At 46.3% G+C, this 67414-nt stretch overlaps 1 protein-coding gene across 3 annotated transcripts; it reads left to right on the top strand.

The window, feature by feature from the left end:
- The first annotated feature begins 37255 nt into the window (after positions 1-37255).
- Positions 37256-66460, top strand: ST6GALNAC6 (ST6 N-acetylgalactosaminide alpha-2,6-sialyltransferase 6). Of its 3 annotated transcripts, none has more exons than XM_063936648.1 (6): positions 37256-37391; positions 47584-47652; positions 48004-48180; positions 55615-56024; positions 57660-57767; positions 59380-66460. In XM_063936648.1, exons 2-6 carry the CDS (start codon positions 47638-47640, stop codon positions 59585-59587), a joined length of 918 nt encoding a protein of 305 aa, XP_063792718.1. In that variant the 5' UTR covers positions 37256-37391; positions 47584-47637; the 3' UTR covers positions 59588-66460. The 3 variants fall into 3 exon arrangements, with proteins under 3 accessions (XP_063792718.1, XP_063792719.1, XP_063792720.1); XM_063936649.1 differs by lacking the exon at positions 37256-37391 and adding an exon at positions 37402-37756; XM_063936650.1 differs by lacking the exon at positions 37256-37391 and adding an exon at positions 47026-47132.
- Positions 66461-67414: the final 954 nt, after the last annotated feature.

The raw sequence follows: 67414 nt of genomic DNA, 5'->3' as shown, positions 1-67414 counted from the left end.
TGGCAGAAGCTGGTTTGTACTTTATCTGTCCCCCTATATAACTGCCAATTAAAACAGGTTATTCATACCAATATCAGTGTTATATTCATTATGCTCTTGACCACTCCATTTAGGCCCAGCTAGAGCTCACTCCAAAGGAGTATAAGGGAGTATTAATTAGTATTACAGGAGATTTGTGCAAGCTGCGGTTCACCAGCCAGTATGGAACTGCAAGTCCCAGCGTGGCCTGTCAGCTTTATGCTTTGCCATCATCTCAGCCCATCAGAAGAAATGATTAAACTTTCTCAGCAAGCTGCTTACATATAATGTACATATAATGTAAGCAGCTGTGCTCTTGTGGCTGCTTTTGAAAAGTTTATTGGAAGTTAAGGTGAATTACTAACATATTGAGTTACTGTACAGCCCATGTAAACGATAATGATTTTTACATGTCACAAAATAGTCCTGTCATCACATGAATGCAAAAGTGCCATGGATCTCCTCCTAGGAGATATGGGACAGATGTACTTAGCCGTGGAGAGAAATAAACTACCAACCAATCAGCTTCTACCCGTCATTTTTCAAACACAGCCTGTAGCATGGCAGTTAGGTGCTGATTGGCTGGTACTTTGGGGTCTATTCATAAAGCAGTGAAAAGAGTGGAGAAGTGAGCCAGTGGAGAAGTTGCCCATGGCAACCAGTCAGTGTTGAGGTAATATTTATAAAGTGCATGTTATAACATGATACGTTGCTGCTGATTGGTTGCCATGGGCAACTTCTCCACTGGCTTACTTCTCCACACTTTTCACTGCTTTATGAATAGACCACTATATCTACACTTTATCAATCTCCAAGGCTTAGTACATCTGCCCCTTAATACCTTTTTTACTGTGGCTGGGGTAATTATTCCTTATAATAGGCACATTTCATTTCAAGCACTGAATTGATGACATCAGAACTTGAGCAACGGTTATACATATTTACAGGAGTTTAGACATACGGCCTAATTTGGACATAGGCGCAGCTAAAAAAACATCAAGCATCTGCTGTGACTCAGAATAAGGTCCTATCGCTCCTTTCCTTTCATATAAGTGATATACAACTCAAATAATGCTGATTGATGACATCAGAACTTGAGCGACGGTTATACATATTTACAGGAGTTTAGACATAGGGCCTAATTCAGACCTGATCGCAGCAGCAAATTTATTACCTAATGGGCAAAACCATGGGGGTCATTCCAAGTTGTTCGCTGCATAGCGGTCAGTGGAAAAAAAACGGTTAATCTGCGCGTGCGTATGCTCCACACGGGTACAAAGTCCATTGTGGTTTTGCACTGGTTCTAGCGACGATTCCAAACGCACAGCCGGCCGCAAAGAGTTTGACAGAAAGTGGGCGTTTCTGGGTGTCAACTGACCATTTTCAGGGAGTGCTTAGAAAAACGTAGGCGTGGCAGAAAAAATGCAGGCGTGGCTGGGCGTTCGCTGGGTGGGTGTGTGATGTCAAAAGCCATCCCTCCGTCGGTAGAATCAACGCACATGAAGAGTAACTACAGGGCTACTCTTGTTTTGCACAAAACCATTTTGTAGGCTCTCTGCTGCACAGGCGTTCACACTTCTGCAAAGCGAAAATACACTCCCCAGTGGGCGGCGACAATGCGTTTGCACGGCTGCTAAAAACTGCTAGCGAACGATCAACTCGGAATGACCCCCCATGTGCAGTGCCGGGGGAGCAGATATAACATGTGCAGAGAAAGTTAGATTTGGGTGGGTTATATTGTTTCTGTGCAGGGTAAATACTGTCTGCTTTATTTTTACACTGCAGTTTAGATTTCAGTTTGAACACACCCCACCCAAATCTAACTCTCTCTGTACATTACATCTGCCCCACCTGCAGTGCACATGGTTTTGCCCAACTGCTAACAAAGTTGCTGCTGCAATCAGGTCTGAATTAGACCCGATGTCTAAACTCCTGCAAATATGTATAACCGTTGCTCAAGTGTCATCAATCAGCATTACTTGAGTTGTATATCACTTATATGAAAGGAAAGGAGCGATAGGGCCTTATTCTGAGTCACAGCAGATGGTTGATGTTTTTCAGCTGCACATACTGTATGTCCAAGTCTCTAAAAAGTCGCACAGAGTCGCACAGCGTACCACAGTATGTTCGCACCATGGTGCAGTTGCGATTGCAATACACGTTGTCAGAAGTGTATTCAAAATGTATTGGACTTTCTCAGGCAGTGACTGGGAGGTGGGTATTCAGGCACATAAAGACATACTGTGTTATGGGTGTGTTTTGGAGAGTCACGGGCGTGTGACATAGCTGCTTAATCGCTTACTCTGACGCAGATTCTGCACCTAGCATTGGGTAGGTGCAGGTTTCGATGGTGCATCCGATTGTAACGTCTAAAGAGGCAGACAGTAGGTATACCTGCCCTTGCACACGCAGACGTACACTTATATCCTGGGGGAAGGGCTGATTCTAGCATTAGGATAAAGTTGCAGCAAAAGACGCCAAAGAGTTCGCTGCGGCATGTGACCGAATCAGCCCTGTAATGGGCTCTTCCTCTCTGCGCAATACCTTCTATATTATAGGCCATTAGTAGAAAATGCCACGTTTGCATGGAAAGCGCACAAAGATTAATGCATTTCTAAAAAGCAATTGCTTTGTTGTAGTGGATATAAATCATGCAGCAGGATATTGCTCAGACCTTTATATATTTCCAACCAATTTACTGAGAAACCAGATTTGCAACAAGCAGTATCAGCAGACAGGTTACTGTCAACGGGTGACCCACTTTCAGCTAACTTTAATTTTATTGGCTTGTGCAATCGCTCCGGAACTATTTCTAGAATACATGGTTTTATCTTTGTGGTTTCCGTCTGTGCTTTTCAGCCTTGTCTTTCTTATTTTAGCTGCCAAGAGCTAAGTGCTCTTTCTGCATTGGCTTCCATAGTTCCCACAGCTACAAAAATAGAGCATGATTATATAAATACAAGGTTAAAAGCAGAGACGTAACCCAGAAAGCTAAAAGCAATATATTTAATAATAGTTTCAGGACCGTGCACACATACACACGGTTATCAGCCATTTTACTTGTATTTAAATGTATGGCATATTTAAAAAATTTTTTTGTTACAGCTCCTCCCAGGGGCATAGAACGCAATTGCTGGGCCCCATGGCAAAGATTGAAGGGGTGGGGGCCTCTAGCGGATAGTCTGGCAGCACCAGACCCCATAAGCAGCGTACTCCCTGTATCTGATATAGGGCAGATGTATTAAACTGGAGAAGGGATAAAGCAGTGATGAGCGCAAGGTGATAACGCACCAGCCAATTATTACAGATTTGAAAAATGAAAGTTAAGATCTGATTGGCTGGTGCGTTATCACCTTGCACTTATCACTGCTTTATCACTTCCTTATGCCTTCTCCAGGCTTAATACATCTGTCCCATAGTTCTGTCCCTGGTCCCTCTTAGAAGGAAGTATTATATTTTAATCTATTTATTGTTTATGTTTGTGTGCTTCTAAATGAATGATTGCAGTTTTAATACTATTACTGTGCCTATATTAGCGTTTAATGTGCCTTTTTTACCTGTGGATAATGCTAAGAACAATATTGTGTGGTCACTTTAATTTTGCAATAAAATGACTGGATGTTTTATTAGCTGAGTGATATTTTGTGGGTAAACTTGGTTCTACAAATACCAAAGCATTAGGTTTTATGGCTTCGGTGGTCTGAGGCCCCCATGTTTGTTTGTGGCGGATTGAAGGTCTGGTCTTTTTTCTGAATTGCAGGAACGTTGGCGGGCTATTTTCAATTGGTGGGAAACATAGAAACATTGAATTTGACGGCAGATAAGTACCACTTAGCCCATCTAGTCTGCCCCTTTTTTTATCCTTTAGCCAGTCTCAACCCTTTTTGAACCTTAATTCTTTGTACTTCAAACTTCAGTTCCATGCACGAACATTGTCTACAATGCTATATATAAATAGATGGCTACGTAGAGTTTTTAATGTGTGTGTAGTAAAACATATGACCATAAGTTATTCCAAGCACTCCAATTATCCGCATTTTTGCATTTATTCAAACCCATAAGGAGGAAGAACAGCACCACCTAGAGGTCAGGTTATAAAGCTATTTGGGCTGATTTACATCACTGCAGTTAGGTGACAAATTTGCCCTAACCCTCAGCAGCCAGGCACTTGCTTTTACCCTATAGTAAAAATATACAGCCAAAAGGTTATAGGAAGTTGGCACTACCCAATATATATATATATATATATATATATATATATAATTTTTTTTTTTTTTTTGCCCAAAACAGTCCCTTAATAAATAGTAGAACCTGTAATCCAGCTCCTCCGTCCCAACTCAAACCAAGGATCAACGCCAGAGAGATGATTATGTTGTAATATCACAATGGAGTGATAGATGTTAGGAGAAAACATAGAAAGCCACAATAGATCAAATGCAGGAAGGTTTTGGATAGATGCAATTACACCTGTGCTGAAGACATAAGATATCAGGCACTTTAGCAGTCCCCTTACCTCTTAAGGTTACTTGTCCCCTCTTCTGGAAGTAAGATAGAGTTGTGCAGAATCAGGGCACTTCAGCAGTCCCGTTACCTCATTGGGAAATTTATTAAACCTAACAAGGGCAAGTGGAGATCTTGCCTACAGCATAGTGTTACCCAACTGCGCACTGCCTAGTGATCTAGTTACAAGCGGGAAAAGTGAACACTGATCATTTCAAATCACGATAAAATCCATATATTGACACCGTCAGTAATTGTCTCTCTCAGTCTCTTTCAGTCTTCTCCTGATAAAGTCCTCTTTAGAGTCCGATGTCCCTCAAATGACAGAAAATGGAACAACAGTATCGTGTGATATGTTTCTACTTGTTTTGCTTCAATGTGTTCTTTAGAAGGTGTGAAGTTAGTTTGTACCATACTCACTCTTAACGTGTGACTCTCCTCATATAAAGGTATCTTTATAGCAGAGATCTTCCTACCCGGGTCATAAGTAGTCCCTCATGTTACATATCCCTCATGCGGGATCCGGATTGAAAGTAACTAGGTCGACAGGGTGTCTAGGTCGACAGGGTCTTTAGGTCGACATGTTCTAGGTCAAAAGGTCGACATGAGTTGTCCACAATTTTTTCTTTTTTTGAACCTTTTCATACTTAACGATCCACGTGGACTACGATTGGAACGGGAAGCGGTAGCAGAGCGAAGGCACCATGCCCGAAGCATGGCGAGCGAAGCGAGCCATGCGAGGGGACGCGGTGCACTAATTGGGGTTCCCGGTCACTCTACGAAGAAAACGACACCAAAATAACATTAAAAACTCATGTCGACCTTTTGACCTGTCGACCTAGAACATGTCGACCTAAAGACCCTGTCAACCTAGACACCCTGTCGACCTAGTTACTGTCGACCAATAGTGGTCGACCTAGACATTGTCGACCTAGTTACTGTCGACTTTCAATACCACACACCCCTCATGCATAGAGGAGAAACCAGAAATCAAAAACCACCAATGAAGACGGGGAATATGGAAGGGTTTCCAGTGAGCTTTCTGCTCAGACTCTGGACTGTAACTTATAATTATTAATGGGAGTCTCTCTCCCTTCCCAAATCTAATGGGGCAAGGAGTAAAGGCTTCAAGAAAAATGGCTGCTGAGACTATTACCTCTAGTTAATTTGCACTGTGGTACACCCATTTTGTGGGGGCTGTAATTTATCGTTTGCTTGTCTGTTAGATGCTCCCAGCTCACTATATATGACTTTACATCAGATATCTTGTAACTAAAGTGGGTGCTCCATACTGTAGTAATAACCTGTACACTTAATACCTGATCTGGCCTCTAGATAGCAGTTGGGTCTATTTCATAAGCTGCTGTAAACGTTATTCCCTATCTGGCATTGGGGGTAATTCCAAGTTGATCGCAGCAGGAAATATTTTAGCAGTTGGGCAAAACCATGTGCACTGCAGGTGTGGCAGATATAACATTTGCAGAGAGAGTTAGATTTGGGTGGGTTATATTGTTTCTGTGCAGGGTAAATACTGGCTGCTTTATTTTTACACTGCAATTTAGATTGCATATTGAACTCACCACACCCAAATCTATCTCTCTCTGCACATGTTATATCTGCCTCAAAGAATGAACCAAACCTGGCGCTGTGATTTACACAAATGTTTTGAAGCTGCTCTCTATAGGGCTATTGGTATATATGCCCCAAATATAAAGCACAAATAGCGGAGGAATCCATACGGAGGAACTCACACCAGCCTGATCGGTGTAAACCGACACCACCTGAGAAGGGAAAACTACCACCAGCTTGAATTCACGGACTCCGGATAAGGCTAAAGGTACAAGATATTACCATCAAAAGCCGGGAGGACGAACTGTCTGCTGCCGTGGATAGATGAGAAATTTAAGTCCCACAGCTAACAGGTGATCGGTGAGTCAATCAGCCGGGAGCACTATCACACGCACGGTGATTGCTTCGGAGACATTTTTGCATGACAAAACATTCATTCTATATATTTAGTACAGGCTACGGATAACTGGCTCAAACATCTGTGAAAGTATATTGGCTTAACGAGCATATTCATCTAAGAGCAAATAATTACCAGTGAAAGCAATTGCCACTAATCATTATAGCTCATTTGAATGTTGTTTCATTGTTTCATAAACATACCCAGGAATATCTTCAGCATTCCTTCACAATTTTGATACGTGGACTGTTACATTGTAGCAAGATTTCAAAAAGCAACTGAATACAGGTTTCAATTCTCTGGAGAGACTTTGCTTAAAATATGTGACTAGTATTACATCCATGGTTAAAATTAATACATATACAATCTGTGAGAAAAATTGTGAAGCATTCACTGATTACTATATAAATAGCTGTATTTTTAGGATTCATGCAAATTGTTCTTTTTTAAGAAAGGGAATTGTCCTGTCTTAGAATTATTATTATTTTTTATGTGGTGAGAGTGTTTCTGCCGGCCGGCAATAAGTCGAAATGTTTTAAACATTGCTAGAGAAATAATAAATTTTTCTTATAACTTTTTTTCATTTAATATAAATAAAATATCCACATCAAATGTGAACTAGCGCTCTCTTGATTTTCTTTTTTGTTAGTTATATCTGCCTCCCCTGCAGTGCACATGGTTTTGCCCAACTGCTAAAAAATTTCCTGCTGCGATCAACTTGGAATTACCCCCATTGTAAGGTTCTAGAACATGGACAGTACAGTAGCCGCTTGTAACTATGGCCCAATCCCGGCTTGGTTCCCATAGCCCATACCCTGGTGAGTGTATCCCAGAGTTCGGACTGGTTCCTTGCCCCTGCAGTGCCCTCAGGAAGTCTTGAATGCTCACAAACCCCTTGCAGTCTCCTCAGAGTTATTGTGTTTGTCCACAAAATTTTTTTTTTTTTGTTGTAGACCTGAAAATGTTATGCAGAATAAAAATTCTTTTTACAGTGAAAAAAAAAAAAAAAAAAGAAACTGAAGGTAAGGTAGCTCAAGTGTTCCCACTACCTCACATTCGCAAGCCTTATCCCCTAAGGAGGGTTATAACTCGTAACTCAGGGCCGGTGCTAGGGTGTTCGGCGCCCCCATGCAAACTATAAATTTGTGCCCTCCCATACTTTACAATAGTAGCACAATCTTATTCACATAACACTGTAGCACAATCTTATTGTTAGGCGCCGGGGTCCGCTCGGCCGTGCGGCCCGGCGCCTAGCAACCAGGGACGCCGTGCGCGTCCAGCCGCCGGCTCCCTGGCAACGCTAAGACGCCGGGCGCACGGAGCCGCTCTGACCTTAGCAACGGGGACGCCACGTTCAGCCGCGTTCCCCGTTGCTGGGTCTATTCTCATTACCCTGATTATGTGCTGGCCGTGCAGCATGCAAGCTGCACGGCATTTCTAATTGATTGTCCTGTCTGGATCCTGATTGGAGGGTGCCTGAATAAAGGCACCCTCAGGACTTCTTACAGACGCCGGTGATAGCTTCCTGTTTGCCTGTGTCTGCTGCAGAGAGTTCCCAGTCCCGGTCTTTTCGGTTGTTCCTGTCCTCAGAGATCCTGTACTCGGAAGTTACCATCTGTTCCTGGAGTCTGACCGAGCACCTTTAACATCTGGTGGTGTTCGTGAGTCGCGGCGCAGCCGTGTGTTGCGGCTTGTCCGCTTCTGTTTATTATTTTGTTTAATTGTGTTCTGGAGCTTTGCGGAGGATTCCGCTTCCACAGATCCACTCTGGTGTCCGGCGGTGCCGGATAGGAGTGTCGGATCAGTGGATCCTTGGTTGTCCTTTTTCCTGGCGGCTAGTCCGCACATACCTTTTGATTTAGTTAGTTAGCTTGTAACCCCTGGCCTGGTTGCTTAGTCAGAGGGCCCCTTGTTATCACCCTGTCTCGGACTTCCCCTTGTCTCCCATTAAGACCTGCGGGGGCATCGGGGTTGGGCAGACATAATCCGCCCTTCGAACGCGGCTGCCATGGGCTCAAGCAACCATAGTCTCGCAGGGGATTTCTGATAACACGGGCGAGACAACGGAGTTAGGGCGCCAGGGGTTACTAGGCTATCCAGCTCCCACAACCAGCTTATTTTCCTGTACTCAGATCCCTGCCATAAGATCTCCTCCGGTCTGGAGTACAGGAATCATAACATTATCACCGGCCTACAAAAGAAAAGATTTAACTTACAGTAAATTTTTTCACTTTTTAGTTGGGAGATTTTTGTCGGCCTTATGAATCCCACCGGTGTTGGGCCAAACCCTGGCCAGCTTCTTGTTAGTCAGATTCAGGAACTTACTCAGATGGTTCAGGATCTGTCCCTCCGGGTGAGGTCACAGGAAGATCTGTTACGGACTTCCCCGAGGGTCATCCCTGAACCAAAAATGCATCTGCCTGACCGTTTTTCTGGGGATAGAAAACAGTTTTTTAATTTTAAAGAATCTTGCAAACTGTATTTTCGTTTAAGACCAGTTACCTCAGGTACAGAGGCTCAGCGGGTTGGGATTATTATTTCTCTACTTCAGTGGGATCCTCAGACCTGGGCTTTTGGTTTAAAGACAGACGATCCGGCCTTATCGTCTGTAGACGCCTTTTTAAAATCTTTAGGGCTATTGTATGACGACCCTGATAGAGAGGCGTCCGCAGAAAGTCAGTTGCGTGCTCTTAGACAGGGTAGGAATCCCGCAGAGAATTATTGTACGGAGTTTCGCCGTTGGTCGAACGACTGTGGCTGGAATGACCCAGCCCTGCGCAGTCAGTTTCGCCTCGGCTTATCGGAATCTATAAAAGACAGTCTCCTCCAGTATCCCGCTCCTGAGACCCTCGATAACCTCATGGAGCTATCTATTAAAATAGATCGTCGGCTCAGAGAGCGGAGGGCTGAAAAAGGGGCATCTGTCGGGTCCTCTCCCTGGGTTCCTTCCATTCCTGTAGACATAGAGGAGCCTATGCAGATTGGTCTCTCCAAATTGTCTCCGGAAGAAAGAACCAGGAGGCAAAATTATGGTCTGTGTTTATACTGCGGAGGTAAGGGACATTTTGCCCGTAGTTGTCCAAACAAGTTGGGAAACTTCCTGACCAAGTGAATTGTGAGGGGGTTCACTTTGGTCTGCAGCTCATCTCCTCAAATAATTCACTGTTGGTTCCTGCTAAAGTTTCCTATGGCAGCCTCTGTTCCTCGGTCTCTGCTTTTGTGGACAGTGGAGCTGCAGGAAACTTTATGGATTTAACATGGGCCAAGGCCTTAGGTATTCCTCAGCTAACCTTAGGTAGGTGTATCACCATGCATGGTTTAGATGGGAGTCCTTTATCCAATGGGGTTATTTCTCTATGTACACCTCCTGTTTTGCTCTCTGTGGGAGCTCTGCATTCTGAAAAAATTGAGTTTTTCCTTACCCATTGTCCAGCAGTTCCTGTGGTTCTGGGTCATCCTTGGCTGGCCTTTCATAATCCCGTCATTGATTGGCAGTCTGGGGAGATCCTACAATGGGGTACCATCTGTGATAAAGAATGTATTACGCTTCCTATCCGAGTAGCTGCCGCCAGTTCCGCACATATTCCTGGGGAATACCAGGATTTTGTTGATGTGTTTTCCAAGGGCAATGCGGATATTTTGCCTCCCCATAGGCCTTATGATTGTGCCATTGAGTTAATTCCTGGTGCCACGTTGCCTAAAGGAAGGTTATATGCATTGTCTGGTCCTGAAACTGTGGCCATGAATGAGTATGTGAAAGAAAGCCTTGGGAAAGGGTTTATCAGGCCATCTAAATCCCCTTTAAGTGCAGGTTTCTTCTTCGTAGAGAAGAAGGATGGTTCACTCAGACCCTGCATTGACTTTAGAGCTTTGAATAAAATCTCAGTAAAGAATACTTACCCTCTGCCGCTGATCTCTGTCCTCTTTGATCAGCTACGTTCGGCTGTTATTTTTTCTAAGATTGATCTTAGAGGAGCATATAACCTCATCAGAATCAGGTCAGGGGATGAGTGGAAAACGGCATTTAGTACTCAGTCGGGCCACTATGAGTATCTGGTCATGCCACTCGGCCTATCTAACGCTCCGGCAGTTTTCCAGGATCTCATTAATGATGTGCTCCGTGAGTTTCTGGGAAGATTCGTCGTGGTCTATTTAGACGATATTTTGATATATTCTGACTCCGTGGAACAACATGTTACCCAGGTGCGTCAGGTGCTAAAGAGATTACGTGAAAATCACTTATATGCCAAGCTGGAGAAGTGTGAATTTCATGTCACGGAAGTATCCTTTTTAGGGTACATTATTTCCCCTCGGGGATTCCGAATGGAACCAAAAAAGCTCCAAGCCATCCTTAGTTGGGCGCAACCCACCAATTTAAAAGCAATTCAGCGCTTTTTAGGGTTTGCAAACTACTATAGAAGATTTATTCACTCTTTCTCTGACCTAGTTGCTCCCATTGTGGCACTTACTAAGAAGGGAGCAGATCCTACCAATTGGTCATGTAAAGCGGAGTTATCTTTTCAGGCCTTAAAACAAGCCTTTGTCTCAGCCCCTGTCCTTAGACATCCCAACCCAGAATTACCTTTCATTATTGAGGTGGATGCCTCGGAGGTTGGAGTAGGGGCTATCCTTTCTCAGAAGGATCCAGATTCCCTTGAGTTACATCCTTGTGCCTTTATGTCCAGGAAATTCTCATCTGCAGAATCCAACTACGATGTTGGTAACCGGGAATTGCTGGCTATTAAATGGGCTTTCGAGGAGTGGAGACATTGGCTTGAAGGAGCTACCCACACCATTTCAGTTTTGACTGATCACAAAAATCTTCAATACATTGAATCGGCTAAACGACTGAATGCCCGACAGGCTCGTTGGGCTTTATTTTTTACTCGTTTCAAATTCATTATCACCTTCAGACCAGGTTCCAAGAATACCAAGGCAGATGCCCTGTCACGCAGTTTCCTTCCGGTTCAAGACAACAGTCCTGTTACTCCCATACTTCCGCCTTCAGTCATTCAGGCAGGTCTCACACAGGATGTATTTTCCCAATTAAAGCTGCTTCAACATCAAGCTCCGGGAAATACTCCTGCTAGTCGTCTTTTTGTTCCTGAGTTTTTGAGAGCAACTGTTTTGGCGGAATTTCATGATAGCAAAGTTGCAGGGCATCCGGGAATCGCTAAGACTTTGGAATTAGTATCCCGCTCAGTATGGTGGCCTGGTCTTTCCAAAGACATTAAAGAGTTTGTTTTTTCGTGTCAGGTCTGTGCACAGCATAAAGTTCCCCGTTCTTTGCCTATTGGTCAACTTATGCCCTTGAAAGTTCCTCTTAGGCCATGGTCGCATATCTCCATGGATTTTGTGGTGGATCTCCCTCTGTCAGCCGGATGCCGAGTCATATGGGTGGTAGTGGACCGTTTTAGCAAGATGGCCCATTTTATTGCTCTTCCCCGATTGCCATCTGCCCAGGGATTGGCAGTCTTGTTCCTCCGTCATGTTTTCAGACTCCATGGGTTACCCACTGATATTGTTTCTGACAGGGGTCCACAATTCATTGCGCAATTTTGGAAGTCTTTTTGTGCTTCATTAAAGATGAAATTATCATTAACCTCCGGCTATCATCCACAATCCAATGGACAGACTGAGCGAGTTAACCAATCTCTAAAACAATATTTGCGTTTGTACTCGGCCAAACTCCAAAATGACTGGTCTGAGTTTCTTCCATTGGCGGAGTTTGCTTATAATAATGCCTGTCATTCCTCCACCAATGTGTCTCCATTTTTTGCAGTTTTTGGTTTCCACCCCAGAGCTAATTCATTTTTTCAACATTCCTCTGTCTCCTCTCTGGCCCTGACCTCTCATCTTAAACTTATTTGGAAATAAGTGCACCTGGCTCTCAGAAAAGCAGCTTTCCGGGAAAAAAAATTTTCTGACAGGCTCCGGCGGCCGTGCACTTTTAAAGTAGGAGACAGGGTGTGGTTGTCGACTCGCAACATCAAACTTCGACAAACCTCAGCCAGATTGGGTCCTAGATATATTGGACCATTTCTCATTATCAAAAAAGTCAATCCAGTTGCTTTCCGGTTACGTTTACCAAAAACTTTACGGATCGGAAATACCTTCCATTGCTCATTGCTTAAACCATATGTTTCGTCCAGCAGATTTCCTCGTAAAAAATCTCAGGGGAGATCACCAGTTAATGTACAGGGTCAGCAAGAGTTCTTGGTTGAGAAGGTTCTCGATTCCAAGTTGTCCCGGGGTCGGCTTTATTTTTTGGTGCATTGGAGAGGTTATGGGCCAGAGGAAAGGTCGTGGGTCCTGGATGAAGACCTTCATGCCCCAAAGCTCAAAAGGGCATTTTTTCGTGAATTTCCTCGGAAACCTGGCATTAGGGGTTCCTTGACCCCTCCTCAAGGGGGGGGTACTGTTAGGCGCCGGGGTCCGCTCGGCCGTGCGGCCCGGCGCCTAGCAACCAGGGACGCCGTGCGCGTCCAGCCGCCGGCTCCCTGGCAACGCTAAGACGCCGGGCGCACGGAGCCGCTCTGACCTTAGCAACGGGGACGCCACGTTCAGCCGCGTTCCCCGTTGCTGGGTCTATTCTCATTACCCTGATTATGTGCTGGCCGTGCAGCATGCAAGCTGCACGGCATTTCTAATTGATTGTCCTGTCTGGATCCTGATTGGAGGGTGCCTGAATAAAGGCACCCTCAGGACTTCTTACAGACGCCGGTGATAGCTTCCTGTTTGCCTGTGTCTGCTGCAGAGAGTTCCCAGTCCCGGTCTTTTCGGTTGTTCCTGTCCTCAGAGATCCTGTACTCGGAAGTTACCATCTGTTCCTGGAGTATGACCGAGCACCTTTAACATCTGGTGGTGTTCGTGAGTCGCGGCGCAGCCGTGTGTTGCGGCTTGTCCGCTTCTGTTTATTATTTTGTTTAATTGTGTTCTGGAGCTTTGCGGAGGATTCCGCTTCCACAGATCCACTCTGGTGTCCGGCGGTGCCGGATAGGAGTGTCGGATCAGTGGATCCTTGGTTGTCCTTTTTCCTGGCGGCTAGTCCGCACATACCTTTTGATTTAGTTAGTTAGCTTGTAACCCCTGGCCTGGTTGCTTAGTCAGAGGGCCCCTTGTTATCACCCTGTCTCGGACTTCCCCTTGTCTCCCATTAAGACCTGCGGGGGCATCGGGGTTGGGCAGACATAATCCGCCCTTCGAACGCGGCTGCCATGGGCTCAAGCAACCATAGTCTCGCAGGGGATTTCTGATAACACGGGCGAGACAACGGAGTTAGGGCGCCAGGGGTTACTAGGCTATCCAGCTCCCACAACCAGCTTATTTTCCTGTACTCAGATCCCTGCCATAAGATCTCCTCCGGTCTGGAGTACAGGAATCATAACACTTATTCACATAACACTGCATGTAGAAGTGCTTCTTATACACAAAATCCCCCCTGTAGTAATGCCACTTACACAAAATCCCCTCTGTAGTAGTGCCGCTTACACAAAATCCCCCCTATAGTAGTGCCGCTTACACAAAATCCCCCCTGTAGTAGTGCCGCTTACACAAAATCCCCCCTGTAGTAGTGCCGCTTGCACAAAATCCCCCCCTGTAGTAGTGTCGCTTACTTTACACAAAATCCCCCCTGTAGTAGTGCTGCTTACACAAAATCCCCCCTGTAGTAGTGCTGCTTACACAAAATCCTCCCCATAGTAGTGCCGCTTAGACAAAATCCCCCCTGTAGTAGTGCTGCTTACACAAAATCCCCCCTGTAGTAGTGCCGCTTACACAAAATCCCCCCTGTAGTAGTGCCGCTTACACAAAATCCCCCCTGTAGTAGTGTCGCTTACTTTACACAAAATCCCCCCTGTAGTAGTGCTGCTTACACAAAATCCTCCCCGTAGTAGTGCCGCTCAGACAAAATTCTGCCTGTGGTAGTGCTGCTTACACACATTTTGCCCACCCAGTCACACAGAGATACACACACACACACACACACACACACACACACACACACACACACACACATTCACACACATAGATACACACACACACACAGATACTCACAAACACACACATAGATACACATACACACACAAACACACACACAAACACACATACACTATCTCAAGCTCACTCACTCTTTACATCTTCTTACCAAAAGGAAGTCTGGCTGTTGCTGTCCATCCTCCTGTTCCTCCTCATGATCATCCTGGTTCCGTGTAGCTGTGCCCCTCTCTTCCATGTAGCCACGCCCCCTTTTGGGTCTTCCTTCCTGGCCTGCACAGTGCACGCTATGGCTCTGCGCAGTCACACTGTCAGGGAGGGGGAGAAGAAGCTGAAAGCTGCCGGCGCCGCTGCCTGTCACAGAGTGACAGGCACAGCAGCCAGCAGCAGCAGCAGGGGGAACAGGTGGCGCAGCAGCGGAGATGCAGGGCAGCTAGAGAACCTCTCCTGCCTGGCGCCTACCTGCACTGCATCCCTTTGCTGAGCGGGTAGCGCCGGGCCTGTCGCAACTTGGCAATCATAAATTAAGAAGGATGCCCAGGAGCAGAGCATTCTGTCCCTCCTGGAGAGGGTCATGTTGGGAGGTATGCACCAGGCAGGGTGATTGCAACGCAATAGTGAGACAGTGACCCAGTGACATTCAGGACGATATCCTGATATTAAGTCAGGCAGCATTATGTGTGGACAGCTAAGAGGGTAACACCACCTATTGCCCACCCCTGACTATTTTATTCAGCCCTATGTAGTGAACTGCTTCCCGAATAGAGCTGCCTTCTATACAGAGGAGCAGGAGTAATTAATACGTATATTACTTCACGGAGTAAATCACCCCAGTGTCCTCTAAATTAGAAAAGAAACTCACCCACTGCATTTGAAACCGGTTTAACTGAACTTCATCTATCTATCTATCTATCTATCTATCTATCTATCTATCTATCGGAAAGAAATTGATCAAAGGCGACACAAATGAAATACTGAAAAATGCACTTATGGAAAATAATAAAAAAATTAAATAAAGTGTACAATACGGTTAGATCTTCACAAGAACATCCTTAGGGCATCCGTTTAGTCCAAATTTCCACAGCACATATACAAAAAGAAACACAGAAAAAGTCCAGTGTGTAGTATTTTCATAAAATCTGTTTTGTGACTTCCAGAAATAGAGCCCTGATGTGCGGTTATACTTTATAGAAGAGAGGATAGGGTCTCACCACCGATCAAGGATTAAAAGGAGCGTACCGAAACTCACATAACAAAAGATGTTACAGTACATATAAAGGTATCTTTTCTAATATTGTAGCGAATATTCATATAGGTACAGCGTACCCAACTCACGTGTTGGAAGAGTTCTTTCCGCATATAAAGGTATCTTTAAATATGGATCCAACAAGGCTTGAATGAAAAATGATTGTCTTTATTTTTCCAAGGTTATCATTACAACAAACAATGGGCAAGAACACCCCAAGAATCACCGTACAATGCCTGCCAGGGTTGGGTGGAGCAGAATGGAAAAAACGCCAATCTAAGTGGGAGATCCGCAATACCCACTATATCCCAAAACTCAGCGTGACAAAAACAGTTAACAAGGGTAAAGTAACTTGCTTTAAAATGGTTAAAAACAAAACAAAAAGGGGACTGAGAGTCTCCTCTTTCAGCATGTACCAACGCCGTTTCGACCAGTCGGTCTTTTTCAAGGTTACCTTTTTCGGTATTTCATTTGTGTCGCCTTTGATCAATTCCTTTCCTTTGTTTTTATCTGTTCTCATACCTGTTTTGGGGCTGGTATTAAGGGTTTTGATTGGGCAGACTTTAGTCAGTGCGCCAGAGTTCACCCATTTACCATTTTACACTATCTATCTATCTATCTATCTATCTATCTATCTATCTATCTATCTATCTATCTATCTATCTATCTAGTGTTCACTCTAGAAATAATAATAGGCAGGGCGCCGGACTGCGGAGCCATATGTGTGCATATGCAGCAAAGCCGCGCGTGCATCCAAAAAGGGGGCGTGGCCATAAAACATCACTTAAGTGGGCAGTGTGGCCCCACAGACGTTACTGTAGGGGGCGTGGGCGGCCGGCGGCGTCACTGTTGGGGGCGTGCCTAGCACCTACGGAGGTGCTTGGCTTCCCCCAAGTTCACTCCCCCAGCGTGAATGGATGCCGTGCGCATCTTTACACGCTGGGAGAGCAGGAAGCAGGCAAGCTGTTTTAGCAGGGCGCCGCAGAAAGAGCAGGGTGGATTTTGCCCTTAAAAAATTGTGCAGGGCGCGGCACCTGGTTAAAACAGCCTAGCGTGAACACTATATATATATATATATATATATAAAAAATTTGTAAAATGTTTACACAATCCGGCACTCCAACAGATAGTGTTAAATACCTGTGTGCCTTTGCTGGAAATTGTACAGTCATAGTATAGTTAAGAACGGAGGTTCAAAACAAAGCACGGCACTCCAGGATTTTTAAAGCAATTATATTGATGAAAACTGATACATCTCACCCAATCAGGCAATAATATGCACTAAGGCAAGTCAATGCAGCATTTCAGAGTCTTAATAAACCCCACTACTGGTGTTGGTTTATTGCAGTTAGTAACTGGGCTGTTCATAGTTTGAGTCATCTGCTGGTGTGTCCCTACATAACTCTGCAAATAGCAACACCTGCACATACATCATTCCTAGCAAGAGAGACAGTCATCATTTGAGAGGTCTTTCCCACTGTCTTGCGATCGTGATGTTACTCACAATTTGCTTGGAGTCATGCCCCATGGGATGTGACCATATCCCCAGTATGCCAGAGCCACACCTCCATAGCCCAAATCAGTGATTCCTTATGTTGGGATATATCTGACTTTTTCATATTAAATACATTTTCTTGTAACTTGAGATTTGAACACTCAGTACAGAGAATGTCATGGACAGCAGCCTGTTTATTTATATCCCTTTCACACCAGAAATGCAGGGACTTACCCGGGAATACGGTCCCGGGATCATGCCGGGGCATTCCCAGGTTGGGCCCCGTTTACACCAGCCTTTCCACCCGGGCTGTCCCGGGTCGGCACCTTTTATACTAATCCCGGGATGGCCCTGTGTTTATATGAGAATGTCATTAGAAATGGCCTTTTTAGGCCCACAAAGATGAGGTCATTAGAGGGAGGATGGGGCTGCTCACCTCATTGCAACAATCATGGCCGACAGAGTACCACTGTGTATGCCTGTGTTCATGTTTTTGGGGCTTTACTGCTGTTTGACCCAACAAGTGAGAGCCTGATGCAGCCTCTGACTCTGTGCTCTATAGTACAGAGTTATAGCTGGCGGAGGAGTGCGCATTTTTGTAGCAGAGAGGGCTAGGACTCAACGCCAATATTTGCGCAGGAGGCGAACCCTGATTTTGCAAACCCTGGCTTCCGTTATGCAAATGAGTACTGTGACCGGGCGAAGAATGTGGGCCAGAGACCGCCCTCATGGAGATGTTTTCATGGAGACTGTGGATGCTTTTCGAGATGAGCAGTGGATGGCCCACTTTCGCATGTTGCGTGCTATGTTCCACCACCTGCTGGACCTACTCGCCCCAGCGCTTACTATGCAGACCACCCACTACCGGACACCCATCCAGCCAACGAGGAGACTGGTGATTGCACTGTGGTGGTATGCTACGCCAGGAGAGCACCGCACAATCTCCTGCTTGTTCGGTGTTGGGATCTCCATTGTCTGCAGAGTTCCACACCAGGTGACGAAGTCTATTCTGGATACCCTATGGCAACAGTCGGAGGCGTAACTAGGGATTTTGGAGCCCAGGGCAAGATTACGAATGGCGCCACTCCCCCCCCCCCCCCCCCCCGAAGACAAAAAATGCTAAAAAGTAACTGTGTGCGCGCGCCTTTAGGTGCGCTGAAAAAAGGGGGCGTGGACACATTCCTGAAGGGGCGTGGCTACTGAAATTGGGCAGTGAAAACACATTCACCTGCGCCAGTTAGAACACGTTGTACACATTGCGCCAGGTAAAGTACGTTATACACATTGCACCAGGTAGAGCACGTTACACACATTGCACCAGGTAGAGCACGTTACACACATTGCACCAGGTAGAGCACATTATAGCCATTGCACCAGTTAGAACAAGTTATACACATTGCACCAGGTAGAGCACGTTATACACATTCACCTGCACCAGTTAGAACACGTTATACACATTGCGTCAGTTAGTGTTCTATACACATTGGCTCTCATTCCGAGTTGTTCGCTCGCAAGCTGCTTTTAGCAGCATTGCACACGCTAAGCCGCCGCCTACTGGGAGTGAATCATAGCTTAGCAAAATTGCGAACGAAAGATTCTCAAAATTGCGAATAGAAATTTCTTTGCAGTTTCTGAGTAGCTCGGGACTTACTCTGCCACTGCGATCAGTTCAGTCAGTTTCGTTCCTGGTTTGACGTCACAAACACACCCAGCGTTCACCCAGACACTCCTCCGTTTCTCCAGCCACTCCTGCGTTTTTCCCAGAAACTGTAGCGTTTTTTCACACACTCCCATAAAACGGCCAGTTTCCGCCCAGAAACACCCACTTCCTGTCAATCACATTACGATCACCAGAACGAAGAAAAAACCTCGTAATGCTGTGAGTAAAATACCAAATTTCTTAGCAAATTTACTTGGCGCAGTCGCAGTGCGAACATTGCGCATGCGCAATTAGCAGAAAATCGCTGCGATGCGAAGAAAATTACCGAGCGAACAACTCGGAATGACCACCATTGTGCCAGGTAGAGCATGTTATACACGTTTTATATGGTAGCAGGGAGTAGGGACAGAGAGAGGCAGCAGGGGAGTAGGGACAGAGGCAGCAGGGAGTAGGGACAGAGGCAGCAGGGAGTAGGGACAGAGGCAGCAGGGAGTAGGGACAGAGGCAGCAGGGAGTAGGGACAGAGGCAGCATGGAGTAGGGACAGAGGCAGCATGGAGTAGACACAGAGGTAGCAGGGAGTAGGGACAGAGGCAGCATGGTGTAGGGACAGAGGCAGCATGGTGTAGGGACAGAGGCAGCATGGAGTAGGGACAGAAGCAGCATGGAGTAGACACAGAGGCAGCAGGGAGTAGGGACAGAAGCAGCATGGAGTAGGGACAGAGGCAGCAGGGAGTAGGGACAGAGGCAGCAGGGAGTAGGGACAGAGGCAGCATGGAGTAGACACAGAGGCAGCAGGAAGTAGGGACAGAGGCAGCAGGGAGTAGGGACAGAGGCAGCAGGGAGTAGGGACAGAGGCAGCATGGAGTAGATACAGAGGCAGCATGTGTAGGGACAGAGGCAGCAGGGAGTAGGGACAGAGGCAGCAGGGAGTAGGGACAGAGGCAGCAGGGAGTAGGGACAGAGGTAGCATGGTGTAGGGACATAGGCAGCAGGAGTAGGGAGTAGGGACAGAGATGCAGGAGAGAGTGCAGTCTGGAACCCCCATTGGGAAGTACCACCATACCAGCACCCTCCATGGACCAGGCCCCCACCGCGTACCTGTAAGAAGAGCTACGGCGGCCGCCTGGGTGGGGAGGGAGGCGGCATCCAGCCTGGGGGACAGAGACCGAACTGCTCTGAGGTCAGTAGCGGAGTCGGTCGGGTGGGTGTCCAGTGGGCTGCCAGGGAGCAGCGGCTGACACACGCTACTTGCAGCCGTTATTCGTGGGGGTGCATGCGGAGCAGAGGATGAGGGGAGGGCGGGAGATCATACTCTTCATGGTATCCGCCCCTTCCAAGTTCCACCCTCTATTGTTGGCAGCAGCACAATGACGGCGGCGGTGGGCAGCGGGCGAGGTAACTAAGGGGGGCCGAGCAGGTACGATGCCCTGGCCGGCGGCGCCCCTTTCTGCTGGAACTCCCACGGCGCCCAGGGCACGTGCCCTGCTCGACCCCCCTTAGTTACGCCTCTGCCAACGGTTCATCTGCTTACCGCAAGAGCAGCACCTAGATGACACCATCCAAGGCTTCCTGCTGTGTGGGTATCCCCAGTGTGCCGGTGCCATCGATGGATGGCGGTCATTAGGTCGACATGAGTTAGGTCGACATACTTTGAGTCGACCACAGTTGGTCGACATGAGTTAGGTCAACATGATCACTAGGTCGACATGGTCATTAGGTCGACATGTACTAGGTTGACATGGAAAAAGGTCAACATGAGTTTTTGACCTTTTTCATACTTAACGATCCACGTGGACTACAATTTGGAACGGTAACCTGTGCTGAGCGCAGCGGTAGTGGAGCGAGGCACCGTGTCCGAATAAGGCGAGCGAAGCGAGACATGCAAGCACTAATTGGGGTTCCCCGTCACTTTTCAAAGAAAACAACACCAAAAAAGTACAAAAACTTTTTCCATGTCGACCTAGTGATCATGTCGAACTAATGCATGTCGACCAAACGTGGTTGAACCAATGTATGTCGACCTAACTCATGTCAACTTAATGAACCTCACCCTCCATCGATAGGACCCATATCCCCATCACTGCCCCCCGTGACAGCACGGCGGATTATTATAATCGGAAAGGATGGCATTCCATCATCTTACAGGCTGTGGTCGACCATAAATACTGGTAAGCATATTTTTCACAGTGTGTGTTTTTAAATGCAGTGTACCTTTCATTGGGGGTAATTCTGAGTTGATCGCAGCAGGAACTTTGTTAGCAGTTGGGCAAAACAATGTGCACTGCAGGGGGGGCAGATATAACATGTGCAGAGAGAGTTAGATTTGGGTGGGGTGTGTTCAATCTGCAATCTAAATTGCAGTGTAAAAATAAAGCAGCCAGTATTTACCCTGCACAGAAACAAAATAACCCACCCAAATCTAACTCTCTCTGCACATGTTATATCTGCCTCCCCTGCAGTGAACATGGTTTTGCCCAACTGCTAACAAATTTGATGCTGCAATCAACTCGGAATCACCCCCATTGTTCTAAAAATTGTTCAAACCTTTCTTTTAGCTTCACTGATGTATTTATTGGCTGGCCTGGGCGAGCACATGACACTCGCGTTCTTGCAAACTCCGCTTTGTACAAGATTGTGGAGGACAAGCAGGTCAAAATATATATATATTTTTTTTTTCACAACGGTGTTTTAAATGGTTTTCCTGATTTCACTTTTGGGTGTAAGTTGTGGCATAATATGTGTGCACTATAGTGTTTCTCTTTTTAAAAGGTTTATTTAAATACTCTGTCAGTGTAGATTGCTGTCACCTGCTTCACCCCCATACCTGTTTCAGCAATGAAATATAGTGATACTCTTGTATTTCTTTACAGAAATCCAAGACTGTGGATGGGGAGGACATCCCAGTCCACATTATCGGGGGTGCAGCCTACCCTTTGCAGCGCTGGCTAATGAAGGGATACACCCAGCATGTGCAGCTGTCTACCATCCAAGTAGCATACACCCACACTCTCAGTTCGGCAAGGATGGTGGTGGAGAATTCCTTTGGCCGCCTAAAAGGACGTTAGCGCTGCCTTATGAAGAGAAATGATGTGGACCTGCAATTTATGCCTCATGTAGAAGCGGCCTGCTGTATCCTTCACAACTTATGGGAGATACAGAAGGAACAGTTTCTAAAGGAGTGGACTGTGCAGGACCCTGAAGTGGCACACTCTACTCTTGATGTGGCCTTTGAGGGGCTAGTGCCGAAATCATAAGGGAAACCATTGCTACTGATAAAGCTAATTATTTATCTTACAACATTCACTATATATTGGTAAGAGACTCAGTACGCAATGGGCGTACGGGGTACCGTAATGGTACGCACTTAGCGTAGCAGACGCTAGGCCGTGGTCGAGACGCACGAGCGGCACGTTCGCTCACGGCTTACGCGGGGTATCGAGCACGCTATAGGCGGCCCGAGCACCGTAATGCTACGCTACTAGCGTAGCGGACGCTGTGCCCACGAGAGGAACACGAGCGGCGCAGACGCTCACAGGATGACACACAGTAAACCTTGTATGCAACACAGACACCTTGCTAAGGTTCCAACACCTTTACTAACGAGGTTTAGCTATGTAAAAAGGGGAAAACAGTTAACAGCTTATACACTACAGCACTAACATAAAACACCTAAACAGAATAACTGGACATAAATATACAATAGCGTCTTAATCCTAAACAATAACAGTGAGAGAGAGAGAGAGTATGGCAAATACAGACAGAGAATAAGTTGGTCACAGAGAACTTACACACGTGGGGAATGATCGCTAGCGCAGTCCTGGAACCAGCTCTCTAGTTAGTCAATGATGAAAACCTTTGTGGAGAGAAGACTGAGCTGGCCCAGGCTGGCTGTTCTTATATACACAACATACAGTACACTACAAAGGGCCCTACAATCTCATTGTTCATTGGACACAGGAATCTGTCTTCACATTATAACGAAAGGTCATAGGTTGATTCGAACAGGTGGGCTGTGACTATTTCAAACTGCTCAGGTGGGAGGGAATCTCAGGTTTCCCGCCGCATGGATAATGAACTGCAAATACAGTAAATGTCCATAAACTTCTTATAAACATAACTATACGCAGGAGCGATTAATCTCTTTCAAACCAACACCGGAATGTTACTAATAATATACTCTTCCGTTGCATACTAAACACCACTGCTCAAAACCTGTCTGACCCTTCGTATCATGTAAAGAGGGATCTCTCTGTCCATGAACCAGTTACACTAAACAAACTTACTGATATTATTAAGGGGACCATAACCTATAAAATACACTATTTAGATTAACTATGTAACGATCGAGTCGCCCGCCAGACGCACACAAACTCTACCGTAAATGCGCATACCACGCGCCTGAGCGCACGACCGTGGGGGCGCCGTCACGCAACTGCGAATATGCGCACGCACGGGAGAGAATGTGCACGTGCAGCGGGCAAGCGCATTGGGTTAGTACAAGGCAACATAGGTCGCTATATTTTTCGAGTTTGACAGTCCACCCTTTGGCAGTCACCAATAACTGCCACTTCCTAAACAGTTCAAACAGAAAAATATATGTCATCATGTAAATACCTTTTTATGATTGGGTAAAAGGAGGAGAGGAGAAGGTGGGAAAAGTATGACCTAGTGAGACAGTAAAAGCATGTGTGTATGAAATCCATGTTTGAGGGGTCATGTATCATCGTGCCGTACGTGTTCTAAATCAAGCTTCGAGGTATTGCGAAGTATACATTTGAATCCTTCTTATCCCGTATTAAGGGTCTGTGGATGGGCTGTCAAACTCTACCGAGCTCTTTTCGGTTTTTGGTTTTTTGGTTGCAACAAATGGGGGAGCACATTTAGTTGATGATACATGGAGGGGTGGAACATGTGAATGCTAATATGTGAGAATCAACTGTCGACTATGTGAGATACTACCTGGAGGTTGTAGAGATGAAGATAAGAAACAATCGTTATAAATGCAGTCGTAAACTATGTGAGTTTAAATAAACAGTCGCCGATTGAGGTCTTGTCTGATGTCTTGTCTGATGTACATGTTGTCTGATGTCTCTCGGTGCTTTTGTTGTAAATGGCGAACAAAAGCTGTTCCAGTGTCCATAAAATTATAGTCTCTAAAGTATTGGGTTTCCCGTAGATAGTTAAAGTCACTAAAAGTATTGGGTGTCTGTGACACAGTTCATCAATGGTCTGTATAAAAGAGGTTGTCAAATTCTTCTTCCAAGTGGATGTCTTTGTGCCTTGGAGGAAAACAAAGGAGAAACGGGTGAAAGAAACGGACCGTGGAATCACATTTTCATCACAACATTGGGGGTCATTCCGAGTTGTTCGCTCGGTAAATTTCTTCGCATCGCAGCGATTTTCCGCTTAGTGCTCATGCGCAATGTCCGCACTGCGACTGCTCCAAGTAAATTTGCTATGCAGTTAGGAATTTTACTCACGTTCTTTTCCTCGTTCTGGTCATCGTAATGTGATTGACAGGAAGTGGGTGTTTCTGGGCGGAAACTGGCCGTTTTATGGGTGTGTGTGAAAAAACGCTACCGTTTCTGGGAAAAACGCAGGAGTGGCTGGAGAAACGGAGGAGTGTCTGGCCGAACGCTGGGTGTGTTTGTGACGTCAAACCAGGAACGACAAGCACTGAACTGATCGCAGATGCCGAGTAAGTCTCGAGTTACTCAGAAACTGCACAGAGATGTCTTATCGCAATATTGCGAATCTTTCGTTCGCAATTTTAAGAAGCTAAGATTCACTCCCAGTAGGCGGCGGCTTAGCGTGTGCAAAGCTGCTAAAAGCAGCTTGCGAGCGAACAACTCGGAATGACCCCAATTGTCTCTATCGTTGGGTCATAAATCAAATTAGTTGTTGTTATTACAGTGTCCTCGCTCCTCAGACTCATCACTCTGGTACTACCTTTACACTTCGTTAAAGTCCGAACGCATCTAAATATCAGACCAACCAATATGACGACTCCCAGAATACACAAGAGAAATTTCCCTACATCCATTATAATGCCTTGGGCCCATTCTCCTAAACCAGAGAACCAATTTAGTGGGTTCAACCATGACACCCAACTGGTCAGCTCATTACCCACAGCAGCGAGTGTGAGATTGTGTTTCCTTCGAAACTCCCACTTCAATTGCAAAATGTCATCCATCTTTTGGTCTATGACCTCGGCCGGGTCCTCAGTGCTGTTTGTAATATACGTGCAGCACTTTACTCCATATTGAGTTGCTAGGGTAACACAATACCCGCCTGTCACTGCTGTGAGATAATTGAGAATCATCCTATGCTGAACCAGCTCTGTTTTGTAGGCTTGTAACTCTCTCCCAGTGTACCTGAACGTGTCGTCATACATTTCGGTGATATTGTCTAACAAGTTTGCTAGCGCAGATATATATCTATAATTTATCACTCCTCTGGCGGTACGAGTGATATCTAACGCGAGTAGGAATTGAATCCCGGTGGATTCATGGATCAGATCAGAGGACGGATGTTCTGTCCTCTCTATCAGGTGCCGTTTAACGACGTGCTCGTAATGAGTGTGAGTATAAGGAGCTTGGGCACCGCGGTGAATGTCTTTCATTTTGATATGGGATACAGTCATTACTTCAGGCAGTACTTTTCCAATGTAACACAATCCCTCTGAGTTTGGGGCAAGCCACGTATACGCCTTTCTCCCGCATATGAAATATGCATCATCGGGGAGAACATATGGGACGGAGTATGACATAACCATGTTACAAACTTTCCATGTGAAATCTCCTAACCCTAATTCTCCCATCTGTCTAGTACACGTATCCGATTGTATGATATGTGCACAGTATCCTGGTGATACTTCTCCAACTCGCATGGTCCTACTTCCTAGAGTGTATCTATACCGGGAAAATATTCCACTGTCGGCTATCTGGCGTATAAGTTCTGTGTCTATGGGCATTCTATCGGCTCTATATGAAAATGTCATGGTTTGATTACTCCATGACACTTCCCAATTTCCCGGCTTTCGGGGATTGGAAATGTTAAAGCATACTAAGGACTTATCCACATGATATTGGTGGAGCTTCAAACTAGGAGGACTAGAGATATTAAACCTCTTGTCCACCGGCCTCCCACCACTTAACTCAAGTACCTCTCCTACAGTTAAAGGGAATGGTACTAGTCCTGATTTGCTATGACCTTGAGGTACTTGAGAGCATACCCAACAGTCTGTCTGGTTTAACACTTTACCCACTAAGGAGTGATAGTCACTCAATGGATGCCGGTCCATGTTAAAACTGGACTGACATTTCTTGATGCACCCATCCTCAACTATATTGTCACAATGCCTACAGATGCAGTTCTCTTCAGCTAACAATCCTTCACAATTCCTTCTATTGTCAATGCTATCAGATCGTTTTCTGATACTCGCCTTTACTCGGTGATTATGTTGCTCTTGGAAATTTACGCCTCCATCCTGGTCATCAGATTCCATTCTAGATCCTTTCTCGACCTCACTGGTACTCTCACCGAAACAGACTGCTCTGGTCAACAACAGGGTCAACAGAAAAATCCGGATCACAGTCTCTTGGGGCGAGTCCATCTTACAGGAGGAGAAAGAGAAATTTGTAATGGGGGTACAAAAAAAAATAATTTGAGGGGAAAGAAAAATGTTACGATGCTTTTGTCCTCTAGTCTTGTTGTTCTTCTTGCTCTGTTGTCATCTCAAAGGTGCTGTCTCTCAGTCTTCCAAACGAACATTCTGGTGATACAATATTCCTTCCAAATCTGCGATCTTTCTGTAAGGAGCAAAAATCTTGCATTACCATTTGTCTAACTGATGTGTGACATACCATCTGTAAAGCATGAGAACATGAGAGAGAAGAGAAAAAAAACAAACGAGAGAGAGAACAATTCATATATATGTTACATAAAACAACAAACAAAAAAAACATTGTCAGATCTTCCGTTCACCATCAGGCTGTCACACCAACACATCCATTGGTATCTTTGCGCAGTCTCCCCCACCAATATTTCCACACTCCACCCTTTTGTGCCTGGCCAGGACACACCGATGTCGGAAGGTCACACTGGGGTTAAGTAGACTTCTGCAAAGACCAAGTAGCTATGTGATGTTTGAGTTCTGCCGATGAACGTCAGAGATGGGGAAAAAGAAACATTTACAGATAAATTACAAAGTTTACCCGGCCGTTCCTGTGTCTACAAGGAACTGACCTCCCAACATCATTAACTGTAACCTCAGGTTTACTACCAGTCCTAATGATCAACTTTCCTGACTGCATATTACAGGTGCGGCCCAAACTTCTTCCTAGGTGATTCCTGATTACAATTTCGTGTATCATGACTTTGCTCATGTTTTTGTCTAGGGGGTTGATATACCTTTTGTGGATCTTTAAACCTACAACTTCGTGAAAAATGACCTTCCTTCTGGCAATTATAACATCTTATCACCTTTGACTTACCCACAGGGATCTGAGGCTTCTTACCTCCCTGTGCTTCCCTGTTTCTTTGGATATCATGGTCATGTCGTTGTCTAGGGGGTTGATATGATTTTTGTATATTTCTTGATCTACAATCTCTTGCAAAATGTCCCTCTTTGTGACAATGATAACAAACTATCACATTTGAATTTCTCACAGGGGTTTGGGGCTTAAGCTGGTGTGGCTTCGTTGTCAGGGCTTGTCTACTGATTGTCATTTGCTTACTGTCCTGTGACTCCAGGTGTCTTTTGATGTTCCATTCATGGTTAATAGCAGACTCTCTCAAAACAGTCACCGAGATACCTCTCCAGTTAGGTAGAGAGGTTTGTACCCTTGTTCTCAACACTTCCTTTAAACCATCCATTAATACCTTAACTGCTATATCTCTATGTTGTGCATTTCTCTCAATGTCCGTGATCCCAGTGTTTCTAGCCATTACTTGCAGTGCTTGATTGAAATAATTAGAAGTACTTTCCCCTTCTTTTTGTCTTATGGAGAAGATTTTGTTCCACTCGACAACGGCTGGGAAATATACTCCTAACTGTCGGTTGATCTGCTTAATACATTCTTGATTGTGTTCCTCCGTACGAGGTACTTCTGTGTCTAATTTACAATCAGTAATAAATTTCGCAGGGTCAACACTGGAGGGCAAACATGCCCTCAGCACTGTCCGCCAACCTTTGTTGGTGGGTTCGGCGGAGTTTCCTAGTTCTTTAATAAACCTCTGACATGCAACTAGATCTTTCCTAGGATCAGGGAATTCAGACATAATTGTCCTCAATTCTGTCCGGGACTAGGGACAGCGCATTGCACTGTCCCTGGCGGGAATGATTCCCTGAGCGTCAGTCTTCCCATTGGGGACTGTGATCACCCTGACAGGATTAAATTCAACCACTTCATCTTGTGTTGGTTCTACAATATGAGGTACATTTGTTTGTGCGTGATATATAACACCGTACGTACCTGTGGACACGACCTCACCTGACCCTCCGTTAGGGGGTTTGACTACTGCCTTTACCGATTGGGTCGCGTCCACCTGGATGTCTTGTATGATGGCTGCTGGAAAAGGTGCCGACATCGTGCTGGGCTCACTTTCTTGCTTGTAGTCCTGAGGGAAGTTTAACATGGGGTGCAACTTGCACGGGTTAACAGTTGTACATTTAACAGTTTTACTTTTATCATTATTACATTTGTTACAATTATTCTTATCATCAATAATACAGTTGCAATTATCATATACCAATGTGCCATTCTCTGTAACCACTTTCTCTCTTGTTGCCATATTTTTCTTACCAAAGTGAGAGTCAGCTGTGTAAGCTAATCCTCCTTGTATCTCACATTCCCGTTGCCATAACTGTAAACAATCATAATGTCTGATTCGCTGCTTGCTGGATTTAATTAGACATATCCTTCTCCTTAGATTTTGTAACACCTCGGGACTAAAACTGCCTACCCGTGGGAACTTTTCCCCGTCATGCACAGTCATTCTTTCCCATTCACTGAAAACCTTTGTGTGTGATTCATCTCGGACCTCCTGGTCTGTATCACACGTTATATACCTTGCCGACCTTATGGGCCGGTTTACTAAATCAACCTGAACCAGGGTTGATCGTCCCTTACCTGAACAACTGGCCCCCATCTTTGCAGGTGTTGCTTTCACTACCTCTGACCTTCAAATCAGGGTCTTCAGCGAACCCTTACAAAAACCAAGTTGCCCGGGGTAAGCCGACGGTGAAAGTTCGACCGAGTGCTTTCACCCACTCTTCGCCCACGTTGGCCAGTACTTCAATCACTGACTCAGAGCTGCTGTACCCAACCTAGGGCCCCTATAAACCTTTATTTACTGGGGCGTTGTGGGAGTAGGTTACCCGTCCCCAGCAAGTATCGGTTGTTAGAGAATTCCTGAGTGACCAGCGAACCTCCCTTAAAATAAAAATTTTTTACACAAATCACGTTAGAATGTACAAATAGCGTTTATGACCCCTCTCATACGCAAACGGTACTGGGTCAAGTTACAAACTAATGCACACAATTACATGCGGTACAATCGTACTGCACATAAGCAACTAATCTTATGTGCGGAACGACCAATGGAATCGATAATTGTGGCTGCGAATTCCTTCAGCCAGAGCGTAATGGCCTATATGGGTACCGCACCAACCCTCCTGGGGTTGTGCTTCTTGACTTTATCTATAGCGGACTTCCTAGTCTGCTGTACCTAGACCTCCTGGTCTGTCTCTGGACCTCCTGGTCCGTGACCTCCTGGTCTGTGCTACAGTAGACCTCCTAATCTGCTATACTCTAATGCTCTTATTTCAATATTTAACAAGGGATGCCTCCCAAGCCACCACGCGCTGTCACTTTCACGGATGTACCTCACGAGAACTCGATTTCCTGTGGTTCCACCCAAAAATGAGAAACTTATATATATATGCACACACTCTTTCACCTCATATACTCTTTACTTTCTTTTCTGTACAGAAATTCCTTTCATTCAGTATCGCAGGCTAATCCCAGAGGAGTTGCAACTAGAGAAGGATCTTTTACGCTAAAATTTAGGACACTGAGATTAACTTGCGCTATTATCGCGTTGCTTCCGTATCGCCTACTAAAACAATACTATCGTGTGATTTGTATTACGTGGGCGTACCCATACGCTCCGTTGCGTAATATACGCTACGTGTGTAAGCCCTTGCGTCGCGTACGCATGTCCCGCCCTTTGTTAGGGACACATGTACACAGGCCAGACACGTCCACAGTAACACAAGTAACACGTTTCTATCAATGCAAATGATATTTAACTGTAATCATTTACCGAGCACCACACAGAACTTCCTTGTATATTAGGCAAAGCCGTGTGCGTGTTTTACAAATTACTTCCTTACGTATTAATTTTTACTTTTAACTACCAATAGCAACAAATCTTTCTCCGCACGTTATCAATGATGAATGGCAAACAGGAAGGCGAGATGTGAAAATACCAATGAAAATACAGGTGTGTGCTTGTGTTGCGTATGCAATGTGTACCAAACAGAAATGAAACAGTTTAAAAAAAAAAACAATAGCGTACTGTTCTTACCTTCCGGTTCCGGATTCCACCAGCACTCCTACAACGTAGCGATGCAGACGCTTATCTAGTCAGCACTACCGTATCGGTTGTGTCTATGTTGCCTTCGTGCAAAGGACCTGGACGTGACAAAACAAGTGGGCAGGAGAGAACTTCCGCCCTTACAGCTCCTAAATGTTTTCTTCGTTCTCCGTCCGTTTGGGGTATTTTTTTTTTCTATGCATCATTGGACCCTCGCGGGCTCGCTTCGCTCGCCACGCATCGGGCACGGTGTCTCGCTCCGCTCCGCTCGCCACACTTTTCTATTCCAAATAGATTGTGACATGGACTGAGGGGGTTATGGGAAAGGTCCTCTGCACGAAGAGAATCTAGACGCTACCCTACCGTATCCCCCACCACCAACACGGATACGAAGGGATACTACCTTCCCGCCCTTTGCTGACAGATAAAGTCTGCTTGTGTTCGCTAGAGCAGATATGTGGAGGACGGACGAGCCGCCAATTGATAAAGCTAATTATTTATCTTATAACATTCACTATATATTGGTAAGAGACTCAGTACGCAATGGGCGTACGGGGTACCGTAATGGTACGCACTTAGCGTAGCAGACGCTAGGCCGTGGTCGAGACGCACGAGCGGCACGTTCGCTCACGGCTTACGCTGGGTATCGAGCACGCTATAGGCGGCCCGAGCACCGTAATGCTATGCTACTAGCGTAGCGGACGCTGTGCCCACGAGAGGAACACGAGCGGCGCAGACGCTCACAGGATGACACACAGTAAACCTTGTATGCAACACACTGAAAGGCTAAGCTTATACTGTAAACCTTGGTCTTGTAATGTTAACACAATGTAACGCTGATTAACCTCTATTATATAAAAGCTGATTGAGCGATTGAGACGCTCAGAAACCCTCTATACTAGCTAGAGAAACACAGACCCCTTGCTGAGGTTCCAACACCTTTACTAACGAGGTTTAGCTATGTAAAAAGGGGAAAACAGTTAACAGCTTATACACTACAGCACTAACATAAAACACCTAAACAGAATAACTGGACATAAATATACAATAGCGTCTTAATCCTAAACAATAACAGTGAGAGAGAGAGAGAGAGTATGGCAAATACAGACAGAGAATAAGTTGGTCACAGAGAACTTACACACGTGGGGAATGATCGCTAGCGCAGTCCTGGAACCAGCTCTCTAGTTAGTCAATGATGAAAACCTTTGTGGAGAGAAGACTGAGCTGGCCCAGGCTGGCTGTTCTTATATACACAACATACAGTACACTACAAAGGGCCCTACAATCTCATTGTTCATTGGACACAGGAATCTGTCTTCACATTATAACGAAAGGTCATAGGTTGATTCGAACAGGTGGGCTGTGACTATTTCAAACTGCTCAGGTGGGAGGGAATCTCAGGTTTCCCGCCGCATGGATAATGAACTGCAAATACAGTAAATGTCCATAAACTTCTTATAAACATAACTATACGCAGGAGCGATTAATCTCTTTCAAACCAACACCGGAATGTTACTAATAATATACTCTTCCGTTGCATACTAAACACCACTGCTCAAAACCTGTCTGACCCTTCGTATCATGTAAAGAGGGATCTCTCTGTCCATGAACCAGTTACACTAAACAAACTTACTGATATTATTAAGGGGACCATAACCTATAAAATACACTATTTAGATTAACTATGTAACGATCGAGTCGCCCGCCAGACGCACACAAACTCTACCGTAAATGCGCATACCACGCGCCTGAGCGTACGACCGTGGGGGCGCCGTCACGCAACTGCGAATATGCGCACGCATGGGAGAGAATGTGCACGTGCAGCGGGCAAGCGCATGGGGTTAGTACAAGGCATCATAGGTTGCTATATTTTTCGACTTTGACACTACCCACCTTACAGAAATGTTACTCGATAAATAATGCTCCTCATTTAAAGTAATTTCTTAATAAACACACCAGTTTGGAGTGTCTTAATCTTTTTTTTTTAGTCTTGGTAGAAATTGGACCAGAATAGTGCACAGGCAGTTAAACTTGGCCTTATCTGTAGGCCTTAAATCAGAACATGTGGGGAACACGTAACAAACATAACAATAGACAACGCAAAAACCCTGAACCCAACCTCATCCCCCCCCCCCAAAAAAAAAATTAAAAAAAATTGGGACCTAATAACAGGCCAAAAATCAAGCAACACTGAAAACACAGTTGGGGGGTGGCGCTTAGATCAAAATACATTTCCCAACCCCACAATTACCCACCCCTCTAACCCCCTAATCAAACTGGTAGCGCTTACGACGGATCACCGTGGAGAATCTGACTTGAACACTCCGGCGCCGCAGCGTGCTGCACCGTGTCCTGTCTCAGCCGGCATTACTGGGTGGAGGCGTGGCCATGCTGAGCCTGCTGGGACATCCCCGCCTCCTCTCTATAATGTCTCTGAGTATGTGAAGAGCTGGCTGGACAGGACCCGGGGCAACACGCTGCTGCGCCGGAGTTTTGAAGTCAGAGTCTCCGTGGTATAATTCCTTATCTAGACGATCTCCTGATAAAGGCGAGATCTAGGGAGCAGTTGTTACAAAACATCACACTCTCCCTGTCAATACTCCAACAACACGGTTGGATCATAAATTATCCAAAGTCACAGTTGGAACCGACAACAAGATTGTCTTTTCTCGGAATGATCCTGGACATAGAAGTTCAGAGAGATTTTCTTCCGGTGGAAAAGGCACTGGAAATCCAGAGAATGGTAAAACAGATATTGAAGCCAACAAGTGTGTTGATCCATCAGTGCATTTGGTTGTTGGGAAAGATGGTGGCGGCCTACGAGGCCATACAGTTTGGCAGGTTCCATGCCAGAGTTTTCCAGTGGGTTCCCACTTACACATGCACTGAAAGATAATCCTGTCGTCGAAAGCCGGGATTTCACTCCTGTGGTGGTTACACGGCTCTCACCTGCTAGAGGGACGCAGATTCGGGATTCAGGACTGGCTCCTGGCAACCACGGATGCAAGTCTCCGAGGCTGGGGAGCTGTCACTCAGGGAGAAAGCATCCAAGGAAAATGGTCAAGTCAGGAAGCCTGCCTTCACATAAATGTGCTGGAATTGAGAGCCATTTACAACGGCCTTCAACAAGTGGTACATCTTCTTCAAGATCATCCCGTGCAGATCCAGTCGGACTATGTAACAGCAGTCGCGTACATAAACAGGCAGGGTGGAACGAAAAGCAGAGCGGCAATGGCAGAGGTGACGAAGATCCTCCTCTGGGCAGAAAGACATGTAAAGGCTCTGTCGGCAATTTTCATTCCGGGAGTAGACAACTGGGAAGCAGACTTCCTCAGCAGACACGATCTCCATCCAGGAGAGTGGGGCCTCCACCAAGAAGTCTTCGCAGAGGTGACAAATCTTTGGGGAGTTCCTCAAGTAGACATGATGGCATCTCGTCTCAACAAGAAGCTTTAGAAATATTGTTCCAGGTCGAGAGACCCTCAAGCAATAGCAGTGGATGCGCTAGTGGCCCAGTGGGTGTTCTGGTCGGTGTATGTCTTCCCTCCACTTCCGCTGATCCCAAAAGTGCTCAGGATCATAAGAAGAACAAGAGTTCGAGCAGTCTTCATTGCCCCAGACCCTCCAAGGAAGGCTAGGTACCCAGATCTTCAGGAGTTGCTCATAGAAGATTCTCGGCCTCTTCCTCTTCGCGAGGACCTGCTGCAGCAGGGGCCGTGCGTTTATCAAGACTTACCGCGGCTACGTTTGACGGCATGGCTGTTGAGCACCGGATCCTAGCCCGAAAGGGTATTCCCAAGGAAGTCATCCCCACCCTTATTCAGGCCAGGAAAGGAGTAACGTCTAAACATTACCACCGTATTTGGAGAAAATATGTGTCTTGGTGTGAATCCTAGAAGGCTCCTACGGAAGAGTTTTAGTTGGGACATTTTATCCATTTTCTGCAGGCTGGTGTGGAGGCGGTCCTCCAATTGGGATCAATCAAGGTCCAGATTTCGGCTTTGTCAGTGTTCTTCCAAAAACAATTGGCCTCTCTTCCAGAGGTTCATACCTTCGTGAAAGGGGTTCTGCACATCCAGCCTCCATTTGTGCCTCCAGTGGCACCATGGGACCTAAATGTGGTGTTGCAGTTCCTTCAATCGGACTGCTTTGAGCCTCTACAAGAGATAGAGTTGAAGTTTCTCACTTGGAAAGTGGTGATGCTTTTGGCATTGGCATCCGCTCGGTTGGTGTCTGAATTGGGGGCCTTGCCTCACAAGATCACTTACATGATCTTCCATGAAGATAGGGCAGAGTTGAGAACTCATCAACATTTTCTTCCAAAGGTGGTTTCATCTTTCCACATAAACCAACCTATTGTGGTGCCAGTAGTTACTGACACGTTCACTGACTCAAAGTCTCTAGATGTGGTTAGGGCTTTGAAGATTTATGTCGCTAGAACTGCTCGAATACGAAAAACAGAGTCTTTGTTTGTCCTGTATGTTCCCAACAAGATTGGGTGTCCTGCTTCCAAGCAGACTATTGCGCGTTGGATCAGAGGTACGATTCAGCACGCTCATACTATGGCTGGTTTGCTGTTACCGACATCGGTGAAGGCCCATTCCACTAGGAAGGTGGGCTCATCCTGGGCGGCTGCCCGGGGGGTCTCGGCATTGCAACTTTGCCGAGCAGCTACTTGGTCGGGGTCAAACACATTTGCAACATTCTACAAGTTTGACACCTTGGCCGATGAAGACCTCAAGTTCGGTCAATCAGTACTGCAGGGTCATCCGCACTCTCCCGCCCATACTGGAGCTTTGGTATAAACCCCATGGTCATGAAGTGGACCCCAGCATCCTCTAGGACGTATGAGAAAACAGGATTTTGATACCTACCGGTAAATCCTTTTCTCCTAATCCGTAGAGGATGCTGGGCGCCCGTCCCAGTGCGTACTTTACCTGCAGTTTTGTCATTAAAGTTACACAAGTTGTGTTATATTAGTTTCAGCATGTTGCTGTAATTGGTTCATGCCTTTGGCGTGTGTTATGTTGAATGCCATGTTGTGCGGCATGATTGAGGTGTGGGCTGGTATGTATCTCACCACTAGTATTAAAGTAAATCCTTTCCTCGAAATGTCCGTCTCCCTGGGCACAGTTCCTATAACTGAGGTCTGGAGGAGGGGCATAGAGGGAGGAGCCAGTTCACACGCATTGAAAAGTCTTAAGAGTGCCCATGGCTCCTGCAGAACCGTCTATACCCCATGGTCATGAAGTGGACACCAGCATCCTCTACGGACTACGAGAAAAGGAATTACCGGTAGGTATCAAAATCCTGTTTTCCCTGGCACGCCTGCTTTTTTTCCGAAACGGTCAGTTGCCACCCAGAAACGCCCACTTCATGTCAATCACTCTGCAGCAACCAGTGCGACTGAAATGCATCGCTAGACCCTGTGTAAAACTGCATCGTTCGTTGTGCCCGTACGTCGCGCGTGCGCATTGCGCCGCATATGCATGCTCAGAAGTGCCGTTTTATAGCCTGATCGCTGCGCTGCGAACAAATGCAGCTAGCGATCAACTCAGAATGACCACCTATAAGCTGACTCATCGTTACCATCAATTAACCCTACTACAGCAATGTCATCTGCAAATTTGATCACTTTAACAGATGCATCTGCTTACACACAGTCGTCTGATCCTTTCTTAGGGACTGGGACAGTACTTGTCAATTTCAAACTTCTTGGCACTACACAGTGACAAATTGAACAAGACCGTTAATATCCCACTCAGTTGCAACGCACATCCATGAAGGACCCTCCCCTGAATGCCATCAGGTCCCGCTGACTTGCCCGGATTTATCAGACGCAAACAATTTTGCACAGGGTCTTCTTCAAGCAACAAGGGAGTTTCCCCCTCTCGAGGGATCTGCGGCAACTGGGGCAATCTGTTACATTCTTCAAATCTACAATAAAATGAATTTAAATCGTCTGCCAATGAGTTACTAACCTCCCCATGGTCGTCCTTTTTAACTTTACACCAAGTCACTTCATATATCAACTGCCACAAGCCCCTAGGATTCTTACTCAAACTACTAAGATCTTCAATCTTTTTTGAATAACTAATTTTTGCTCTTTTGATGCCCAAACGGAGTTGTGCCCTGGCAAGTCTCAAAGCGGCCTGATCGCCGGCCTTGAAAGCTCTATCCCTGGCTTTAAGCTGGGCACGAACCTCCCCATTTAACCAAGGTTTCTCATTGCTTGCATGTATCTCTCCAGCTGAACTACAGGTCCCAGAGATGAGCAACAGGCTGTTCAGGAACCACATGTGCCAGCAATCCAGCATGCACCTGCTAGCATATGTAATTTCACTATAACGGTGTAACCACTTTTTATAAATGAATTCTTCCTATTAACAGTCACCGAATCCATTGAGGGGAGACACAGCGACACAGCATCTGCATGACTTAATGATGTACAAATATGGGGTGCGGCCTCGCCAAAATAATCCCTCTGCCCTGCACGCGGAACACTATCACCCAGATTATTGCAGATATTCCTGGTGAGAAGGGCAGCTGAAACATGCAGCTGTGTGGGGGTACTAATAACGGGGGACAGCGAGCTGTCAGGGCCTGGGAATATAGGTCACATTTATCTACAGAACTCCACTTGCTCATACACCAGTTCACTAGCTGATAGGGCAAAATGACAAATGAACCCAGCACAAAGATACCGATGGCAGGCACTAGGACCTAACATTGTCATATTGCTGCCTGCTGCCACTGCTCCCAATATACAGCAGCAGCTGCAGACTGTGATCTGCAGACAGCCAGGAGAGAGTGAGACCCTCATCCTTACACACAGAGAGACCCTGCTTACATTAATGCAATGAGACATCAGACTGACACACTGTGAGACACCACCTGCCCAGGAGGAAGTAAGTGACAGACCCTGAAATTAGAGAAGGGAACCTTTTTCTGGGTTACATTGGATGGGCTGCAATTGCAAAACACCCAGGATGGGAGAGTGTCAGAGAGAGACCCTTAGGATGAGTCTGACCTGGGAGCTGGTGAGACAGGGGAGACTTGAGTGTATACAGGAATGAAAGACCTCCCCTAGGACAGAGATATCCTCAGCACAAGGGGCAGTGGCTGCCAATTGTAGAGAGATGTATCCAGGAATAGGGGGCAGGATTTGGGATGAGAGTGCTTGGAAGACAGAGGAAGAACAGCAGGAAGGAATCAATACCCCTGACCTCAGAGACCAGCCTGGGACCATTATGCAGAGAAAACATCTGACCCGGTGAGTGCAGGATGGCAGTGAGAGGGTACCAGCTGCCCTCCTTTACCCTCTGGCTCTGTCTTCTGTAGAGGCCCATATGGTCCCTGTCGCAGCATATTCTGGAGGGCGGCCGGGATGAGGTGCTGCTTTGGTATCAGTCCAGCATGGTGGTCTGTGACTTGTGGTCCCTGTTATCTGTGATGTTAGATGATGCATTTTAATGATATATAACTGCAGGATTTGTGTGGAGTACCGGTACGTATAGTACATCTGTGCATTCATATTGGCTGTTATGTAAGGGGAGATAGCTCAGCAAGTGATTATGTATCAGTGTGGGTCAGATGGCCTAGTAATCTGGGAACATAGATCTTCCTGCGATAGTACTCATGGCTTTATGGGGTCAGGAATACATTTCTGACATGACAAGCTTCATACACACCTGTAAGACCTCCTTGACAATGCACCTTTTACGATGCTGATGTGGGTAAACCATGTAAGGGGAAGGTGGACCTGCTGCATACCTGCCTAAATGGGAAAAAAGCATTTCAGATTGTTAAAGCAACATGTAAACGCACGGCGGTAAAATGGACGCGGACTGCAGCGCCTGAGAGCCGCTTCATAAAACTGACTTACATCCAAATGTAAATGAGCCCCAAAGTTAGTAAGATCTACTTGTTGATAAAAAACACACTGATACTTTTCATGGCTTATTCGTGTATTGGGGGTCATTCTGACCCGTTCGCTTGCTGCATTTTAACGCAACAGAGCGAACGGGTCCCTGCTGCGCATGCCAGATGGCCGAAGGCCGTAGCAGGGATGCGATCGCCGCTGCCTGATTGACAGGCAGAGGCGATCGCTTGGCGGGAGGGGGCGAAACGGCTGCGTTTGGCCGCCGTTTCGTGGGTTTGGTCCGGCCAACGCTGGCGTGGCCGGACCGAACGGGGGATGAGCCGCAGCGGCTGCGTGACGTCACACGCACCGCTGCGGGCCGGGGAGCGATGAGTAGCTCCCGGCCACCACGCTAAAGCTGCGCTGGCCGGGAGCTACTCTTGAAGTGCAATGGCATCGCCGCTGTGCGATGCCTTTGCACAATTTTGCGTGGGGGGGGGCCGGACTGACATGTAGGGTGGGCTAGCCATGTGCTGGGTGTCCCCCGCATATCAGGGAAGGAGATCATAGCTGTGCTAAATTTAGCACAGCTGCAATCAACTCGGAATGACCCCCATTGTGTTCTACTCACACGTGGTTCCATATAAGTGGCCATATGAAAATGCATGTAACCTCAGGGATCTACTGTATATGGTAAATGTATTAAAGGTCGATATGTAGGGGGGGTGGACGTTATGTGCGCTGACACTGCTCCCCCACCATGTATTAATGTGGCGGTGTGTGCTCAGTTACATGCTCTGCGCCCATCATTATCAGCGTTGTTATCTAAAGAATAGTACACCGATATGCAGGGCAATGTAAGAACGGTCAGCAACACTGACCGTTCCCACACCAGCAGCGATCCATTTCATCAGCTGCAGGTGTTGCCCTACCTCCACCGCGAGGACAGCACTGACCGTTCCCACTCCAGCAGCTATCGTTTTCGTCAGCTGCATGTGTTGTTGCCCTATCTCCACCGAGGGGACAGCACTGACTGTTCCCACTCCAGCAGCTATCGATTTCGTCAGCTGCATGTGTTGTTGCCCTATCTCCACCGCGGGGACAGCACTGACTGTTCCCACTCCAGCAGCTATCGATTTCGTCAGCTGCAGGTGTTGTTGCCCCATCTCCACTGCAGGGACAGCGCTGTACCTGGTAGTGGCAGCCGCTGGCTCTGGGCTGCATGTGAGATTTCGCGATAGTAGTGAGATCTTGCACATGCGCACTGGAGCTGGCTGGGAATGGAGATGCAGCGCCAGAGGGGGGAGTTTTCACTCCACTGCTCCTTCCTGCTTCGCAAGGTCCGTGCCGCTATAATACAACTCTGCCATTGTGTCTTATCACCAATACAAGGAAATGACACTGGTGATCGCATTTGAATGTATATATCTCTGCCTTTGTTTTCCAACAATAAACCAGATACGTAATTTGGATAAGGGGCAATCAGGGAGATTGCTAAACTCTTCAGGGAGTCCAGGAGATTGCTACTATTTCAGGGAGTCTCCCTGACAATCAGGGAGAGTTGGCAAGTATGACCTGATGTAATAATGGCCCAAGGTGTAATTATATTTCTGCTTAGCGGAGGGAAATAAGGGGGGTCATTCCGAGTTGTTAGCTCGTTATTTTTTTCTCGCAACGGAGCGATTAGTCGCTAATGCGCATGCGCAATGACCGCAGTGCGACTGCGCCAAGTAAATTTGCTATGCAGTTAGGTATTTTACTCACGGCATTACGAGGTTTTTTCTTCGTTCTGGTGATCGTAATGTGATTGACAGGAAGTGGGTGTTTCTGGGCGGAAACTGGCCGTTTTATGGGTGTGTGCGAAAAAACGCTACCGTTTCTGGGAAAAACGCGGGAGTGGCTGGAGAAACGGAGGAGTGTCTGGCCGAACGCTGGGTGTGTTTGTGACGTCAAACCAGGAACGACAAGCACTGAACTGATCGCACTGGCTGAGTACGTCTCGAGCTACTCATAAACTGCACAGAGAAGTCTTTTCGCAATATTGCGAATCTTTCGTTCGCAATTTTACTATGCTAAGATTCACTCCCAGTAGGCGGCGGCTTAGCGTGTGCAAAGCTGCTAAAAGCAGCTTGCGAGCGAACAACTCGGAATGACCACCAAGGTTCTATGAAAATCAGGATTCAATGGAAAAAGTGTCTCTTACAGGGCCGGGATATAGGAAGCAGAGCCGGCCCTAGGCATAGGCAAACTAGGCAAATGCCTAGGGCATTTTGTATGCCATGGGGCACAAGCAGCTTCTGCTGATTAAAATGACATGTAGCATGCCTATATTCTGTGTGTGACTGCCACTGTATCTGCATACAAAATGCTATGTTACTGTGTATTCTTGGAAATCACTGTAACGTAAACGTTAACCGAGCTGCCAGCTGACTTTCGCCAGGCATCTCCTTCTGCATGGTGTATTGAGGCAAGATGTATGAGGACATATCTGTATCCAAGTAGAGGCAGAGGTCGCAGTGTTAGCGGTCATGTGAGTGCTGTGTGCGGGTGGGTTGGTTGTTCAGTAGTGTTCGGCATATGTGTAAGGGGCATTATGTGTATCATGTGTATAAATGCATTAATAATGGCATTAATAAAGGTTGGCATAATGTGTAATGCGCATTATGTTTATAAGGACATTAATAATGTGTGTCATATGTAAGGGGCATTACTGTGTATAAGGGCCCTCATTCCGAGTTGATCGGTCGCAAGGCGAATTTAGCAGAGTTACACACGCTAAGCCGCCGCCTACTGGGAGTGAATCTTAGCTTCTTAAAATTGCGACCGATGTATTCGCAATATTGCGATTACTAACTACTTAGCAGTTTCAGAGTAGCTTCAGACTTACTCTGCCTGTGCGATCATTTCAGTGCTTGTCGTTCCTGGTTGACGTCACAAACACACCCAGCGTTCGCCCAGGCACTCCCACCGTTTCCCCGGCCACTCCTGCGTTTTTTCCGGAAACGGTAGCGTTTTCAGCCACACGCCCCTGAAACGCCGTGTTTCCGCCCAGTAACACCCATTTCCTGTCAATCACATTACGATCGCCGGAGCGATGAAAAAGCCGTGAGTAAAATTACTTTCTTCATAGTAAAGTTACTTGGCGCAGTCGCAGTGCGAACATTGCGCATGCGTACTAAGCGGATTTTCACTGCGATGCGATGAAAAATACCGAGCGAACAACTCGGAATGAGGGCCAAGGTTTGGTGCAATGTGAATAAGGAGCAATTCAATGTGATGTAGTATGAATAAAGGGCACTACTGCGAGAAGTAACATATATAAGGTAAAGTGGTACTACTGTGTGAGGTAACATGAATTAGGAACACTATCGCATGATATAATGTGAATAAAGTTTCACTACTGTGTGGCGTAATTTAAATTGGGGGCACTATTGTGTGGCCATGCCCCTACCCAGCAAGAATACACCCCTTTTTGGGCTGTGCGCACTGTTACTATTTAAAATATAGGGGGTAGGAACACCAAAATGAGGACTTCCATGGGAGAGGGGTGATGGTGCTGGGAAAGGGGTGCAGGGTCAGAGGTGGAACTAGCGGCAGTGCTGGGGGGGGGGGGGGGTATGTGTATGTCGCATGATCTATCACCTGCAGGGTCAGAGAACAGCGCTCTGGGCAACTCCACGCCCCCCGAATACCTCCTTGTCCTGGTTCACTGCTAGAGTCCATGTCGAGGGTTAGAGTCCCGACTTCTGTTCCTGAGGGGGGGGATTTGTAGCCATAGAAAAATGGGAAGAAGAGGAATCCAGCCTCCCAATAATTCCTGCTGGGGAAAGGGGCAGCCAGAGGGTGGGGAACCCGGCCTGATCCTCTCTTTCCCCAAAACTCCTTCCTCCCTCCCCCAAAGTTTTGGAGTCACAGCATGTGCGGCCCTGAGCGCAGTACCTGGGGGCTGCCCGATACTGGAGCTCGGTTCCATCAGCCTGCTCCTACATTCTGCAAGTTTTGCTGGAGTAGGAGATAGCCTGGGGTGCACCTCAGCATGCCTGCATGGGATCTCTACTGTAAGGCAGGGGTGACCTAACTATGGGTTTCTGGGAGCTGGTCAGAAGGAGGGGTGACCTGAATACAGAGGTGACCACAGCCAGGCACAGGAATGGGGTTACAAAACTACATTGGTGCTTGCAACAGGGCACAGGAATGGGGTGACCGAACTACATGGGTGCTCGCAGCCTGCACAGGGATGGGGGTGACCAAATGACATGGGTGCTCACAACCGGGCACAGGAATGGGGTGACCTGCAGCCAGACACAGGGAGGAAGTTATGAGGCATGTACAATGTGCACTGTTTACAAGCACTTCTTGCAGGCTGTGTCCTGTAGTGTTTTTATTACTGACATTGGATATGTCTGTACTGGAGATTGCAGTGTCACAGCTTGTTATAGTATATGCTGATTTCTAACTGTATAAAATTATCTGCCGGGAGTGGTTATTGGTCAATGGGTCGACAGTGAAAAGGTCGACACCAAATGGTCGACCTGCACAAGGCCGAAAAGTCAACAGCAGGGTCGTACTAGCCTACAGGGTTACAGGGGAACCCCCCGGTGGGTCCCACTGCCTGAGGTGGGGGTGGTGGGGGGGGTTTACCAACCCAACCTCAAGGTATCAGACTGTGCACTTGAATTATACATTTTACATAGGTTATATTGTACAGCACATGGCCATTGTGTATCCTCTACAGTGCATTGCTGTTGTTAATCTGGTACATTATCATGCATGCACTAGCAGTATTTACTACATATATTTATCAAAGGGGCTCAGACCATACACTCGCTAATGGTTGGCCAAGCCTCTAAGCATGGGCCCCTACCATTGCATTCCATCGGTGGGCCCTTCATGCCCCAGTGCGACACTGGTCGTCAGGGTTGAACGGTCGACATGGAAATGGTTGACACGTGAAAAGAGCGATATGGCTTTTTAATGGGTTGTTTTTTTGTGTTAAAATGTTCCTTTCAGCACGTGGATCTCCAATTAGTGCACCGCGTCCCCTCATATGGCTCGCTTCATCCGCAGCCGCTGCATCCCTCATTTACGATTTATACAGTGTGGTGTGTTATGTCAACATTCGATATGTCAGCGGAATGTCCACACCAGAATAACAACATGTTCTCCATGTCAACATTCAGACTATTGATATGGGTGTTATGTCAACATGTGACATGTCGACATATACACTGGTGCCATGAACAAATGTTGACATTGTACATGGCTGTTTTCCACTATTTAAGCCCTAAACCTAACCTTAAATCTAGCGCTAAAATTTACTGTTGATATGACTGTCAACACGTACATTATTGACTTAATGACATTGTGACCATGCTGACGTTGTGAATTTCAACATAATGACTGGATACCCTCAAAAGCTTGCAATCAAAATGGTTGCTGAGGTTGATTAGAGTATAAAGTTTACATTCGCCACAGTTTCTCCTGGTAGAATGGAATGCTAGTAGAAGAATGGAAGGTTGAAAAATGTAAACATAAAAGGCTCAAGACGATTTATAATCATCTAGATTGTGGATCTTTAGTAATTAGGTCCTTCTGTCCATCACGCATTCATACACTTCACATACTGGTGTACTCTGGTTAAGGGGGTAATTCTGAGTTGATCGCAGCAGCAAGTTTGTTAGCAATTGGGCAAAACCATGTGCACTGCAGGGGGGGCAGATATAACATTTGCAGAGAGAGTTAGATTTGGATGGGTTATTTTGTTTCTGTGCAGGGTAATTACTGGCTGCTTTATTTTTACACTGCAATTTAGATTTCAGTTTGAATACACCCCACCCAAATCTAACTCTCTCTGCACATGTTATATCTGCCCCTCCTGCAGTGCACATGGTTTTGCCCAACTGCTAACAAATTTGCTGCTGCGATCAACTCAGAATTAGCCAATAAAAGCGATGTTCCTTTAGTAGTGGCAAGCAGGCCTTTGTGTCACCTTTTTCCTCCTGAAGCCCATTCAGCCAGCTAGTCCAACGCCATGTTTGTGCCGTATGACACTACTAGGGTCATTACAGGACCAAAGGCTCTGTTGATCTGGCTGCTAATCAGGGATGCACTTAAGTTATTTAGATTTAGTACATGAGTCACAAAAAAAAATATGTGCATGAAACTGTGGGTGGAGCGTGATGACACGAAGCTGTTCCGCTGCCGCTGGCATCATCCCATTGAACAGCAGTGCAAAAAATAACACTAATTTCATGCTCGTAGCAATGAGACAGTAACAGTTGCAAAAACTCCTTTAAAACGGCAAATACAAATTCTAAACATGCTCTCACTGTTACTATATAAGCCATATAGTGGCTATCCATAACCCTTTATATCCTTCACCTTACACACCTGTGGCCCATATGCCCTCCTCCTCACTAAGCTGTGTCCCAAATGCTCCTCTGCTCACCTGCTTATGCCCCCCTTTATCATTCTGTTCCCCACATGCCCCATGCACAGCGTTTTGTCCCTTGTGCTCTCCTCTTCAGTCTGGACTCCATTTGCTATGTCCTTACCAACTTGTAACCACATGCTCTCTCCTCACCAGTCTGGACTCCATTTGCTATGTCCTTACCATCTTGTAACCACATGCACTCTCCTCATCAGTCTGGACTCCATTTGCTATGTCCTTACCATCTTGTAACCACATGCACTCTCCTCACCAGTCTGGACTCCTTTTGCTATGTCCTTACCAACTTGTAACCACATGCTCTCTCCTCACCAGTCTGGACTCCATTTGCTATGTCCTTACCATCTTGTAACCACATGCACTCTCCTCATCAGTCTGGACTCCATTTGCTATGTCCTTGCCATCTTGTAACCACAGGCACTCTCCTCACCAGTCTGGACTCCATTTGCTCCCTCCACTTGTTGTACCCCACATGCCTCTCTCCTCAGCATTCTGGACTCCACTTGCTCCCTCCTCACATGCTTGTACCCCACATAACCCTCTCCTCACCAGTCTGGACTCCACTTGCTCCCTCCTCACTTGTTGTACCCCACATGCCCCTCACCTCACCAGTCTGGACTCCACTTGCTCCCTCCTCACGTGCTTGTACCGCACATGGATTTGGCTTAGGAAGGCATTACCAGATGGTCTGCAATGTTGGGGTGAGAAATAGGCTTAGCCATTAACTATTGATGGTTAGCAACCATCGATGGTTTAATGGTGATGATGAGTGATTTCACCATCGATGGGATTCTACTGATAGTAAACATAGGTAGCTGTCACTGGGCAGATGTACTGAACGGATATTGCGGTAAAACCTCAGTTTACCGCATTTTTCCGAATGTACTAACTGCTGGCTGCCAGGGCACCACCGAAGAGGGGAGCGTCAGCTTTTGCCGGCGTTACCCCATAGAAACCTATGGGCTTCTCTCCGCAGTGCTGGTGTGAGGGATCTGATCGGATCCCTCCCAGCATTCCCCGCAGCTGCCCCGTCACTCTGAGCATGCACAGAACGGCTCCCGGGTCATTAACCGGAAAGCCATGGCCCGCCGGAGATTGCGAAGGACAGCTCTTATCGGAAGAGCTGTCCTTCGCAATACTAATGTAAGTGTATTTACGATTAGCATCACTGCAATGGGCGGCGATATCCATTAGTACATCCCGCCTCCTGTCACTTGCCGGTTTCTGGTGCAATGGATGAGCCTGGTGATGTGTTTAAGGCTGATTGATTAGGTAAGGGGTGAGCAGTATGTGGTCCAGATCAGAATCCCAATTGGGTTTTAAAATCTGGGGCCCCTTGATTGTCAGATATGCCATTTATTCTGAATGTGCAGGAGAGCTTTAGTGGAAGACCATATATGACCAGGCCATACCGCTCGTTGGGATCTCTGCTGTCACAAAACCAACGGCAGGATCCCGACGGGGTCACCATACTGATGCCGGTATACCAGCGAGGTAGGTGATTCCCCCTCTATGGCTGTCCATAGAGGGAGAATAGAACCGGTGTCAAGCGTAGCTCGCCACCGAGCCCACAGCGCAGCGAGCCTGCAAGGGGCTTCGTTGCGCTTGCCTCCCTGCCGGCATTCTGCTGCTCGAGTTGCCGATATCGGTATACTGACATTCGGCATCCCGTGCGGCAGTAAAACATACCGAACCCGACCAGGCAACAATAACAGCAACACCATCCAGATAATTGTTACAAAGGCCGAAAGTACTTCATAGGTTTTGGGCTCTGATATGAGGGGCCACACCTGTGCCTCCGCTCAGCATTGTGTCTCTCTTACACCTTCTATATGCTTTATACGGTCTTTATGGCATCCGAAAGAAAATAGGGGCAGATTTATTAAGCCTGGTGAAGTGATAAAGTGGAAGGTGTTAACGCACCAGCCAATCAGCTCCTAACTTACATGTTACAGGCTGGGTTTGAAAAATGACAGTTAGGAGCTGACTGGCTGGTGCATTATCACCTTCCACTTTATCACTTCACCAGGCTTAATACATCTGCCCCATAGTCTCTCGTCCCTTAATCAGCAGCACTGAACTACTGGGCAAGCTAGATCTCTGTGTATCTAGTTCCTGCTCCCTTCCTCTCTGTTCCTCTGCCGCCCTCCCGGATCCCCCTCGTCTGTTTGGTGGGAGGATGCAGAGTCTCAGCCTTTCTGATTTTGTTTCCATAGAAACACATTCAGCTTCTGCTAACGCAGTATGGGGCTTTTGCAATACAATAAGGAGGTGCAGGGTTAGAAGACATAATTAAAGATCGGAACTCATCACTGCATTGCAGAATTGGGGTAGAACATGGTAAGTAGACGTAGGCTGACCTGTAGGCCGTTAGGGGTACATACTCCTCTGTGCTGGTGTGACCCAGGGAATATATATAATTGTACTTGTTTCTTTCACAGACGGGCACTGATATATAGAGGGGCATATCAGTCTACATGGCAGCATTGCTGTTATGTATCATAAACTGGTTTCATAGCGCACAGACGGAATGCTGCAATTAATTGGCCTATTCCTCTCTCTCTCTCTCTCTCTCTCTCTCGAGAGAGAGAGAGAGAGAGAGAGAGAGAGAGAGAGAGAGAGAGAGAGAATAGGGGTACTTAATTATCATTTATGCAGTGTTTGCAGCCTTTTTGGGTTGATGTCACTTGGACACATCCCGTGTTTTCTCTTATGTGATATTGAGGTGTCCTTAAAGAATGTACATAGATTGTAACCTATAATACTTACACTATACTTTGTCCCCTTTTAGGTGCAAGACGTAAGAAAATGACAGAACCTCATTAAGACGGAGCCTACGTGGGAGATGACTAACACGAGTGTAATAATCTATATGCACCGACCTCATTACTCCTACACAGAATTATACTAATAACGGAGCCGCAGTGCACAGTACATACAGTTATACCTCATGACCCTGTAAAGCCATGCTATACACTAAATTTGGCTCTATAGCCTTTATACATGCTCATATTGCCACCCCTACTATCCTTTATGATATGCATGATTGCTGTCTTGCTGATCTATGATTTTTCTAAAAGCTGGCCTGTTTTGGTTGTGGCCTCCATTGCATTGCATGGTAGCCATATTGTTTGGAGTGTGAACTTTGAAGTCTGCTGTCTCTTTTTCTATTCTCTGTCTCTGTTTATGTCTATCTGTGGGGGTCGCGCAGGGCCGCACTGCTGCTCTTATACTGATCTTCGCTCTCGTCACCTTCCTCATCATCCTGAGTTCCAATAACAACGAGGAACCTTTCAACTACAGGGAACTGAAGATCAAGCACAACAACCCCCCCAATATTAGGAAATGGGGACTGCAAGACGGGTATATATCTGTAGCTGGAAACAAGGTGAGACATGAACCTCACCTATAAACCCCTAAGTCACGTCTCTCATCCTTACATATCCAGCCTCAGTTCCATCTCCCTCAGCCAACAATAGTATGTTACTTCCCATGTGACTACCTCTTCCCGCTGCCACCTCAAAGGCTCATCTCACGCCTGCCCCACCTGTGGAACTCACTAGCATTTCCACTCAGACTATCCACCAGCCTTTACATCTTCACACATGCCCTACGTAACTCATCTTTACATCAAGGTCTCCCAGTCTTCCTCCTAAACCACTCCCTTCTGCCCCCTCCACCCACCTAGGGGCCGCTCGCATCACGTATTTTCTGCCTGTTACTGTAGGCTGATTCTGCTTGCAACTCCATAGCTTCAGGCTCCTGAGAGTTAATGAGTGGATTCCTATTGCTTGTGCACTTAGTTGACTATGCCCCCTTAATCTATCACCCTCTCTGTTCTATATCCCTATCCTTTAGATTGTCAGCTCTAGGGATGGACATCAGAATCCGATGGTTAGCAACCATCAATGTTTTCAATCTGATTGAAATACTTTATCGCGAAGCTGTGACTGCTTCTGCGCATGCGCAAAGTCTAACCATCGCGATGGTATCACCATCGGATGGTTGTGATGGGATGGCTAGTGCCATAGAACCGCTGGATTTGATGTCGGAAGCCCAGTAACCATTCGATGCTGGGCTTCCGATGTCCATCCCTAGTCAGCTCTCACAGGCCTTCTTCCCTGAGTCCTTATCTCACTATCCATGTTAGCTGTATCCTGCAGCTATATCCTGCCCCTCCTCCCTGAACCCTTAGCTCCTGTCTCCATACCTCGCTTGTATACTGTACTATCCCCCAATAGCAGTTTAGGCTTTGTTTTATGCACTCAAGCTTCTGGCACAGGCTCAACTCACACTGATTTACTCCCTGTCCTGTCTTCTCACTTCTCCTGTCTGTAACTTATGGCAATGATGCATCAAACTTTATAAAGAAAATAAGTGGAAAAGTTACCTATAGTAACCAATCACATTCTATCTTTCATTTATCTGGTACATTCTATAAATGACAGCTAAAATCTGATTGGGCAACACCTCCTTCTTGAGATGCTCTGCCCTGCCTTGTATCTCAGTGCTCTTTGTTCTGCTACTCATAGCTTTATGTTATTGTGTAATGATCTGTATTGTAAATGAAGTTATTGTGTTGCTGTATGCTCCTTATACAGTTTTCCAGACCCTTTGAAGCACTTTATAAATAGATAATAGTAATAATATGAAGAAAATTCACACAGAAGAATGTTATCTGTTATCTTCAGAGGGGTTACATACGTTATCCTGGCGGGCGTTGTGTTCTATTTCCCATTTATGAGCTGCTAGTGTCACTGTATTTTGAAATGTTAAAAAAAATCTCTTTACCATTTTAAAAACCACAATATGCATCTGTTGCTTACATACAGTGTAGGCAGCCATTTTGTGAGCTGAGCCAAGATCCATGAGTATGCAGCCTCTGCATTCTGTGCCACACCTCCCAACATGGCCGGTTTGTAAATAGTAGCATTTCTCTATCGTCCTAGTGGATGCTGGGGTTCCTGAAAGGACCATGGGGAATAGCGGCTCCGCAGGAGACAGGGCACAAAAAGTAAAGCTTTTTCAGATCAGGTGGTGTGCACTGGCTCCTCCCCCTATGACCCTCCTCCAGACTCCAGTTAGATTTTTGTGCCCGGCCGAGAAGGGTGCAATCTAGGTGGCTCTCCTAAAGAGCTGCTTAGAAAAAGTTTAGCTAGGTTTTTTATTTTACAGTGATTCCTGCTGGCAACAGGATCACTGCAGCGAGGGACTGAGGGGAGAAGGAGTCAACTCACCTGCGTGCAGGATGGATTGGCTTCTTGGCTACTGGACATCAAGCTCCAGAGGGACGATCACAGGTACAGCCTGGATGGTCACCGGAGCCGCGCCGCCGGCCCCCTTGCAGATGCTGAAGTCAGAAGAGGTCCAGAATCGGCGGCTGAAGACTCCTGCAGTCTTCTAAAGGTAGCGCACAGCACTGCAGCTGTGCGCCATTTTCCTCTCAGCACACTTCACACGGCAGTCACTGAGGGTGCAGGGCGCTGGGAGGGGGGCGCCCTGGGAGGCAAATGAATACCTATAAAGGCTAAAAATACCTCACATATAGCCCCTAGAGGCTATATGGAGATATTTAACCCCTGCCTGATTTTTCTAAATAGCGGGAGACGAGCCCGCCAGAAAAGGGGCGGGGCCTATCTCCTCAGCACACGGCGCCATTTCCTCTCACAGCTCCGCTGGTCAGGACGGCTCCCAAGTCTCTCCCCTGCACTGCACTACAGAAACAGGGTAAAACAGAGAGGGGGGGGGCAAATTTATGGCGATATTTTGATATAACAAAGCAGCTATAAGGGAGCACTTATTATAAGGCTATCCCTGATATATATATAGCGCTTTTGGTGTGTGCTGGCAAACTCTCCCTCTGTCTCCCCAAAGGGCTAGTGGGTCCTGTCTTCGTTAGGAGCATTCCCTGTGTGTCTGCTGTGTGTCGGTACGTGTGTGTCGACATGTATGAGGACGATATTGGTGTGGAGGCGGAGCAATTGCCAAATATGAGGATGTCACCCCCTAGGGAGTCGACACCAGAATGGATGCCTTTATTTATGGAACTACGGGATAGTGTCAACACGCTAAAGCAGTCGTTTGACGACATGAGGCGGCCGGACAATCAATTAGTGCCTGTCCAGGCGACTCAAACACCGTCAGGGGCTGTGAAACGCCCTTTGCCTCAGTCGGTCGACACAGACCCAGACGCAGGCACTGACTCCAGTGGTGACGGTGACGATTCAACCGTATTTTCCAGTAGGGCCACACGTTATATGATTTTGGCAATGAAGGAGGCGTTACATTTAGCTGATACTACAGGTACCACTAAACAGGGTATTATGTGGGGTATGAAAAAACTACCTATAGTTTTCCCTGAATCAGAAGAATTAAATGACGTGTGTAATGAAGCGTGGGTTGCCCCTGATAAAAAGCTGATAATTTCAAAGAAATTATTGGCATTATACCCTTTCCCGCCAGAGGTTAGGGAGCGCTGGGAAACACCTCCTAGGGTGGACAAGGCGCTAACACGCTTATCTAAACAAGTGGCGTTACCCTCTCCTGAGACGGCCGCACTTAAAGATCCATCAGATAGGAGGATGGAAAATATCCAAAAAAGTATATACACACATGCAGGTGTTATACTACGACCAGCTGTAGCGACTGCCTGGATGGGCAGTGCTGGGGTAGTTTGGTCAGAGTCCCTGATTGAAAATATTGATACCCTGGACAGGGACAATATTTTACTGTCGTTAGAACAAATAAAGGATGCATTTCTTTATATGCGTGATGCACAGAGGGATATCTGCACACTGGCATCACGGGTAAGTGCTATGTCCATTTCGGCCAGAAGAGCTTTATGGACGCGACAGTGGACAGGCGATGCGGATTCAAAACGGCATATGGAAGTTTTGCCGTATAAAGGGGAGGAGTTATTTGGAGTCGGTCTATCAGATTTGGTGGCCACGGCTACAGCCGGGAAATCCACCTTTCTACCTCAAGTCACTCCCCAACAGAAAAAGGCACCGACTTTTCAACCGCAGCCCTTTCGTTCCTTTAAAAATAAGAGAGCAAAGGGCTATTCATATCTGCCACGAGGCAGAGGTCGAGGGAAGAGACAGCAACACGCAGCTCCTTCCCAGGAACAGAAGCCCTCCCCGGCTTCTACAAAAGCCTCAGCATGACGCTGGGGCTTCTCAAGCGGACTCGGGGACGGTGGGCGGTCGTCTCAAAAATTACAGCGCGCAGTGGGCTCACTCGCAGGTAGATCCCTGGATCCTGCAGATAATATCTCAAGGGTACAGGTTGGAATTAGAGACAGATCCACCTCGCCGTTTCCTGAAGTCTGCTTTACCAACGTCCCCCTCCAAAAGGGAGACGGTTTTGGAAGCCATTCACAAGCTGTACTCTCAGCAGGTGATAGTCAAGGTACCTCTTCTACAACAAGGGAAGGGGTATTATTCCACTCTTTTTGTGGTACCGAAGCCGGATGGCTCGGTAAGGCCTATTCTAAATCTGAAATCCTTGAACCTGTACATAAAGAAGTTCAAGTTCAAGATGGAGTCACTCAGAGCAGTGATAGCGAACCTGGAAGAGGGGGACTTTATGGTATCCTTGGACATCAAGGATGCGTATCTCCACGTTCCAATTTACCCCTCACACCAGGGGTACCTCAGGTTCGTTGTACAAAACTGTCACTATCAGTTTCAGACGCTGCCGTTCGGATTGTCCACGGCACCTCGGATCTTTACAAAGGTAATGGCCGAGATGATGATTCTTCTTCGAAGAAAAGGCATATTAATTATCCCATACTTGGACGATCTCCTAATAAGGGCGAGGTCCAGAGAACAGCTAGAGATGGGATTAGCACTGTCTCAAGAAGTGCTAAAACAGCACGGGTGGATTCTGAATATTCCAAAATCCCAGTTAATGCCGACAACTCGTCTGCTGTTCCTAGGGATGATTCTGGACACGGTTCAGAAAAAGGTTTTTCTCCCGGAGGAAAAAGCCAAGGAGTTATCCGAGCTTGTCAGGAACCTCCTAAAACCAGGAAAGGTGTCTGTACATCAATGCACAAGAGTCCTGGGAAAAATGGTGGCTTCTTACGAAGCAATTCCATTCGGCAGATTCCACGCAAGAATTTTCCAAAGGGATCTGTTGGACAAATGGTCAGGGTCGCATCTTCAGATGCACCTACGGATAACCCTGTCTCCAAGGACAAGGGTGTCTCTTCTGTGGTGGTTGCAGAGTCCTCATCTATTGGAGGGCCGCAGATTCGGCATACAGGATTGGATCCTGGTGACCACGGACGCCAGCCTGAGAGGCTGGGGAGCAGTCACACAAGGAAGAAACTTCCAGGGAGTATGGACGAGCCTGGAAACGTCTCTTCACATAAACATTCTGGAACTAAGAGCAATATACAATGCTCTAAGCCAGGCAGAACCTCTGCTTCAGGGAAAACCGGTGTTGATCCAGTCGGACAACATCACGGCAGTCGCCCATGTGAACAGACAGGGCGGCACAAGAAGCAGGAGTGCAATGGCAGAAGCTGCAAGGATTCTTCGCTGGGCAGAGAATCATGTGATAGCACTGTCAGCAGTGTTCATCCCGGGAGTGGACAACTGGGAAGCAGACTTCCTCAGCAGACACGATCTTCACCCGGGAGAGTGGGGACTTCATTCAGAAGTCTTCCACATGCTGGTAACCCGTTGGGAAAGACCAATGGTGGACATGATGGCGTCTCGCCTCAACAAAAAACTGGACAGGTATTGCGCCAGGTCAAGAGATCCGCAGGCAATAGCTGTGGACGCGCTGGTAACGCCTTGGGTGTACCAGTCGGTGTATGTGTTTCCTCCTCTGCCTCTCATACCAAAAGTATTGAGAATTATACGGCAAAGAGGCGTAAGAACGATACTAGTGGTTCCGGATTGGCCAAGAAGGACTTGGTACCCGGAACTTCAAGAGATGATCACGGAAGATCCGTGGCCTCTACCTCTAAGGAGGGACTTGCTTCAGCAGGGTCCCTGTCTGTTTCAAGACTTACCGCGGCTGCGTTTGACGGCATGGCGGTTGAACGCCGGATTCTAAAGGAAAAAGGCATGCCGGAAGAAGTCATTCCTACTTTGATTAAAGCAAGGAAGGAAGTAACCGTGCAACATTATCACCGAATTTGGCGAAAATATGTTGCGTGGTGCGAAGATCGGAGTGCTCCGACGGAGGAATTTCAACTGGGTCGATTCCTACATTTCCTGCAATCAGGATTGTCTATGGGTCTCAAATTGGGATCTATTAAGGTTCAAATTTCGGCCCTGTCGATTTTCTTTCAAAAAGAATTGGCTTCAGTCCCTGAAGTCCAGACCTTTGTTAAGGGAGTGCTGCATATACAGCCTCCTGTGGTGCCTCCAGTGGCACCGTGGGATCTCAATGTGGTTTTGGACTTTCTAAAATCTCATTGGTTTGAACCACTAAATAAGGTGGATTTGAAATATCTCACTTGGAAAGTGACCATGCTTCTAGCCCTGGCTTCTGCCAGGAGAGTATCAGAATTGGCAGCTTTATCTTACAAAAGCCCATATCTGATTTTCCATTCGGACAGGGCAGAACTGCGGACTCGTCCGCATTTTCTCCCTAAGGTGGTGTCAGCATTTCATCTGAACCAGCCTATTGTAGTGCCTGCGGCTACAAGTGACTTGGAGGACTCCAAGTTACTGGACGTTGTCAGAGCATTAAAAATATATATTGCAAGGACAGCTGGAGTCAGAAAATCTGACTCGTTGTTTATATTGTATGCACCCAACAAGATGGGTGCTCCTGCGTCTAAGCAGACGATTGCTCGTTGGATCTGTAGCACAATCCAACTTGCACATTCTGTGGCAGGCCTGCCACAGCCTAAATCTGTAAAGGCCCACTCCACAAGGAAGGTGGGCTCATCTTGGGCGGCTGCCCGAGGGGTCTCGGCATTACAACTTTGCCGAGCAGCTACGTGGTCAGGGGAGAACACGTTTGTAAAATTTTACAAATTTGATACTCTGGCTAAGGAGGACCTGGAGTTCTCTCATTCGGTGCTGCAGAGTCATCCGCACTCTCCCGCCCGTTTGGGAGCTTTGGTATAATCCCCATGGTCCTTTCAGGAACCCCAGCATCCACTAGGACGATAGAGAAAATAAGATTTTACTTACCGATAAATCTATTTCTCGGAGTCCGTAGTGGATGCTGGGCGCCCATCCCAAGTGCGGATTGTCTGCATAAATTGTACATAGTTATTGTTAACAAATTCGGGTTATTGTTGAAGGAAGCCATCTTTCAGAGGCTCCGCTGTTATCATACTGTTAACTGGGTTTAGATCACAGGTTGTACGGTGTGATTGGTGTGGCTGGTATGAGTCTTACCCGGGATTCAAAATCCTCCCTTATTGTGTACGCTCGTCCGGGCACAGTACCTAACTGGAGTCTGGAGGAGGGTCATAGGGGGAGGAGCCAGTGCACACCACCTGATCTGAAAAAGCTTTACTTTTTGTGCCCTGTCTCCTGCGGAGCCGCTATTCCCCATGGTCCTTTCAGGAACCCCAGCATCCACTACGGACTCCGAGAAATAGATTTATCGGTAAGTAAAATCTTATTTTTAGGCCACTGATCCGCACGGACCTGACTATGCCAGATACAACCAGCCACCTACATTATGAGGCCATTTCCCTGTATTGCAATGAGCCCCCCTGGATATCAGGGCCATCTATTTATTACTGCACAATAGCCCTTTTTATTGATCTTGAGCGCATATTACATTTACATATCTCTAATCATTTGAATCCTTTTTCTAAAAATGACCTATGTCCTCACTTCAGACGCTTCACGCCAAGTGCAACAGCTGCGTCCTTGTCACCAGTTCCAGCCACCTGCTTAATACCGGCCTGGGCTCCAAGATTGATCAGTCACAATGCACCATCCGCATGAATGATGCTCCCACCACGGGCTACGAAAAAGATGTGGGTAATAAGACAACATTCAGAGTGGTCGCACACTCAAGCGTGTACCGGGTTCTGAGGCGGCCCCAAGAGTTCCTGAGTCGGGCGCCAGGACAGACCCTCATATTCTGGGGGCCTCCAGTCAAGATGCAGCAAAACAGCAAAACTAACCTGTACCACATCATCCAGCGAGCCAGCTCAGCCTTCCCCAACGTGTCGGCTTTCATTTTGTCACCTCGGAACATGGGCCGATTCGATGAGCTGTTCCGGGCAGAGACTGGACGAGACCGGTTAGAAATAAACTATTGACAATATGTTTTTATATTGCTTTGCATTGTTAATATTCCCTCTTACATATATGGAAAATCTAGCTGTTTGAGGTAGATCCCTTACTTTGGGGTTCACATTTACCAGGTTGCAGCCGGGCACCTCCATTTTTTCCAGTCAGGTGCATTGTACAGATATAAATATAGTTATAGTGGTTACTAACAGGCTTAAGGGGTCTATGTACTAAGTCTTGGAGAGAGATAAAGTGGATGGAGATAAAGCACCAACCAATCAGCTCCTAACTGTCTTTTGTCAAGCGCAGCCATTTGTAACATGGCAGTTAGGAGCTGATTCGCTGATACTGTGGGCCTAACTAAGACCTGGTCACTGCAACGGCAGCGATCGCAGGCTGAAGTCTTATGTGGTGTGCGCACGTTCAGTGGCCGCACTGTGTGTGTGCTGATTGACAGGCAGAGGTGGTCGCAGGGCAGGAGGAGACATGCCAGTGGCGGTCCGGACAATGCAGGCGTGTCCGGACCGTTGCTGGGGCAGGTTGCGGCAGCTGCTGCTACCAAAAACATGGCGGGTAGCCACCTGCCTCCGCTAGGCTGCGTAGGCAGGGAGCTACTCGCCAGGTGCAAAAGCATCGCCGCTAGGGCCCGGCATGCGGAGGGGTTGGCATGTCAGAGAATTTAAACGCACCTCTACGATCAGGTCTGAATCGGACCCTTTATCTCCGTCCACTTTGTCTCTTAGTACATAGGCCCCTAAATACAATATATTGGTTATAATAATGCACAATAAGATCCTATTGAAAACAAAAAAATCGGTATTCCTATGAGTCCCTTGCATTAATAGAGTTAATCAAGGACAATTATTGGATATTTTTCAGTGAATGGTTAGTCAGAGAGGCTAATTCTGAGGTGGCAGCAAAGTGAAAAGAGCAAGTAACTTTGTCCCTGGAACAATCCATGTTGCACAGCGAGGGGGTGTAAATATATTTATTATTTCTGCATGCAGGGTAAATACTGTCTGGTTTTGCATGTAGCCCATTAATTCTGGACAGCTTTATGTTTACGTTGCAATTTAGGTTTCAGTTCGTACACGACCCTCCCAAATATAAAGGGTAGACTTATTCAGCGTTGAGTTTGGATTTGCAATCTGGATTTACAAAAGGCAAATTTGAAGGAAATTTCCAGGAAAAACCTGGGCAATAGACCATCAGACTGACCATCGATTACTTTATTATGGCCTGATTCAGAGTTGTACGTAAACCCTGAGGTGTACATTGGCATTTCTATAATTGGTGTAATGTGTGCGGTGCCCCCTAATCTCAGCACGTTACATCTGCCCCACCTGCAGTGCAGCATAGTTTTACCAAGAGTAACTTGTTTGCTTGTTTTTTGCTTTACTCCCAAGTCAGAATCAGGCCGAAAAAATGATAATGGGGTTTATTTAGCTAATATATATGAACACTGTTGATACACATTTGTTTATGTCTCCTTGTTTCTTAGGACTGTTAAGCACTGATGGCTATTGCTATAGTAATCTACCCAGAATATGTTTTTGTGTGATAGCAAATAGGAGTCACTTTCTCATCCATTCCCTGATAAATGTTATTGCTATTCAGTGAATGCAGATTGCATTGTTTTCCTCAGGGAGAAGTCTCATTCGTGGCTTAGCACAGGATGGTTTACCATGGTAATTGCAGTGGAGCTGTGTAATAACGTCCATGTTTATGGGATGGTGCCTCCTAACTATTGCAGGTAATGAATCTCTGATGGTACCTTTATAAATGTTGAGCGCTGCTTTGGTGTGACACCCCTGCTGCTCCCAGTATGGCCGCAGAGCAGATATTGGGCGTCAGGGGCGACAGCCTAATCTTGATTGGAAGTCGGTGGCAGTTTGGGTGCGGGGAAGGGGTGGTGCTGGCAAGCGTCCCTGAGTATTCGGTGAGTGCAGAGGCCAGCGTCTGCCGACGTGGATTTCTCTGCCTCCTTTGCAGGTTACTCTGCTGGCCTATGGTCTCTCAGAGTGATCTGATCTAGGCTGACCATATTATGCCTTTAACCTGGGTCGCTCATGAATTACACAGGTTCTGTGACTGCTTAAAACCAGGTGAAATGCAGGCTTGTAGTCAGCCAGCCACAGAACCTGTGTAATTCATGAGAGTCCCTGGTTAAAGGGACACTATGGTCAGCCTACCTGATCACACGTGCATGCAGGAGGCATCTACACGATCGAATCACTTTATTATGACCACCTCCTACATTTGACGTCGGAAGCGCGTAGCCCATTAAGTATGTCATGTGTCGTGCACTGGCTTGGTGGGTATATAAGGTGTGCGATAGGCCGTCTGCACACATATCACTCGTTGCTGTCATGGGCAAAAGGAGCGATTTATCCGAGTTGGAAAAAGGGATGATTATCGGCTTTTGGGCCAAAGGTGGCAGTATTTCTGACACAGCGCAGTATGTGAACTGTTCGGGTGCTGCTGTGGTGAAGGTGTATCGTGACTGGACAAATGGCACCATTGTGAATAACCGGTGTGGAAACAGCGGAGCACCACGTGCCATTGATGTGAGAGGTGAACGTCGGCTACAGAGGTGCGTGATGGCTGACAGACACGCTACAGTGAAGCAGCTCACCGTCACAATGAACCTGGGGGCTACCAGACGTGTGTCTAAATCAACAGTTCAGCGAACCCTGCTGCGTATGGGGCTCCAAAGTGTTTACTCTGGCTACTAGCTGGTGGTCATAATAATGTGGCACGACCGTGTATTTACATCAGGTGCCTCCTGCTGCATTAGCATATGTTAGCATTCCTGCTGCATTCAAGGACGTAGCAGCGATGCTAACAGCAACCACATTGGGATCAGGCCCAGAGTTCAGCTGGAACTAGTTAGGGTAGTCTGTGGCGTAGGGTCAGAATTGAAGGTTAGACTGTCTGTAAATTGACAATATATATTTGTTCTGGGAAGTTGCAGAAAGGGAATTGCTCACTGAGCACTTGTCCTTGATCTTGCAGACTTGTGATGAAAAAATGCGGAAAAAATGCAAATGCCGCAGTAGCTTATCGAGTTACAGCGGCTGCCTACAAAGACGCAGTGTCGCTCGCAGATCAGTCAGTTATCAGGCTTCTGAACAAGCCGGTAATTAGTATCTGCCACTTCCCTTTGGACGTAATCGGAATTCTCTTCCCTGCCCATTCCACGTTCTACCACTTCAGACCTAAGGATCCACAGAAGGCTATATATATTCTTTAGAATTACATGTCTATTTAACTGGCAACAGCAAATCCTGTTGAGCTACCATAATGACAGATTAAAGGCTTACCAGATTAAAAATAAACTCCTGCTTTCTCTTTCTATTCAACAGTAAGCGACAGCACAAGATGGCGTATCATTATTATGAGCCAAGGGGTTCAGACGAGTGCACCACTTACATTCAGAATGAGCGTGGACGAAGAGGCCACCACCATCGCTTCATCACAGAAAAACTGGTGTTTGCCCGTTGGGCATCTGTATATAACATCTCCTTCTCACACCCAGAGTGGTTCAAAGATCCAGACAACGACTCATACTAAATAGTGGTGTATATCTTTGGTAGCCCCGCTTACACATTCACTGGTTTCCCCGGTATGGAGTTGAGTGCTCTACAGCATGAGATGAAGCTAGGTCTACAGGTTAAGCAGGACATCATGGGCCATCAATGAGGATGTCCGGATGTTGTACTTGGTCATTTCTGTAGAGCCGCTGCTGGCAGAACCATACAGCTGTGCAGCAGAGGGTTCTGGGAGATTGTATATGTCTTGTATTACACTGCCACTGATGGTAGATGTACCAGTGTAATTATTCTCTCAATCGTCTTGGGAAAACTTGTGTAGAAATGAACAGCTCAGTGGCATGATCTGTTTTGTCAAAACGTACGCCACCGTATAATTTGATTGGAGAAGAATAAAACCAGTGTAGGTGGTACGTATGGTATTGGGCGCCAAAATATTGAAAGCTAAATAATCAGTCTTCAAACTAGTTCTTTGTCCCTCACATTTTGTTCGTAGTCACCTTTACCTTGCTATTGAAGTTCTAAGCCTGCTGAGATTCTTAATGGTTCGGTGAGAGCCCAATTAATATTGGTTGGGTACATATCACCGTTCAGGAGGGGTGTTGGTGACCACAGAGATTGGGGGGACTTTGGGAGGCCAAGCTACCTATCTTTGTGAGGCGGAGATAAAAGTGATTGGATAGGACTGTCATAACAGATGATGCATGGAATCTCAGACAGTATGGACGACACCATATATAAAATGAGGTTTAAATATTTAGTGCAAAATTAAGGATCACAGATCTCGGTCCTCATTCATGAAGTAATCTATTCTTGGCCCAAATGTTCTATGGATCTTCATATTCGGTGTCTGTGGTTAAGTCATTTGGGGCCTCCAGGCTGTGTGGATTATGTTCCTATAGCAGCTGTTATTTATACCATTGCCACATGGAACATGTCTTGATCATGTGATCTGGACACCATTTTGCTATTAGGAGCTATAGAGAATAGCTGCTGGGAGAGTTGAAACCAAACGACTTCAGTAAGTGAAGTTCCACATGACAGAAATGACTGCTATTGACAGTCTTTGGTGACTCTTTAGCTTCATGTTTTTCCCAGTGTCAGGATTTAGCACAATTCCTATTAGCGCCAAACATTATTACCTGCGTTTCGGTGAATAGAGGAAAGAATGGACAAAGAAAGCTCAGGTGTCCTCCATTTTTCCTCCCTTCATAAGCTTGGAAGACTGGTAAATGATATGACACACACACACCCGTCTGTATATTTTTATTTCTGTACCACCTGCACATTCAAAGTTATTAATATTTTATACAAATGAACCAGACAGGTTAAATAACAGGAAAATACAGGTCAGTGGATGCTACATACCAAAGTGGGGCTAGTATGTGTGTGACATTGACAGTGGCTACACAGAAGTCTGAGAGCTGGCGGGTAACTATCTGGGTGGATGCGTTATAACATCTGATCTCCTATTACGCTTTGCCAGCCACTTACAACAGCTGCAGCGCTCTAAGTTGCCCATACCTGGTGAGGCCATATATAATAAATTATATTGATTGTTAAAATAGGCAGTCATAAATATGTTTATTTTACAAGACATGTAGGCAGCCAGGCCCTGATCTTTTGAATATTATTTATTAATCTGCTGTTGCCATGATGGGCATTTTGGTTTAGTCTGTGCCCACACAGGGGCTTTGTGACCCGTTTGCCTGTGCGTGACATTTTGTGGAGGCGGGGCTGACACTTCCACTAGGCAAAGTAAAGCAGGCGCCAAGTGTTTTGGGGGAATGTTCAGTGTTTTTAATTTCAATGCGGTGCCCCACATTATGCAGCATCTTACCTGTGAAGCTGCTGACTGCTTCTCTCCCATGCCAGTGATGGGCTGGGAGTCTGCCACTAGGCTATGATGTCAAACCATGGAGAGAGATAAAGTACAAGCCAATCAGCACCCTACAGGTACAGGCTGTGTTTAAAAAAAAAATAACAGGAGCTGATTGGTTGGTAGTTTATCTCTCTCACTTTGGGGTCTTTTTACTAAGCCTTGGATGGAGATAAAGTACCAGCCAATCAGATCCTAACTGCCATGTCACAGACTGGTTTTGAAAAATGACAGTTAGAAGCTGATTGGCTGGTACTTTATCTCCGTCCACTTTATCTCCATCCAAGCCTTAGTACATAAACCCCTATATCACTATCCAAGGCTTAGTACTTTCCTCCCTCTGCCTCATAATCTGATGCTGCCCACATTCCCCCTCCACACAATATAAGAAGCTGGCAGAGCTCTGAGGGAGGACATTCAAGTGTGGGTGTAAGTGCCAAATTTCAGCCGTGCTTTCTGAACACTGCCCGCAGAATCTATTGAGTGTGCCAGCATTAGTTTTGCTAGGACCTCACAGTGATTTTCTTCTGTCATGCCACAAATAGACCTTTGGGTAACCTTTCATAACCCAGCTATGGGCCTGATTCTGAGTTGGTAGTAACACAAACACAAGTAACTGTGTACCTGGACAAACCATGCTGCACTGCAAGGTGTGCAAATACATTTATTAATTGTGCATGCAGGGTAAATACTGGCTGCTGTTGCATGCAGCCCATAAATTCTGGTTAGGCTGCAATTTAGATTTGAGTTTGGACACGCCCCTCTCACATATAAATCTCTGCACATCTTACATCTGCCCCACCTGCAGTGCAGCATGGTTTTGCTTGCTTTTTTTGCTTTATTCCCACCACAGAAGCAGGCCCTGTATGTCATCTACCTAAGGGCAAGGTCACACTGGAATTTTGGAATGCTGAGATCCTCCTGTCAGGAAACTGCAGTGTTCTGCACTTTGTGGGTCTAATACAGACTGTGGCACTTACAGTACATGCCTGCACCTAGATGGGCAGAACGGGGCAGGATGGTAGGATGTAGGCCAGGAACAGTAAGGGCGGTGGGACTAGCAAACTGCTTGTGATTGTTTTGCGAACATTTCCCTGACACTGATTGGTGCTCTCTCTCATACACTAATTATGTTTAAAAGATCTAGACAGGGAGTTGCATCAGGTTTTTAAAGTTTAATTGGTGCCTAATATCAAATGTGTTTGTTGCTCATTAAGGGGTTTATTCAATTGTAGTCGGAAACTGCCGTCTTGTCGGAAAGACGTCAGTTTCCGACTTTTTTAGGTTGGAAGGGGTTATTATTATTTCCAGTTATTTTTATAGCACACACATATTCTGCAGCGCTTTACAGAGAATATTTGTCCATTCACATCAGTCCCTGCCCCAGTGGAGCTTACACTCTATATTCCCTATCACATGTACACACAGAAACATTCGCGCTAGGGATAATTTAGTTGGGAGCCAATTAACCCACCAGTATATTTTTGGATTGTGGAAGGAAACCGGAGTACCCGGAGGAAACCCACGCAAGTACGGGGAGAATATACAAACACACAGGTAGAGCTATGGTGGGAATGGAACCCATGACCTCAGTGCTGTGAGGCAGTAATGCTAATTATTACACCATACATACTGCCCAGACCTATTCAATGGTACCCTAATTTTTCCAACAAATCGGGAATTTCGACTTGTCAAAAAGCATGTGGATCGGTGGAATAGCCGCCGACCTGCGTGCATTTGTCGGAAACTCAACAGTTTTTAGCCCCATTTACGACAATGTCATTCCGGAATGACATTGTCGAGAACGGCCAAATCCTGTCAGATTTGTCCGTTCATTGAATAGTGCTTTGTCGGATCCTTTCCAATAATGCTTGTCGGAAAGGATCCGACTTGAATATACCTGTATATGGTTTACATGCAATTGGCACGTAAGTGTAATGTGTGCCTAGCGTATTGTACTGCTGTCGATCCAAACACATCTTGAGCGCCACATAATGGCGTGATACTCAATTTTTGTGTGCACTTGTGTTTAGAGCAATTGACGCCCGTTTTGCAAACCAGTCTGCATCACCCCCCAGTAAGTGTAACAGTAAAGTAAAAGGGGAATTCTGTTCCTGTTTTGCAAGCAGCGTTTTGCCAGTATAAATTTGGTGTGATGGGGAGCAGCATTCTCCATTCACTTTACTATTATTTGGACTGAGCAATCTCCAAGTCAAGGTGTTCCCATGTGACCTTGACCTATAGCAGATACAGTATACACTTACACTCTCATCCATCCCCCGAACCATCAGACATGACATCTTCCACTTGGTACACAAATACCATACTCCTGAACTTTCCACTTCAGGTACTACATGGGAAGCAAAGCATTCTGCACCTAGTGAAGATGGACATGTTGGAGGGTCTGTCCTCAAATCAAAATGGAACAATGGAGCCCGCAGATGGCTGCATACCAGTCATTCATAGGATGCCAAACCAGCAATTACAGTATCTGTAGCTGCTGCTAATTTCTTCTCTAGCATGTAAACAGCTCCCCCAGTACATTTGCTTTAATTCATCTGTCCAGGGCTGGATTTACAATAAAAGTTCCCTTACAGGGAGCTAAGTGGGAACCTTGGACCACTACCCTCAGCCAGCGGGGTTAATGTTATATTTTATTTAATGATACAATAACAATGTTAGACAGCGCTATCATCAGTGTAATTCATTAATAGAAGGATGGCATTGCAATTAGGACTGTCAAGATAAAGTGTGGGCCTAGGAATCCACATGCTTAATTATAAATCCAGTCCTGCCTTACTTTACATGACTAATTATGACTTGTACTTTAAGGCATGATACACAAAAGCATCTTTGGTGATGTCACGTGCCTAGTTTACATGGGGGCACCTAGATTTCTACCAAAGTGTCTTGGTTTGCAAAACAAGATGGCGCAATATGCAGAGCAGCAGATATTTGCACTGGTGGAGTTGGTTGAAGGGTCGGCATGTTTTGCGGAGAGCAGTACAAACACAGTATTTAATTAAGATAAGATAAAGGAGGGGGCACATTTTTAGGGGCTTGTGGTATAGCATGCACCCATTTGAGAAAATATAAAATTTTTGCACCAACCCAGATCTGCCCCAGATAGTGTCTGGGCCTTTATGTAAATGTATTTCAAACTTTAAGCTCAGAAGGGAGCCACACATAGGCCCAAATGGGATGTAGTTATGTGTCCGGCGGTCAGGAGACCGCCAGTCACAATACCGACGGCTACATTTCGCCCCCTCTAAATCCCGACAGTCGGCATGCCAACTAACAGGGACTATTTTCACTCGTGGGTGTCCACGACACCCATAGAGTGCGTATAGAACCTGTGGCGAGCACAGCGAGCCCGCAAGTGGCTTTGTTGTGCTCGGCTCCACCGCCGGCATTCTACTCCCCGGGATCCCGGCGTCGGTATGGTGACCGACGGGATCCCAAGCGCCGGTCACCCATACCCAAGCCGGCCCAAATGTATTAAGCCTTAGCAAGAGATAAAGTGGAGCCGGCTAAAGAGTGCTAAATGACCAGCCAATCAGCTCTATCATTTTTCAAACACATCCTGTAACATGGCAGTTAGGCGCTGATTGGCTGGTACTTTATCTCTCTTTTTCTGTCTCCACTTCATCTCTTGTTAAGGCTTAATACATTTGGGCCATAATTAGAAACAAGTTGTATTAAAAAGGAGCGGGGGCATTTTTATTTAATGATAGGGGTTTTTCTAAAGTAGTAAGAAGTTGTAATTATACATAACGTTTACACTGTACAGCAGTGAACCTTGACATTTGTCCACCTCCTGACAAACTCAAGGGCACGTCTAGTTAGAGTAGCCATCTCCAGGTCCTGAGTACTGAGCCTTGAAGTGTGGGTTGCCCAGCCACCTAGGAGCACCAATGCAAAACCAAAGTAAATCTGATGGGGGATTTTTATAGTATTATTTGGGGGGTAATTCAGACCTGACTGCTGTTGTGCGAATTCGCAAGGTGGGAGATTATCAAACGTCTGCGCATCCGTACGGATCGTAATGCGCATGTGCGAGGCCAAACTGCGAAAGTAATCAGCGGTTTTTTTTATCGCTAGGCGAACGTAGGTTGATTGACAGGAAGCGGACATTTGGGTGTGGTAACTGCCCATTTCCTGAGAGTGTCAGGAATAACGCAAGCGTTCAGAGGTGGTCATTCCGAGTTGTTCGCTCACTAGCTGCTTTTAGCAGCATTGCACACGCTAGGTCGCCGCCCTCTGGGAGTGTATCTTAGCTTAGCAGAAGTGCGAACGAAAGGTTAGCAGTTCTGCTACTAAATAATTCCTTGCAGTTTCTGAGTAGCTCCAGACCTACTCCTAGATTGCGATCAGCTCAGTCTGTTTAGTTCCTGGTTTGACGTCACAAACACGCCCTGCGTTCGGCCAGCCACTCCCCCGTTTCTCCAGCCACTCCTGCGTTTTAGACTGACACACCTGCGATTTTTAGCACTCTCTGAAAACGGCCAGTTTCCGCCCAGAAACACCCACTTCCTGTCATTCACACTACGATCACTCGAGCGATGAAAAAACGTCGCTCGAGCTTGTGCAAATCTCCAAAGTTTTGTGTTAAAGTACTGAACGCATGCGCGCTGCGTACCATGCGCATGCGCATTTTCCACTTAATCACTCCATTGCGAAAAACGGCAACGAGCGAACAACTCGGAATGACCACCAGTGTTATGCAATGTGCCTATATTGAGGCAAATGTGTTTTAGGCAGCAGGTTGTACAGGTCACCAAATTATATTAAATGAACTACAACAATGCTTATTTTCTTGATGTAACACCGCTGGCACTGCTGTTAGTGTTTTCATTGCTATATGTTTACAGAATTGAAATAATCATGTTGTAACTGCTTGTAATGGTAATGCGTTACCTTGAGCCAGCTTAAAATAAAAAAATGAGGCAAGATTGTGCCTAAAATGAGGCAGCATGAGGGCGATGTCTTAAGCAGCAGGGTTTTTTTTTTTTAAACCATAATAATATATCTAAATATCACACTATTTGTGGGTTATAGTGTACACTGACTTATAAAAATGCCTATGGTGATTATGTGTCTACGTGATTAGATGGCCTTCTTTCTGCTTCAGGCCGCGGAATTGCTAGGCCCACACCTGAAATAGTTTATTTTAATACCATATTTTTAAATGCTGGTAAAAAAAAAATATTCTTTAAAAAAATTGTGTGATACGTAATGTACTTTTTAAAACTTGTCAAAATATGTAAGAATGTGAGATGCATTTATTTAATCTGCCTTTTTTTTTTTTTTTTTAGAAAATGTTGAAAATATATTTTATTAAGCTGATCTTTCCCATTAGCAGAAATGGCAAATGAATCCTTACAGTCAGGAATTGTTGGAAAAGTCCCTGCTGTAGATTGTATCCGTACAACCCACCCTCCAAAATTCTCTGCTTGGTTGCAAAGTAATGGAGGAGTTTCGGCATGTCAGTAATCAGATTGTTCAGCTACTTTTTAAATAATGACTGGAAAAAGAAACTGCAAAAAAAAAAAAAAAAAATCCTACAAAAAAATAAAGTGTTGGATTTCACAGAAAATGAATAAATTGAATTTTAATACCAAATAAAGCATTGGTTATAGGTGTATTACTTTGTGATGTCAATTCTAGAAACTTTGGGATCTATTTATAATGCGGTGAAAAGAATGGAGAAGTGAGCCTGTGGAGAAGTTTTTGTGTGTGGGACATAAAATGGTGTCAGTGGCATAACTGTGTGTGGCATAATGTGTATTGGGCATTACGGTGTGTGGCATAATGTTTAATGGGCATTACAGTGTTTACCATAATGTGTAAGGGGCATTACGGTGTGTGCCATAATGTGGCCATGTCCCTATTGTCATGTAGCCACTCCGCTAGTTTCACGTGACCACGCCCCCTTATGACACGTGACCACAGCCATTTTTACTGTCGGTA

The sequence above is a fragment of the Pseudophryne corroboree genome, chromosome 8 (assembly GCF_028390025.1).
Source record: "Pseudophryne corroboree isolate aPseCor3 chromosome 8, aPseCor3.hap2, whole genome shotgun sequence".
Classification (NCBI taxonomy): domain Eukaryota; kingdom Metazoa; phylum Chordata; class Amphibia; order Anura; family Myobatrachidae; genus Pseudophryne; species Pseudophryne corroboree.
The sequence above is the reverse complement of the archived record's forward strand: the minus strand, read 5'-3'. Positions and strand labels throughout refer to the sequence as shown.

Coding starts and splice junctions, on each gene's coding strand:
- ST6GALNAC6 (XM_063936648.1), top strand. Junction 56,025..57,659: donor GCAGAGACTGGACGAGACCG/GTTAGAAATAAA, acceptor TGTTTTCCTCAG/GGAGAAGTCTCATTCGTGGC. Junction 57,768..59,379: donor GTGCCTCCTAACTATTGCAG/GTAATGAATCTC, acceptor TCTATTCAACAG/TAAGCGACAGCACAAGATGG.